Source organism: Megascapheus bottae, chromosome 31 (genome assembly GCF_031878675.1).
Source record: "Megascapheus bottae isolate mThoBot1 chromosome 31, mThoBot2.hap1, whole genome shotgun sequence".
NCBI lineage: Eukaryota > Metazoa > Chordata > Mammalia > Rodentia > Geomyidae > Megascapheus > Megascapheus bottae.
This window is the reverse complement of record NC_143539.1, coordinates 1,351,224-1,405,387: the sequence shown is the minus strand read 5'-3', so window position 1 is coordinate 1,405,387 and position 54,164 is coordinate 1,351,224. Positions and strand designations below refer to the sequence as shown.

Below are 54,164 nucleotides of genomic sequence, written 5' to 3'. Positions count from 1 at the left end.
GGCTTCAAACTGCAGTGCTCAGATCTCAGCCTTCTGAGGCGCTAGGAGTGAGTGAGTGAGCCATTCAACTAAGAACTTAGATAGCAGGCAGCTGTCTGTCCTTATGGGTTGTTCTGATTATTTTGGGGGGGGGGGTTAATTTTCTGTGCTCACAGTTTAAACTCCCAGGAAGTCCCTGAAGTGATGGGTATGCTCGTAGGCGGGGCTCTTTGTCTCGACAATGTCTATGGAGTGAAGCGTCATTTAAGCCAATAAATGTACACAAGACCTGCCAATTCCAAACAAAACAATAGGAAGGAACCCCGCCCTCCTGGCTGCCACTTCACGCAGGCAGATTCCACAGATTAATTTCCTAAACTTTCCTCCGGGCCCCTTTGTCACCGTCCCCACCCAGATGCCGGTGGCTTCACCTCCTTTGTGTGTGGATGGATCCCGTTTTCCAGGGAGATCTCCATTCCCAGGCTGGGAGCTCAGGGCTCCTCCCTGGGCCACCAAGCCTCCTGGACCCAGGCAAGCAGCCTGAGGCTGGGAATCGGCGAGGAGGAGCGGCGGGGCCCCGGGACCCCGGCCCCGCCCGGCCCCGCCCGGCCCCGCCCGGCCCCGCCGCCGCCTCCCGAGGCTGACCCTCAGCCCTCGGCCCCGCCTCAGCATCCTGGCCCCGCACCGCAGCGCCACCTCGGGGGCCGGAAGCCTCGCTCGGCTTCTTCCCTGTGGCCGAAGTGGCTGCAGGTGAGGCCAGGCTGGCTGGCTCGCAGTTTTCCCGAGCCTGCTCCTCCGCAGAGACGTCCTCTCCTGGCCGCGCCCCTTCCACGCCCACTGGCGCACCTGCCCGCACGCGGTCTCCGCCCCTGCCCGCCTCTACGGCCCGCCCACCGCGTCCTTAGCCTTCCAGAGACGTAGTCCCGCTCCGGCCCCGCCCACCGAACGCACGCCCCTCCCTCGCCCACCCCACCTCGCCCCGCCCACCCGCAGCTTTCCCCTGGGCTCCGCCGCCGCCCCGCCCCTCGCCAGACCAAGCCCCGCCCCATGTCCAGGCCCATCTCCTCCCCATCGCCCCGCCCACCCGCAACGTACCCTGGGCTCCGCCCTCGCCCCGCCCCTCGACAGGCCAAGCCCCGCCCCAAGGCCAGGTTCATCACCTCCCCTCGCCCCGCCCACCCACACATTCCCCTGGGCTCCGCCCCGCCCCGCCCACCGCCAGGCCCATCTCCTCCCCATCGCCCCGCCCGCCGCCGCGTTCCCCTGGGCTCCGCCCCCGCCCCGCCCACCGCCAGGCCAAGCCCCGCCCCATGTCCAGGCCCATCACCTCCCCATCGCCCCGCCCACCCGCTGCGTTCCCCTGGGCTCCGCCCCGCCCCGCCCACCGCCAGGCCAAGCCCCGCCCCATGGCCAGGCCCATCTCCTCCCCATCGCCCGGCCCACCCGCCGCGTTCCCCTGGGCTCCGCCCTCTCCCCGCCCACCGCCAGGCCAAGGCCCGCCCCATGGCCAGGCCCATCTCCTCCCCATCGCCCCGCCCACCGCCAGGCCAAGCCCCGCCCCATGTCCAGGCCCATCTCCTCCCCATCGCCCCGCCCACCGCCGCGTCCCCTGGGCTCCGCCCCCGCCCCGCCCACCGCCCCTCCCGCCCCCGTCCGCCCACTCGCCCGCCTTTTTCCCAGCTGCTCCCAGCTCCTCCCACACCGGGAGCGGACCACGTGGAGCGCGGGTCGCCGTGCACGGTGAGTCTCCCTCGTGTCCGCGTCGCACGGACTCTGCGCCTCGGGTCCGCCCAGGATGGCCGAGGCTCGGGGCCCGCGGCCCGCGGTCCTCCGCCTGGAGCGCCGGGCGCCCGGCCGGTCCTCCCTGACGTCCGCCGGGCGGGCCGGGGCCGGGATCCCCACCCGCGAGCGGAGCCCAGGCTGGGAAGGCGCGGCCGGCGGGCCCGGCTCCTCCCCGCTCCGGCCCACGGCCCAGGCCCCGCCGAGGTCCCCCGCTCCCCCTGCGGCCCCGAACGCCGACCCCGTGGGTCCGGGAACCCCGCGCCCTCCCGGCCTCCCTGGGCCGCGCCCGGGGTAGGGGAGCAGGGCCCGCCTCGACCTGCACTGGGCCTCGGCGAGGGGAGGGCGGAGGGGGAGCGGAGACTGACGGAGGACGGCGTGGAGGAGGTGAGGAGCCCAGCCCTGGGGACATGGGACAGCGGTGCGGCTGTGCCGGGACTCGGTGGTGAGGAGGAGCTGAAACACCTCCATTCTGAGGCGTAGCCATCTTGTTGTTTGTATAAAGTGTGAGTGACCCAGAGCGCACATAAATTCCAGGAACTGACCTGTCTGTATCCACATTAACCAGAGCTCCCTAAATTCCAGGGGCAGCATTGTTTTCTAAGCCATAAAACTACCCCCAGGTGACTAATAAAGACTCCGATCCCGGACGTCCCTAACCCCCACCTTATCTTGCTCAAACACCTGGTGCTGTGGTCTTTGCCTTTTTAAGCCCTGTAAAACTTCAGCTAGGCCTTCCGCCCCCTCCTGAGCTCGCTGTCTTAGTGTGTAGGATGAGGCCCGGGCTGCAGCCTGCCTGAATAAAACCTTGCTTTTGCATTTCCCAACGTGTGGCTCTTGGTGGTCTTCTTGGTGGTGGCCTTGCAGAGTAGGCATTACAGAAAGAGAAGAGGCCGCAGAGGAAACAGCAGAGGGGAAGCCAGTAAAGAGCTGCAGATTCTCCACCTCCTCAAGGGTCCCACACCTCACAGGGGGCCGGGGTGGGGGAGACCAGGGAGCTCTTCCCAGAGGGGGAGAGCGCAGTGACTTGCAGGTGTAAGAGCAGTGTGGTCCTATAGTACCCAGAAACTTGAAGCCTCCCCCTGAAAGGATCGCCAGAGACCAAGGATCAATGCAAATTGCAATGAGTCGTTTATTGACGAGCTCAAGACCAGAGGCCCCGAGCACAAGATTACAGCCCCTTTTATACATTTTTTGGTAGGGGGAAGGCCCCAGCAAGCATTAGCAACAAATCAATAGCCACACGGGAAATTTATACTGTAATTCCATTCAATGATTGGTGCAATACAAAGCAGGAAAGGGGTCGTGGCTAATCATTGGTCAGTCTAGCTGGCTGTCCTTCTAGGGGGATGGGTTTAGGCAGATATGAGTCTAGGGGGATCTCCATGGTAATGGGCTTGTGATTGGTTGACATCTGCCCTAGTTTGCTGGCCCTGGGAAGTCTGACCTTGTAGGTGCCAGATGGCCACTATCTCTAGCTCCCGGCTTGGAATGTGTATACTCCCTGCCAGAGGGTAGCTCAGTGTCTGGGACCCAAGGGCGAATGGGTGGTTGTAGATTAGCCACAAGGACAGCAGTTACATTTCTCAGGGTTTTAGCAAGCAGATATACAGAAGCAGAAAGGCAAGTTAAGGAAATACAAATACAAAAAAAAAAATACAGTGCAAAAATACAAATGATGAAAATATATGTGTAGTAGATATTTTCTACGCTCCTCAGTCCATGGGAAAGAGGGATCAAACATAGCAGGAGAGTGGAGTGGCCAGTGCCGTGGTTTAACCTCAGGCGCTCAGGAGGCTGAGATGGGAGGATGGAGGCTTCAAGTCAGACTGGCAGGAACATCCAACAGGTTTCATTTTTTAGGTCCCAGACCAGGACTCCAGCTTGGTCCTTGATATTTTTTTCACTCAGTGGCCTTGGTACTTCAACCCCTGCACACCTCCAACCCTTCCCTGAGACTCTTATCTCCAATGAACCACCAAAAAGCCAGCGTGGAGCTCTGGCTCAAGTGGTAGAACACAAGGCTTGTGTAAATAAGCTAAGGCACAGTGCCCAGGTCCTGAATTCAAGCCCCAGGACCGGCATTCCGCATCCCTGTGAGTGAGGGTATTGTGCCCAGAAACTTGAAGCCCCCCCTGATAGCCAGAGACCAAAGATCAATGCAAATTGCAATGAGTCGTTTATTGACGAGCTCAAGCACGGGTCTCTGCGCACTGATAGTCGAGTGCAGACCAGAGGCCCCGAGCACAAGATTACAGCACCTTTTATACATTTTTTGGTAGGGGGAAGGCCCCAGCAAGCATTAGCAACAAATCAATACCCCACACGGGAAATTTATACTATAATTCCATTAAATGATTGGTGCAATACAAAGCAGGAAAGGGGTCGTGGCTAATCATTGGTCAGTCTAGCTGGCTGTCGTTCTAGGGGGATGGTTTTATGCCAGATATGAGTCTAGGGGGATCTCCATGGTGACGGGCTTGTGATTGGTTGACATCTGCCCTAGTTTGCTGGCCCTCACAAGTCCGACCTTGTAGGTACCAGATGGCTACTATCTCTAGCTCCCGGCTTGGAATGTGTATACTCCTTACTACAGTGTAGCTCAGTCTGGGAACCAAGGACAAATGGGTGGTTGTAGATTAGCCACAAGGACAGCAGTTGCATTTCTTAGGATTTTAGCAAGCAGATATACAGAAGCAGAAAGGCAAGTTAAGGAAATACAAGTATAACCATCCAAATGAATACAAGTATGAAAATACAAATGGCTAACATAGGTTTATAGAAAATATATAGATATTTTCTATGCTCCTTAAAGGCACCATTGTCTCTCGCTGAGGTCTTCCCTGCCCTGGGCACAGGGAGTGGTTGTTGGGTCTGAGCATTAAACAGGGTATTTTCAGCACTCAGGACTGACTTGTGGAAAGAGGTATTTACCTGAGGAAGAATCCCCAGAAAGGAGGAAGAGGAATAAGCCAGGGATGGCAGCTGTGACTCAGGTAAAAAACCCTGTGGCGTCTCCTTCCCCTCAGAAGAGCTGGGCCTGGGTGCTGACTGCTGGGCCTGCCTACCACGTCTACTCAGGCTCCCCCACCCTTTCCCTCAGCCCCTGTCTCCTCCACTGGGTGTGGGCACAGGAGGGCATCACCCAGGCAAGCTGTTCCTATGTCCTTGTTGAACCCTCTCTGCTGCTGTTCTATTCCACTTTGGGTTCTCTCTGTCTTTTTGTAACACACAGTAGGTTTAACTGTCTCTTACATTTAATCAATGAAATTGAGCTTTCGGTGAAGAGGCAAAAATTATCTCTTAAGACAACTGGGATTGAGGTGGTAATGCCCAGATTTGGGGTCCCCATAGACCGTTGAAGACCTGAATCCCATGTAATCAAATGAGAGTCTTTTATTGCAAGCTCAAACATATGCTCACAACTATCACTGATGCAGTGGGTTAGAATTGAGAGCCCCGACCCTTCAGTTAGCAGGGATTTTATAGTAAATTGACAATAAGGCAAAAGCTGACCACATGCAGGTGGCCAATAATCTATCAGGAATTCACAGCCAATGGCTAGCTAAATTTCTTGAGTTGAATAAGTTCCTAAGGGGTCTGGGTTAATTTTAGGTTACACAAGATTAATATTTTGCAAGTCAAGTACTTGTTACCAACATGAGACCAGGAAATGCCAATAGAATATTGAAGAGGGGTCTCAAAGGAAGTCTAGGGGAAGGGTTTACTGACACATTTCTGGTTACAGTGCCTTACCAGGATGGAATCTAAACCTGAAGTCATATTTTGTCTGGGCTCCACAATTCAGGGCCTGAGTGCTGTCCTGAGCTGTTTTGCTCAAGGCTTGGTTCTCTGCCACTTGAGTCACAGCTCCACCTCTGGCCTTTTTGGTTAACATAATTGGAGATCAGAGTCTCATAGGCTTTCAGTTGGCTTTGAACCCTAATCCTCAGAGCCCAGCCTCTTGAGTGGCTATGTTTATAGGCATGCGTCCTCACTTTCTCCAAACAAGTCTGGATGTACAGTGCCAGACAGGTTTTTCCTTTTGGAGTCATATCAAAGGAACCATCACAACCTAACATCCTGAATCTGCTCCCATCCGTGGTATGTTGATTGCTTTGTTTTTTTTTGGGGGGGGGGTTGTTTTTTTTAGTCAGGGGCCTTGAACTCTGGCCTGGGAGCTATCCCTGAGCTCTTCAACTCAAGGTTACCACCCTACCCCTGGGCCTGGGTGATGTCCCTGAGTTCTTCATCTCAAGGCTACTGCCCTACCCTTGAGCTACAGCCCCCCTTTCTGTTTTCCTGTGATTAATTGGAGACAAGAGTCTGGTATTGCCAAGGCTGGCTTTGAACCATGATCCTTAGATCTTAGCCTCCTGAGTAGGATTATAGGCATGAGCCATCACACCCGACCCAGATTGCTTTGTCGGGGTGGATATCTGATTATAATTGTATCTCATGCCTTTTCTGAGTCCATGGGTGTGTCTGAGTGAAGTGCTTTTGGTATTTCTTGGGGTCAGTTGACATTCAAGGACGTGGCCGTGGATTTCACCCGGAAGGAGTGGCGGCGCCTGACCCCGGCTCAGCGGGCTCTGTACAGGGACGTCATGCTGGACAACTACAGGAACCTGGTCTCCTTGGGTGAGGACGACCTCCCAGCACAAGTCTTTGCCTTGTTTTCCCCAGAATGTCTGGAGAGCCCCAGATTCCATGACTAGGCGTAGAGCTCTACCAGTTCAGACAGAGCAGCATGCTAATGTGGCCCCTGGACTTCAATAACTGTCCTGTGTCCTGCCTGCTGTGCAGTGCATCTCCATGTCCCACAGCTTGAGCGTGCAGGACTTCTTGTCAGCAATGGCAGGCATCTCTCATTTTCTTTTGCTCCTTTTTTCCATCGACCTTCTTCCCTCTCCCTTCTCCAGTCTTCTCCTTTCCTTTCTCTCTAGAGCTTTGCATAGTCTAGGCAGGTCATCTCATCACTGAGCTACATCTCAAGTACCATGACACACCTTCCCTCCCTCCTTCCTTCCCTCCTTGTCTTCCTTTCTTCCTTCCTTCCTTCCTTCCTCCCTTTCCTTCCTTCCTCCCTTTCCTTCTCTTCTTCCTTACCTTTCCTTTTTTTTTTTCTTTTTGTTTTGAGTAAGGGGGCCACTTTGTAGCCCTGGCTCCATCACCTTGAACTTCTGAGTGCTGGGATTTCACACATGAGACACCACCCTGGGCCCATGGCAGGTGTTAAATGTGTGGATTTCCTTGTGCTTCATATCTCAGTAGTTCTTGCATTTCCAGTCTGCATGTTAAAGTGACCTCTGCAGTGTTGAGATGGAGGCAGTCTGGGGAATGTGTGAACTGTCTCTGTGCATCCATCTGGAGTGGCCTCTTCTCACCTGTGCGTGGGACTGGGGATTCCGGAAATCTCACAGTGCATTGCCTTTCTATAAACAGGAATCTGCCCTCCCAGCGAGAGTGTGATTTCCGTGTTGGAGCTTGGGGAAGAGCCCTGGGTGGCACAGAGTGATGTGAACACACCAGGGGAGCTGAATGGATGGGATGGCACAGAACATGGGAGCGCAGGTAAGAGCTCAGATGGGCAGAGACGGAGCTGGGGAGCCTGGACACCAGTGGAAGGTTCCTGTAGGAGAACACGTGTTTCTCTGCTGTGAGCCCTAAAGGACTTGAGGATTTCCCCCTTGTCACCTGTCCTGCAGAGTAAGTGCCATTCTGTGTCTCCACTACATTTCCTAATCCATTAAAAGCGCTTGCAGTTTGGTTCACTGGCTAATCCTGGGTGTGCAGTGCCCTGGCCATCTCTTCTACTTGCTGCCTTCATTTTTTACATCATATTCAAATGCCATGCTTAACAATCAAGTATTTAAGAACGAAATCTACTTGTAATCACTGTCACGTAGATTTTGGAACGTAATAAAAATTAAGCTGAGGGTTTCTATGTCATAGGTACATATCAATCTATATATTATAACATATCTATAGGGTATATATCACATGGTAAATTTTTATGTCCATGTAGTTATGTTTATATTTCCAATACCATGTCCATAGCATTGGCATGCAAATATTGAGTCCTCTCTCTTGTACTCTTTGGATTTAATAGCCACATATTAAGGATACCATGCGCCTTTTGTTCCTTTGGTCTTCACTTGTCTCACTCAACATGATTCGCTCTAGATTCATCCACTTCCCTGAGAATGCCATTATTTTATCTTGTCTGTTGGCTATGTAGAATTCCATTGTGTATATATACCACATTTTTTTGTAACCATTCATCTGCAGTAGGGCATCTGGGTTGTTTCCATCGCCTGGCTATTGTGAATAGTGCAGAGATGAACATAGCTGAGCAGGTGTCCTTATCATATCTTGGGTTATGATGTTCAGGATAAGATGCCCAGAAGCGGTATGGCGGGATCATAGGAAAGGTCAATTTTCAGTTCTTTAAGAAACCTCCACACTGCTTTCCAGAGTAGCTGAACTAGTCTGCATTCCCACCAGCAGTGTAGTAGGGTTTCTTTTTCTCCACAACCCCACCAACAACTGTCATTGTCTGAGTTCAAAATCTTGGCCATTCTTGGTGGGGTAAGGTGGTATCTTAGGCTTGTTTTTATTTGCATTTCCTTTATGACCATGGATGTTGAACATTTTCTCATGTTTTTCTGCCATTTTAACCTCTTTGAATAAGTCTCTCTTTAGTTCCCTTGCCCATTTAGTGATTGGTTTGTTGGGTTTTGATGAGGGGGGGAATTAGCTTCGTGAGTTCCCTGTAGATACTGGATATTAAGCACTTGTCAGATGTTTTATTGGTAAATATATTTTCCCAGTTGGTTGTCTGTCTTTCTACTTTAGTAGCTATGCTTTTATCTGTGCAGAAACGTTAGGTTTTAGGTTGTCCCACTTGTCCAGTCTCTCTCCAATCTGTTGTGACCTTTGGATTCTCTTCAAGAAGTTTTTGCCTGTGCCTGTGAGTTCCAGTGTCTCTTCTACTCTATCGTGTAGCACTTTCACGGTTTCTGGTCTGACATTGAGATCTCTGATCCATTTTGAGTTAATGCTTGTGCATGACGAAAGGCTAGGGTTAATTTTTAGTTTTCTGCATGTGGCTGCCCAGTTTTGCCAGCACCAATAATTTAATAGGCTGTGTTTGTTCCACTGTATATCTCTGGTTCATTTGTCGATTATAATATTTTTATTTCTGGATCTTCTGTTTCATTAATCTTCTGGTCTATTTTTGTGCCAATACCATGCTGTTTTTGTTATTATGGCTCTATAAAAGTTTGAAGTCTGGTATTGTAATACCACCTGCATTGCTCGTTTTGCCTAGAATTGCTATGGAAATTCTAGGTCTTTTGTTGTTCCATATGAACCTTTGGATTATACCTTCTGTATCAGTAAAGAATGTCTTTGGGATTTTGATGGGGATTGCATTGAAATTGTATGTCAATTTTGGCAGTATGGCCATTTTCACTATGTTAGTTCTCTGTATCCATGAACATGGGATGTCTTTTCTTGGTATCCTCTTTAATTTCTTTCATTAGGGTTTTGTAGTTTCCATTAAATAATTCCTTTACATCTTTGGTTAATTCTTAAATATTTTTTTCTTTGGGGGCTATTGTAAATGAGTTCATTTTCTTAATTTCTCCTTCTGTTTGTGTGTTGGCATACAGAAATGCTACTGACTTTTGAAGGTTGACTTCGTATTCTTCCACTTTGCTAAAGTGATTTATTAGTTCTAGGAGTTTGGGAGTGGAGTTTATTGGGTCGTTCAGATATAGGATCATGTCATCTGAGACTAGGGATAGTTTGATTTCTTCTTCCCATACATGGATCCTTTTGATGTCCTTCTCTTGCCTTATTGCCCTGGCTAAGAGTTCCAGCACTATATTGAAGCAAAATGGAGAGAGTGGGCATCCCTGTCCAGTTCCTCCTGATTTTAAGGTAAATGCTTCTAGTGTTTCTCCATTTAGTATGATACTGGCTATAGGTTAGTCTTATATGGCTATTATTATTATTGTTATTATTATTATTTGTGGGGGAGTCATGGGGCTTGATCTCAGCCTGGGCGTTGTCCCTGAGCTCTTTAGCTCCAGGCTATTGCCCTATCCTGGAGCCAAGCCCAACTTCCCGGTTTTTTTTTTTTCCCTAGAGGTTAATTGGAGATAGAGTCTCAGGTTCTTCTGTGCCTGAGCCTGAGCTGGCTCTGAACCTTGATCCTCACATCTCAGCCTCCTGAGTAGCTAGGATTACAGGTGTGAGTCACCTCGCCTGGCTGTCTTTATTTTAAAGAATGTGCCTCCTACTCCTTTTTTCCTTAGTGCTTTCGTTTTTGTTTTTTCTATGTATGTGGTACCAAGGAATCGAACCCGGGTCTTAGTGGATGCTAGGCAAGCACTCTACCACTAGGCCAAACTCCCGGCTCCTTAGTGCTTCCAACATGAATGCATGCTGTATGCTGTATTTTGTCAAATGTCGAAATTCTCAAGTGCAGAGAAATGATCATATGATTCTTAGCCTTGGCTCTGTTCATGGGATGTATCACATTAATTGATTTGTGAATGTTACACCAGCCTTGCATCTATGGGATGAAGTCTACTTGATTGTAGTATACAATTTTTTAATTTTTTTCTGGATTCTGTTGGCTTGTATTTTGAGGAGCTTTGTGCCTGTGTTCATTAGAGAGATTGGTCTGTGTTCTCTTTTTGTTGGGTCTTTCCCTGGTTTGGGGATGAATGTGACATTAGCTTCATAAAATGAGTGTGGTATAGCTCCTGCTTCTATTTCTCAGAGAGTTTCAAGCGTGTAGGTATTAATTCATCTTTAGAAGTCTTGTAGAATTCAGGAGTGAAACCGTCTGGACTTGGGCTCTTTGTGGTTGGCATGTCTGTGATTGCTTCCACTCTGTTATTGTATGAATTTAGTTTGTTCAGTTTACTTATCTCTTCTTGGTTCAATGTAGGTAGCCTGCATTTATTCTTTTTAAAACCATCCATTTTGGAAGTACATACTCATAAAGGACTGCATTTCTGGAATGTCAGTCATGATTGTTCATTTGAATCTCCCCTTTCCTTTTTTTGATTAATCTTACTTACCAGGGGTCTGTTGATTTTGTTGACACTTTCAAAGAACCAATTTTTTGATTTATTTATGTATAGGTCTTATTTCAATCTCTGATATTTCCAATTTTATGTTATTTCTGTCCTTTTAGTTGTTTTAGAGTTAACTTTTTCTTGCTCCTCTAGGCGCTTCAATTGCCTCTTCAGGTTGTTTACATGAGCTTCTTCTGTCTCTTTAATATGGGCTCTAGTGTGATAAACTTGCCCCTAAAGACTGCTTTTGCTGTGTCCCCTAGTTCCTTTGTGATGTATCTTGATTGTCAGTACATTCAAGAAAGTTTTGCGTTTCTTCTTTGATTTGTTAGGAGTTATTCATAAGTATGTTATTCAGCTCCCAAGTGTTTGAATACTTTTTACTCTTTACTATGTTGTTTATAACTAGTCTGATTCCATTGTGATCAGATAGAATGCAGGGGATATATCAATCCTCTTGTATCTGCTTAGGTTCTTTGTGTGAACTATTATATGGTCTATTTTGGAGTATGTTCCATGTGCTGCTGAGAAAAATGTGTCGTGTTTTGCCGTTGGGTGGAAGACTCTGTGTGTGTCTGTTAAGCCAGCTGGGCTATGGTGTCGTTTAACTCAAAGGTGTCTTTTGCTTATCTTTTGCTGAGCTGATCTGTCTTTTGGTGAGAGTAGCATATTGAAGTCTCCTACTATGACTGTGTTTGAGTCTATCTTGTTCTGTAATTCTTAGAGAGTTTGTTTGACGTGTTTGGGTGCTCCCGTGTTGGGGGAATAAATGTTTATAACTGTAATATTCTGGTTATGAATTGACCCCTTTACTAATATGTAGTGGCCATCTTTGTCTTTATGTGCTGATTTTACTGAGAAGTTAATTTTGTTAGAGATTAAGATTGCTACTCCTGCTTTTTTGCATGGTGCGTTAGAGTGGAATATTGTTTTTCATCCCTTAACTTGGAATTTGTTTCTGTCTTTGGCAGTGAGGTGGGTCAAATTGGAGATAGCAAATTGATGTGTCTTGTTTCCTAAGCCAATCTGCTGTTCTGTGTCTTTTGACTGGATTGTTCAGCCATTCAGCATTTAGGGAAATTAGAGAAATGGTCAGCGTCCTTTCTCATTATTTATTTTTTCTTCTATGTTTCTCTTTTTTCCCCCTTTGTGATTTATAGGTGATAGCTTCTAGATGGGAATTCTTACTGTTCTGCTCTTTGTTCTTGATTATTTAATATTTTTGCAATGCTGGTTTAGTGTGCATAAATTCATATATCTTCTCTTTGGAATGGAATATTAATGTGTCTCCTGCTAGTTTCACTGGATATATCAGTCTGGGTTGGTAGTTGTTTGTCTTCAGAGCATGAATGATAAATGCAAGTTTTTCTTTCATTTAGGATTTGCATGGAGAGGTCTGTAGTGTTTCTTTGGTTTTGTTTTTTTTTGCAGCATTAAGGATCAGCTCCTTACTATTCAGGTCTAATGTTTTTACTAGCATGTGTCTGGGAGAGTTCCTTCTGGGGTCTGTTTATTCAGCATTCTGAAGGCTTGAATAATATAAGTGAGGTTTTCCCTTTTGAGGTTAGAGACGTTCTCTGCTATAATCTTGGTTAATAAGTGTTGCATTCCCTTCTTTTGAAACTCCTTCCCTTTATCAATTGCTATTATATGAAGATTAGATTTCTTGGCTATATCTGCCAATTCTCCAACTTCTCTTTGGTGAATTCTGACTGATTTTTCCAAATTGGTGACTCTTTGTTCCAGCTCTTGTGTTTTATCTTGTGTTCCTGATATTCTGTTCTCCATCTCAGTGAGTCTGTTGCCTAGAGCTTCTATTTTAGTTTACATTGTGGACGTTGAGCCCATCGTGTCTGCTCTGGGGGTACTCACCTTTCAATCTAGGGAAGTATAAACTGTCTATTTTTGTCTCCACTTTTGAAATCAAGGAACTCCTTGGTGATTTCTTGCTTATATTCCTGGCATTGTTTTTGGAATTCTGCTTCAATCTCTTTAGTCATGTCCACAATCATCTTGAACAGAGTCATGTCTCTTCCGGTGTCATTTCTTTGCATGGTGTCTTCTCTCTCATCTCTTCACTCTTGTCTCTTTTTGGGATGTGTGTGGGACTTTGATTATTATAAATGTCATGATTTGTCTCTGATTTCCTCATTGGGAATTTAGAGCTTGTTAACTTAACTACTGTGGTAGGTTTGCTCTGTGGTCAACAGGTATCGGTGTTTACTTGGTTTGGGGCTGGTGGTTCTCTCTGGGTAAGTGTATATGTGTGATTCTCAGTCCAGTTAATTCCATTGCTGACTTCAGGTAGGCCAGTCCAAGTGTGGATTTGTGTCTTTGGTGTTTCTGGGATCAGGAGGAGTGGACAGCTGATTTCCCATAGTGGCTCACAGTTATGTGTGTGAGTATTTGGGATTCGGCTGGCTAGAGCCGCTGTTGGGGCTTGTTCACCAGGTCCTCAGCAGCAGGGACCAGCTGTTGATATGCACCTTTGCTTCTGTTGCGGTGGGGCACACAACTAATTCCTGGCATGGTTGGGTAGATGTTGTTGACACACCTGCCTGTGAATAGCTCACGTGTGTGTGTGTGTGTGATTTTAGCTTGGTGAAATACGCAAGTCTGGCTGATCAGATGGGAACTTTATATCTTGCAGATCCCTCTCTTGGATGTGTAGATAAAGGATTTCCACTGAAAGCAGGCAGCGGTCGTGGAGGAACAGCCCACAGTCACACATCCTCCCACTCCAGGGAGAAGCATCACCACTGTGCTAAGTGCGGGAAGGGTTTCTCCACGCATTCCCAGCTCCTGGTTCACGAGCGACGCCATAGTGGCGGGAAGCCCCACATCTGCACGCAGTGTGGGAAAGCCTTCGCCATGCATTCCTGTCTCTTGCGTCACAAGCAACACCATAGTAGAGGGAAGCCCCACATGTGCATGTACTGCGGGAAGGCTTTCTTCACACGTTCCCATCTCAACATTCATGAGCGCAGCCACAGTGGCGAGAAGCCCCACGCGTGCTCGCAGTGCGGGAAAGCTTTTTCCACACGTAACGGTCTCGTGGTTCACGAGCGGTGCCACAGTGGCGAGAAGCCCTATGTCTGCACAGTGTGCGGGAAGGCTTTCTCTGTAATTTCCAATCTTGTGGTTCACAAGCGACGTCATACGGGGGTGAAGCCGCACGTCTGCACACAGTGTGGGAAGGCCTTCATGGAGGTGTGGAGGCTCACCATTCACCTCAGGACACATACCGGGGAGAAGCCGTACAAGTGTGGTGAGTGCGGCAAGGCCTTTATTTCACAACCTACCCTCTCCAATCACCAGCTGCTGCACACGGGGAAGAAGTCATACCAGTGTGCCCAGTGTGGGAAGTCTTTCAGCCAGGCCTCTGGCCTCGCCGGGCACCGCAGGACACACCCTGAAATGCAGCCGTTTGTGTGTGCTGAGTGCGGCAAGACCTTTGTTTCACACTCTAACTTCACCAAGCACCAGGCGCTGCACAGTGGGCCAAAGCCATACCAGTGTGCCCAGTGGGGGAAGTCTTTCAGCCAGGCCTCTGGCCTCGCCGCACACCACAGGACACACGCAAAGGTGAAGCCGTTTGTGTGTGCTGAGTGCGGCAAGACCTTTCTTTCACATTCAGACTTCACCAAACACCAGCTGCTGCACGAAGGGATGAAGCCATACCAGTGTGCCCAGTGTGGAAGGGTATTCCGCCAGGCCTCTGGCCTCGCCGTGCACTGCAGAACACACACCAGGGAGAGGCCGTTTGTGTGTGCTGAGTGCGGCAAGGCTTTTGTTTTACACTCTAACCTCACCAAGCACCAGGCGCTGCACACTGGGCCAAAGCCATACCAGTGTGCCCAGTGCGGGAAGGCGTTCACCGAGGCCCCTCACCTTGCCACGCACCTCAAGACACACGTCCAGGAGAGGCCGTTTGTATGCGACACATGCGACAAGACCTTCAGCCTGCGCGCAAGCCTCTTAGCACACCAAGCCTTGCACACTGGCCTCAGGCCCTACAGCTGCAGTGAGTGTGGGCTGGCATTCCACCAGACCACCAACCTCACCGTACACCTCATGACACACACAGGGGAGAGGCCTCACCGCTGTGCTCAGTGCGGGAAAGGGTTCAGACAGAAGTGTGACCTTGTCCGCCACCACAGGACGCACACTGGGGAGAGGCCGTACAGCTGCGCCCAGTGCGGGAAGGCCTATAAGGAGAGAAGTGACCTTGTGCGCCACCACAGGACGCACACCGGGGAGAGGCCGTATGCCTGCGATGTGTGCAGCAAGGCCTTTAGCACTCGCACATGCCTCCAAGCACACCAGATCGTGCACACACGTCACAAGGCGTACAGCTGTGAGGACTGTGGGAAGGCGTACAGTAATGCCGCCGGACTCGCAGACCATCGCAACACGCACACCGGGGAGAAGCCATACGTGTGTGACACGTGTGGCAAGGCGTTTGGCGTTCGCCAGAGCCTCACCAGCCATAAAGCCACCGTGCACGCTGGCCACAAGACTCACAGGTGCCCAGCGTGTGGGAAGACGTTCAGCCATGCCTCCTATCTTGCTCGGCACTGCAGGATACACACCGGGGAGAGGCCATAGGCGCGTGATGGCCGAGGAAGAGCCTTCAATTCTCATTGCAGGCTCAGCACCCGCTATGCTATCCACACAGAACAGTGTGATGAGAGGGTGAGAGGGCAGTCCTGCAGAGCCATGGCGGCCCTGCACAGAAGGACCAGGGCTGTTGAGCAGCGAGCACTGCTGACTGGTCTTCTGACAAGAGGCATTCATCTTCTGAGATGAGTTTCTTTTTTCTTTTTCCATATTTTTTAATTGTAATTAATAGAAGGGCTATATTAAATTCACCAGATAGAAGGTGCATTACTTCGCATACATTGATACCCTTTCTTGTGTCTTGGTCCCCATTTCCCTCCCCCCCACCCCACCCTCATCTTGTTTTCCCCCCTTCCCTGTCCAATTTCAAATGACCAAATACACATATATCCAATATATCTCATATTGTTAGGGTATTTCACCTTGTTATGTGATATATTGAAAGAGAAGTTTCTACTGTGCAACAGTTCATCAGATCTGCAGTGAGGACTTTGGAGTTTTTCCTAGCAGTCCCTAAACGTCAGGACACACATGAAGAGAATAACACTTTGTTGAGGTTGATTATATAGATCTGCTGCTAAATTTTGCTGCTGTGTTCAGAATGTGTCGATGATGCAGTAAATAAAATATGCTTAAAATTATCAAGTGATTCATGATTTCTATACAGATAAGGGTTTTCTTTTTTGTTGTTGTTGATTTTTACCACTTCTGGGATATGAACTCAGGGCCTGAGCACTGTTTTTGAACTTGTGGAAGGCTAGAGCTCTACCACTTGAGCTAGAGGAAAACTTCTGCCTTTTTCTATATATGTGGTACCCAGGAATTAAACTCTAGTTTCCTACATGCTAGGCAAGCACTCGATCACTAAGCCAAACTCTTGTCCCCTTCAGATAAAATTCATTTGTCCAATTCTTCCTGACAGAACCCTATGACAGTTCAGCTCTAGGAAGGTGGTGCGTCTGGTTTTATTTGAAATTCTCCCTGACACAGTGAGGCTAATGTAAACTCTTAGTCCCAGAGCTGTTCTCCACCCTCAGAAGAGCTGGGACTCCACGTGGCAGAGCCACTAGCACCCACCAGGTCAGTGGAGTGTCACCCATGTGGTCGCCTGTCTACAGTTCCATGAAGCATTTCTCTACAGTGAGCACAAGAAATAGGATCGCAGGTGTTTCCAGTAATCAGCCTCCATTTCCAGCTTCTGGCTGGTTAATTGGTTATAAAAGCCTCTCCATTGTCTGCTCAGGGTCCAGGGTCTGCAGATCGCAGCTTCCTGAGCAGCTCTGATCACAGGGATGAAGCACCAGGAGTGAGCGCCTTCTCCAAAGGGCATCCTTGTTACAATACGAAATCACGGGGAAAGCTTGTCTCAGGTTAGGGTAGTGAGACACGGTGAAGACATGTTTTCCCACCTGAGAAAGGATACAGACTGGGAACAGGCACCGTGTTGAGTCTTATTCCTGTTTCCTGTGGAGATTCTTAAAAGAAGTCTTAGAAATATCCAGTCAATACAAGAGGACATGACTAATGCACATGGCCATAAAGGAAATAGAAATCAAAACAACTTGAGATTTCATTTCAGTCCATTCTTCAGGAACAACAAGCTGAGCCCTGGAGGCTCTCGCCTGTCACCCTGAATACTCAGGAGGCTAAGATCTGAGGACTGGGGTTAAAGGCAGCCTGCACAGGAAACTACAAACTCTTACCTCCAGTAAACTAACAGAAACCGGAAGTGTTGATGTGGCTCAAGTAGGAGATTGCCAGTCTTGAACTAAAGGGCATGGGGACATGGCAAAGCCTAGAGTTCAACCCCCATGACCACCAAAAACAAACAAAAACAACAAAAGAACATAAAAAGCCTCATCAATGCCAAGCACAAGGAGCCCACACTGGTCGCAATGCTGTCAAATGCAGCTACTGTAGAAATCAGGATGGAGAATTGTGAAATACAAATTCCATAGGACCCAATCTTGGGCCCATTCTCAAGTGGAGGTGAACACTGGGGCTTTCCTGGTGGAGGGGAGTCTCCAGAGCCAGGGCAGCTCAGCTGGGCCTCACCTGGCTCCCAGACCCCAGGCCTGCAGGCTGCAGCCTCCTGCCATTTCTCTCTGCAGTGGAGGCCAGGTGTTTTCTCTCATTCTGATGGGGAGAAGTGCTGCCTGCCTCCCTCCCTCCTCTTCCAGCCCACAACCCTGAGACTAGAGGTCTGTTAAGGGGACCCAGCTTGTGGAGAGGGGACACACTAGGGCTGGGCCCTGCATTCCTCTTTGCTCCCTAGCATGGTGGATTACAAATCAAAAAGTAAGACTTAAGTGCCAGGTTCCTCACCCATTTATTAACATTCAGAATTCAAACATTAAAAGCTATCCACTAATATTGGGAAGTACATAGTAAAGTTCAATACAACAAATAACTATGCATACAGCCCTAGATGTTCCCTCATTCCACACAGATTAAACACACTCAAGAGCCTGGCCAAGTCTTCTCTGAAAATTCCTATCAATTACACCTAATTCAGCTTTCTCTTTAAACCTTCATAGACCTTGAACTTACAACTTGATACCCATGTTTTATATTAGGAATTGCAGATTTGAGAGGCATTTACATTGTTTGAAAGATGATTTTTTTCAGTTCTTACCAATGACTAATAAGGTTTATTAATTGTCCCACAACCGGTATCCTTAAACACTCAAACTCTTCCTACTGTGACTATGGACTTTCCTGCCCTGGCTGTCTTCACACCATGATTCTCACATCTCAGCTTCTTGAGCAGGTAGGAATGCAGGGGTGAGACACCAGAGCCTGGCAAGTCCTGTGTTGATGGAGGGTTGGTTCTGAACTAAAGACTCAGGCTGACCAGGCAAGCTTTCCACCACTGGAGCCATGCCACCTTCAAATCTGAGCTTCCCCACTCTCAATCTTACTGGAGTTTAAGCTCAGTGTTCTGTCTGCCAGGACCAGTGGCCCCACACTTGTGCTAAGTGTATGAATTCTCGAGATGGTGAGGGCTGGGGCAGTGGACAAGTGATGTCATCTTTCTCTTCCTTCCCAGGTCCTCTGCTTCCTGGATGCTGTGATTGAATAGACAAAGAAAACTGCCCCCAGACTCCAATTTATTCCCCTTTCCAGCAAGCACAAAAATAGAATCCTGCTTGATTCATAGATAGCAGTTTCAGAAAAAGTTTCCTATAACCCAGAGGTTACACAAACAGGAACGAACATTCCATGAGTCGCCTTATCAGAGGAGGACTTCTGAACCCTAGTTAGCTTTTGTTTGTGGTTTTTCCCAACTGAAGAATGTTTCCTCCCTTAACTTGCCTAGGAACTGTTTGTGGTTTTTGCCTTTAAAAAGACTATGTAAACCCTGATTAGCAATGGCTCCTGAGTGGAGCAGCTGGTGTTTTCTAAGATGTGACCAATGTTGAAAGGCTTTGTCACACACATCACATGGGTGGAGCCTCTCTCCCATGTGTGTCCTCTCATGTACCTCAGGCCTGGAGACCCATCTAAATGACTTGTGGCATTGTTTGCACTGGTGGAGTTTCTGTCCTGAGTGGATTGTCTTGGGAGTCTCAAGACATGAACTACGGCTGAAGGATTTGCTGCAAGTGTGGCACTGGTAGGGTTTCTCTCCTGTGTGACTTCCTAAATGAATTCTCAACTGGGATGAGCAGTATGAGCACAGGCCACACTGCTGGCATTTGAAAGGTTTCTTCCCAGAGTGAATCCCTCAATGATTTTGGAACCCAGAGTAGCAGGGAAAAGTTTTCCCACAGTCTCCGCATTCATAGAATGGCTTCTCACAATGGATTCTCTGATGCCCTGAGAGGGAAGAGAATTTGCTGAAGGTTCTCCCACATGCTTTATGGGGGAACTGTGACTCTGTAGATGGCCCGTCTGAGACAAAAAGGAAAGAAATCCTTATCCTTCACTCCTGACATCCTAGGTACTCAGGATCCTTAGAACTAAGGATGACAGTTCAAAGGCAACCATGGATGGAAAGACAGATTATTTTTTGTTTAGTTTTTTTGTTGTTGTTTTATTTTTACAGGTTTTTTTTTTTTGTTGTTAGGTGGGGGATTGGACTCTGGGCCTAAGCGTTGTCCCTCAGCTCTTCAGCTCATGGCTAATGCTCTACTACTTTGGGACACTGCACCAATTCCTCATTTTCTGTTGGTTTATTGCCCATTAGAGTCTCATGGACTGTGCTTGTGGGGCTTGATTTCAAGTGTTACCCTAACTTTTAGACTCTATAATATATAAGATTAAGTGTGTGATCCACTGACGCGGGGCTTTGGGATTCTTTGTCTCCTGTAACGCATCGGAGATCCAGATGTGAAGCTGTGGCTCAAGATGAAGAGCATACGCCTGAGCATCAGAGGTCAAGGACAGCACTGAGGCCCTGACTTCAAGCTCCACGACTGGTCAATTCAAAAGTCAACCATAACAAGCATTTTCAGTTTAGCCAAACTTTGCAGTCACATTGAGGGCCTTCATGGCCTTTAGACGTGTGTTCTGGGGTACTATTATGTTCATTTCCACTTACTTATTCTTTCTCCTGAAGTTTCCTTTTTCCTCCCTCTCCAGGGCTCTTTGCCTTACTGCAGACATCTGATCGGGTCTGGTGTTGAGACAGCAAGACCTGTGCATTGCATAAAGGGGAAGGCGTGAGTGTTGCAGAGCAGGAGAGAAGACGGACACCATGTACCCCAAGGGATTATTTCCAGATGGGGCATTTGTGACACCAGGACACACCTGCAATTTCACACCCTGGCTCCAGCATCCAGCTGCCAATGAGTCAAATGTGCAGGGTGAATGGGAGGTGCTGAGATGGGGACACATTTTCCTCTGTCACTGAGTGTCTGGCATTTCCACTCAGCTGCAATGAGCCTGCAGGCTGGTGCCAGTGACTCCTGCCTGTCACCTTCCCTACTCAGAAGATTGAGAACTGGAGAATCGCAGTTCAAAGACAGCCCTGGGTGAATGCTCATAAGAGTGCATCTCCAAGAAACCAGCAGGATGCTGGAATGCATGGATGGTAAGGCATCCTGTGTATAGCTCTTGTAAGGCCTTGGTTACTGTCAGTATATGTACTATGAGTCACACACACACAAGCACATCGTAATGAAATGAAGACCACATAGTAACTTCAAATGTTGAAGGTACAGCATGGAAAGTTATGAACATGAGATTGTGGTTTACCTTTTGTTGGTATTGTGTGTGATACTTTCCCTGAGCAAATTCCACTCAAGACTATTGCTTTACCACTTTGAGCTCTACTACCCTGTTTCTAGTGTTTCCTTAGAGACTAGGGACTCAGGATTGTGTCTGCCAGCTTCCTGAGGATTAGAGGAATGGATGACCAGTGTCTAGGAAAATATTTGTCTTTTCATTCCATCCCATTGCAAGGCATTCAGAAAATGAGGGTATCTGAGACACACTTGCAAAACGCGTGTAGTCTTTTCTTTGTCCTTTTTGCTTTTGAAGGTCCCTGTACTGAGGTCAGGGCCTGGGTACTGTCCCTGTGCTTTTGTGCTCAAAGCCACACTGTACCTCTTGAGCCGCTGCTCTACTATGACTTTTGTTGGTTAATTATAGGTAAGAGTCTCTCAGACTTTCCTGCCTAGAGGAGCTTTAAACCCTGCTCCTCAGATGGCAGCTCCTTTGTAAAGAGGAAGACAGGCATGAGCTGCCAGCACCCAGCAAAGCTGGCACTGATACACAATATTCTACAAAGAAATGGTGAGGATGAGCTGGATATGGGGACAGAAGATCCTCATCCACGGAGACGAGGTTCTGGTCCAGCATGACTTCCCTGTACAGAGCCCGCTGAGCCGGGGTCAGGCAGTGCCACTCGGCCTCAGAGAAATCCACAGCCACGTCCTCAAATGTCAACTGTGCAAAGGAGGAAAAGACAAAAGTGAATATTTGGGCTTTGCTCATGGGCAGTTTTGAATACATGACACAGCAGATTGAGGGACTTAAGTTATGGTTCTTATATGCATGAGGGAAGTGGGTGAATTTAAATACATATGATGCAATCAGTGGAAGTCTCTGTTGTGTAGAGTAGCCATGTGAAATATGCTATCACATTTTTACAATCATTGCATGTAAGAATATAAGAAGCTGTGCATCAGTGGCTCATGCCTGTAATCCTACTACTCAGAGTTTGAGACTTGAGAATCTCAGGGTTCACGAGCCAAGACGCCCCCACCTCACCCCACCCAGAAAAAGCCTGAAGTGGTGGTAGGGTTAATGGTAGAGAAGTAGCCTTCGGATTATCCAAAAGATAGTTTCTAGGCCCTGTGTTCAAGCACCAGGGCTACCAAAGAGAGAAAGAGAGAGGGAGAGGGAGAGAGAGAAAGAGAGAGGGGGGAGAGAAAGAGGGAGAGAGAGAGAGAAATAGAGAGATACAGACAGAGAGAGGAAGACAGGAGACAGAGAGAAAGAGAGAGAATGTGAGAATCTATCAAAATATTTAAATACTATGTGCAGTCTGTCAGATCAGAGTGCATTCAAACTAGAGAAGAATAAATGAGAAAAGAAATATTCCACCACATAGAATCTAAACAATACATTGTTGAATGATGAATGAGTGAAGAAATATAAAACCTTCACCAGATTCACTCCTGTGATCTTTGCTACACATGGCTCAAAGCCAGCCTGATCAGGAACCTGAAGGAGAGAAAGGGTAGAGCATTATTGTAAAACAATTTAATAATGCCAATATTATATTACAATATATAGAGAAGGACAATGGTAACGTGAAAATATGTGCGTTATTCCTGTTTCTCAGGGTTTACTTAATGGACCACGCTAAATAATAGCATTAAAATTATGTAGAAAGTTATTAGCGCCGTGAATTTGTTTGGCACTGAGCACAGATGAACATGTAACCAAGTACAGAATGAAAACAAAAGCTGTAGAACCCAGAGCCGCTTTGGGATCTGCAGCTGTCAGGACAACACATCTCCATCAAGCACAGCTGGGAGCCTTCCTCCCCACACCAGGGCAGCAGAGGAAAGAAAGGAGTGAGGAGGGGAGCATGTCCTATTGACTTCACTTTCTACTTTTTTTTTTTGCTCATAAAGGTGAATTATTTCTTATTCTTCTCCCTGCTGGGGAGAGCATTTTCTCCATTCTGTTCTCTTCCCCCACTCTGTCTGGACAAACTCTCATGAGGAAGTTCTATCTTACACACTAGTAAAGGATTTAAGTGAGCTCACTGACCCTGGGATAGGCATTTCCAGTTGCTGTTTGGAGAGGAAATAGGGCCTCTACCATCTCCAGAGAGGGAAATGTTTGGCAGAGATGAAAGGATAGAGAAGTAGAGAAGTCAATATGTGTCTTCATGATTTGTGTTATTCCTATGAGAAGACCTCAAACCCCTTTCTCACTACTTCCCAGAGCTAAGCACCTGAGCCAGGACTTTAACCCCATCCAGAAATAACCCTGTGACATTCCAGCAGGAAGTGGGCATCTCTCTGTGACCTGAGCTGCAGGCTCCTGGGAAGCAGCCATCACCTCCTCCTCTTCTTCCTCCCCCTCTGCGTTTCCTCCCTGAGTCAGATGACCTGAATCAACCCCTCCTAGCTCTGGAGGGTCTGCTTTTAAGACACTAACCAATCTCCTCCCCTGCCTTCCTCACCACAGGTGAAGGCGCCTGGGGCTCTGGGGTGCAGACTCTCCCATCCTGCGCTGTCACCATGTGCATTCCCAAGGGAGGAGCTGGGAGCTGGAGACTGAAACATGACTTCCTCCATTGCTGATTCCTGGCTGCTTCCCCTGCCTGCAGAGGTAAACACGTTACAGCCATGGGAAAGTGAGTCCAGGGAGCTACATTTCCTGTACCCATTCCTGGACTGTATTTCCTATACTCATTCAAGTGCTCCCAGCCTGATTCCCCAGCCATTCCTGAGCGTGCAGTACCCAGGTCACCTCTTCTGAGTAGTGTGTTGAAGAGTTTCATGGACTTTCTGTTCCAGCCTGGCTTCAAAGCATGATCCTCAGATACTGGCCTCCTGGGTAGCTGGGAGTACAGGTGTGAGACACCAGCACCAGCCCCAGGCCATTTAGGGTATGCCACGCCCTAAGACCAAACAACTACCAGCAAAGAATGGTGTAGCTAGGTAAGGTCTGATTTATCACTGAGGGACAAATGTACACCTTCCAGACAAGGAAAAATTGACACAATATATCTTCACCAAATACCAAAAGGCACTCTACTCATAAAAAAACAACAAGAACACAATACTGGCAGAAAAATGGCCCCTCAACAGAGAACCAGATAATTATAGTAAGAATTGACAAGTCAAAGCATCTAAGAAGGGGGTTAACATGACAGGAACTACTAAACACCTCTCCATCTTACCTCTCTAAGTTAATAGACTTATCGCTCCAATTACATGACATAGCTTGATTGTTTAGCTCAAAATGCAAGATCTAGTTTTCTGCAGGGACACATCCTGCCCACAAAAACTAAAATTCTGAAAGTGAAAGACAGGCGTAAAATTTATCAAGCAAATGGCCACGATAAACAGGCTGGAGATGCAGGGAGCGGACGGGGAGGAGACGGGACAGCGTAGCGGGGTTCGGAGCTCGAGCCTGGCCGCCTGTGGCCTCACCCCTGAGCCACTGGGGGGGGGGGAGGAGGAAAAGGAGGAGGAGGAGGAGGAGGGCTTTGCATACCCATGAGTGCTGTTTCAGTGGGTCCTGTTTAAGGCTGTCCGAAGGTGGCTCGGGAGCGTCTGGGTTCAGTGCAAGCTTGGGTGTGAGGCCCTTATCTCCAGTTCACCAGCAGAAAACCAGCAAGCAGGAAATGCGGATGGCAGAGTGGGAGAGCACCAGGCAGGAGTGAAAACACTAAGGAGGAGCGCTCTGGGCCTGAGTTCAAGCCTGGATACTGGCAAAGCCGTGTGTGTGTTTAATCCTTCTGAGCTGTGTTGAATGCTCCCTTTGTACGTGCACCTTCAGAACTGACCGTGGGCTCATAAAGTTTCCAAGTGTTCCAAAACTCATGCTGTGAATTACTCTATCAATGTGCGCTGTGACTCACATATGTCCCTCTTTCCTTTTACCACTTACTGTTTTGTGCTGAAGTTTGTGTACAAACAATATGTAAATTGTTATGCCCAACGGAGGGGTCCCCCAATGAAGACCGCTGAGATCGAGGAGTCAGAAATGCACCAGCAAGGGTTTCTTGCAGGATACCAGCCTGGCTGGGAACTCACCCTCTAGCTCGGAGGAGGGAGAGTTACCAGTTACATTTTGCACAGTCTTTTTAAAGGCAAAAACCACAAACTGACTGCTTGAGCCAGCAGAAATGACAGTTTTAGTGTTAGACCCCCGACTCAGCGGGACGTCTTCCAGACGGAGCCCCCTTCCCAAGGAACAGCGAGTCCACGCAGTCGGATGCAAACAGCAAGAGGTTTATTTGGGAACACGGGTACCCGGGGCAACAAGGTCTCCTAGGAGACTTGCGCGCCTAGGCTGGGGAGAGGGGGATATTTATGGGTGGCTGAAGCAGGTTACAGAAGCAGAAGCATAGTTACAGGGTAATGATTGGTTATAATCACATTAGGTAAGACTCAGCTAGGGGTTTATTGGATTTTCCACTTGGTTAAACAGGCAGTTGACTGCATGTCTTGTTCCTGGCCATATTTTATTGTTTTATTCCTGGAATTTCCTCCTCTTATTCAGGTTCATAAGGTATACAGTTTCACTGACTCGAACCAACTCAAACCGCAATCATTCAACATCCTGTTGGCTGTTTTCCAGCCCATTGTATAAACTGCAGCTACTTGCACTATTCTAAAGGCCATTCTTTTAAGACTTTGGATTTCTTAGTATTAAATTGGAAGATGTTTGTGTTGTGAAGGTGATTTAGAGTGGTTACTATTGGTTACTATTACATTATGGGGAGATTTTATATTTCTCATTAGGTTCAAACCATAGGTATGTCTTGCACGTACAGTTTTTCCTTATTCTTATTCCATTTATCATTTTATGCAATTATTTAGCAAAAATCATTTAGCAAGCATTCTTACAGAATCTTTTACAAGCCATTTTTATAACCTAATGAAAGGGCCTCATGAAATACAGAACTGAACACTTGTTGAGAAGTTAATTTTCACTTAAGGGTTTTATTAAGAGAGTATCTGAGGGGGACTTAGGGAGATTTCTGGTCCCTCATAAATCATTCAAAGAGATAAGAAGGTGACGTAGCTTAAAGGAAATGTTTATAGCTTCTTACTACTCCTAAGGACCCATGTCTAAAATCTGTCTCAGAATGAATGTGGATGAGGTAGGGTGCTTGGCGAACTTTCAGTTGCCCTCTCCTGTTTTTCATTCTCACCCATCCCATTCTTCTCAGGAGAAAGGCATCCTTTTCCCCACCATCCCCCAACCAGAGGTCTTTGGCTTCACTGGCCTGAGGCATGACATCCTCTGAGTCATGCCATAGAGAGGCATGGTTACTGAGGGTCGTTAGTGCATCAAAGATGAGCCTGCACTGTATGCGGGACTGGACCCTGAAATGTCTGTGCTTTTGAACTCCCAGGTCCTCCCTACCCTGGAGAGACTCAAGAAGTGAATGGAGAATCCGTTGGTTCCAGGACCTAGATAACCACTTTTGAAGACACCCTTTATTAGTGGCTGAAATTGCTGACTAGAACATTATTAACTAGGGCCTGTCTGGAAGATAAAAAGAACACCCCTAGATTGCTGTCAATTCCTTTAAACAGAGGAAAATAGTCAAAGTTCAGGTGATTTCTGGTCTTGTTTTATTCTCTCCTTTATTTGCTAATGAATTTGTACTTGCTTGTTTAAAAACTAATGACTTTAAGGGCCGGGAGCATAGCCTAGTGGTAGAATGCTCGCCCAGCATGCACGAAGCCCTGAGTTTGATTCCTCAATACCACATACATAGAAAAAAATGCTGGAAGTGGTGCTGTTGCTCAAGTGGCAGGGTGCTAGCCTTGAGCAAAAAGTGTTCAAGGACAGTGCCCAAGCCCCAGGACTGGTAAGAAATAAAATAAAAACAAATGACTTTAATGTCTAGAGATTAGCAAATTTAAATTTGTAACTGTAAGACAATAAAGTGAAATAGAACTGGCAACATACTGCTGCTCAGTGCACAGTTACAAAGTACCTGGAGATTTATTCATTAAAAAGATAATCAGCTTCGGAAGAGTCCCTGTTCCCTGAGATCAGGTAGGAGTCCTCCATGTTCTTTATGAACCAATAGTGGGAAAAGTAGCATTTGCAGGGCTGCCCTCTTCCAAGGGGAGCTGACCCTGGAGGATGTGGCTGCAGAATTCAGCAGCCTGGTGTCCCTGGGTGAGAACGGTGACCACCCAGATGGCTCTGTGGGGTCCTTATCCCAGGCCCTGCCCTCCTCAGCAGCCAACAGTCCTGGAAGGTGTGCAGTGTGTACAGGCATCTACAGGTGCCTAGATCCTCAGCCCTCCCTGAGAAGAAGAGTGGGTATAACCTGTCTACTGAGGGTTGGCTCACCTGCCCAGCGTGCTGCTATATGCCCCATGGGTGCATGCCCCGTGCGCCCATAGCGACAGAGCAGACAGGCGAGGGCAGTTCTCCTGTGAAGTATAGAAGTGAAGGAACTCTCATTTCACCTCAGTGGAGGAAATGAGTTCTACAGACTTTTAAGTCAGTGACAGCCATGGTTCTCTGAGTGAAAGAAGGTAGGCCTAGGGGAGAGATGACAGTGGACAGGTAGGGATGCTGAGGGAGAGGGGCCAGGTGCTCACGTCCCCAGTGGACAGGGAGAATTCCCTGGAAATCCAAAGGTCTGAGAATTTGTAGAACTTCACCATGTTGTATGGAGGAGACTAGGAAAAGAGTTTGTCCACAGATGTAAAAAAAGGGGGGGGGGGCGGGAGTTTGTCCTAGTGGTAGAGTGCTTGCCTAGCATGCACAAAGACGCCAGTTCAAGTCCTTGGTACCACGTGCATAGGAAAAAAAAAAGCTGGAAATGGTGCTGAGGCTCAAGTGGTAGAGCTCTAGCCTTCAGAAAGTCCAAGGACAGGGCCAGGAGTTTGGCCTAGTGGTTAAAGTGCTTGCTTAGCATGCATAAAGACCCGGGTTCGATTCCTTGGTACCACATACATAGAAAAAAGCCGGAAGTGGTGCTGAGGCTCAAATGGTAGAGCTCTAGCCTTGAGAAAGTCCAAGGACAGTGCTCAGGCCCTGAGCTCAAGCCCAGGACTGGCAAAAAAAAAAAAAAAAGCACAGCACACATATAAATTCATTCAATAATCATTCCATTTTTAAAAACAAGATGCTAATTTCATTATTTAAATGATGAAAACAGACTACATGAGTGGATCAAGAAATTATGTAAATATTGTATCATATATTGTTTAATTTTATTCAGTCATCAGGAATATGAGAATATGTCATTCGCAGAGAAGTGGATGGATTTTAAAAAATAATACTGAGCCAAGTAAGTCAGACCCAGTGTTAGGGTCCGTGATCAAAGGAACGAGTCTGACACAAAAGCGGAATTTGGAAGTTAAGTTAAACAGAGTTTTATTCCACGCCTAGCATCGAGAATCATACTGACCGGTCAGGGCCGCCTCTAAGATGTGAGAGAGCGACCCCGCCTGATCTTACAGGCTACTTTTATAGGCCCCAGCCATGTGGTTGGGCTGGCCATATACAGGTGGCCAATGGAATTCAGCATGGTTGATTGATGGCTGGGGCAACCACTGACACCTTTGCTGTTTGAACTGACCTATCATCTCGGTGGGCTTCAGGCACACTGCTCTGATGACAAAGGAAGGGGAGGGAATTCCCTGGCAGGCCAAGGGGGGTGGGGTGGGGAGGAATTCTGGTAACTCCACCTGGTTTAGCTGCTCTTGTAATCTGAGATGTTATCAGAGATTCTGCAGCCCCTGCCTCAGGTCAAGCCCTTTGTCATAAAGATGGGAAATGCCTAGAGTGGATGGATTTGGGGAAGTCAAGAAAGGGATCCCCTTCACCCAGAAAGATAAAGATCTTCCAAAATAGGGAGAACCAACATAGTGAAAATGGCTATACTGACAAAATTGATCTACAGATTCAACGCAATCCCCATCAAATCCCAAAGACGTTCTTTACTGAAATAGAAGATACAATCCAAAGGTTCATATGGAACAAGAAAAGACCTAGAATAGCCAAAACAATTGTGGCAAAAAGAGCAATGCAGGTGGTATTACAATACCAGACTTCAAACTCTACTATAGAGCCGTAATAACAAAAACCACATGGCACTGGCACAAAAACAGACCAGAAGATCAGCGGAACAGAATAGAAGACCCAGAAATAGAACCACATACCTATAGTCAACTTGTATTTGACAAAGGAGTCAAAGACAGTGGAACAAACGCAGTCTGTTCAATTATTGGTGCTGGCAAAACTGGGCAGCCACATGCAGAAAACTAAAAATTAACCCTAGCCTTTCGCCGTGCACAAGCATTAACTCAAAATGGATCAAAGATCTCAATGTCAGACCAGAAACTGTGAAACTGAGTTCCAGGAGAGACACTGGAACTCATAGGCACAGGCAAAAAATTCCTGAACAGGGCCGGGAGTTTGGCCTAGTGGTTAAAGTGCTTGCCTAGCATGCATGAAGACCCGGGTTTGATTCCTCAGTACCACATACATAGAAAAAAGCCAGAAGTGGTGCTGAGGCTCAAGTGGTAGAGCTCTAGCCTTGAGAAAGTCCAAGGACAGTGCTCAGGCCCTGAGCTCAAGACCAGGACTGGCAAAAAAAAAAAAAAAAAAAAAAAAAAAGATTCCTGAACAGAATCTCAGGGTCACAACAGATTGGAGAGAGACTCGATAAATCGGACTTCCTAAAAACAAAAAGTTTCTGCACACATAAAAGCATAGCTACTGAGGCCGGGTGTTTGGCCTAGTGGTTAAAGTGCTTGCCTAGCATGCATGAAGACCCAGGTTCGATTCCTTGGTACCACATATAGAAAAAAGCCGGAAGTGGTGCTGAGGCTCAAGTGGTAGAGCTCTAGCCTTGAGAAAGTCCAAGGACAGTACTCAGGCCCTGAGCTCAAGCCCAGGACTGGCAAAAAAAAAAAAAGCATAGCTACTAAAATAGAAAGACAGACAACCAACTGGGAAAAGATATTTACCAATAATACATCTGACAAGTGCTTAATATCCAGTATCTACAGGGAACTCAAGAAACTAATCCCCCCCCCCAAACCCATCAAACCATTCACTAAATGGGCAAGGGAACTAAAGAGAGACTTATCAGAAGAAGAGATTAAAATAGCAGCAAAGCATATGAGAAAATGTTCAACATCCATGGTCATAAAGGAAATGCAAATAAAAACAACCCTAAGATACCACCTTACCCCAACAAGAATGGCCAAGATTTTGAACTCAGACAATGACAGTTGCTGGCGGGATTGTGGAGAAAAAGAAACCCTACTACACTGCTGGTGGGATTGTAAACTAGTTCAGCCATTCTGCAAAGCAGTGTAGAGGTTCCTGAAAGAACTGAAAATAGACCTTCTCTACAATCCCACCATACCGCTTCTGGGCATCTACCCTGAACACCATAACCCAAGATATGATAAGGACACCTGCTCAGCTATGTTCATCTCTGCACTATTCACAATAGCCAGGCGATGGAAACAAGCCAGATGCCCTACTGCAGATGAATGGTTACAAAAAAATGTGGTATATATACACAATGGAATTCTACATAGCCAACAGACAAGATAAAATAATGGCATTCTCAGGGAAGTGGATGAATCTAGAGCGAATCATGTTGAGTGAGACAAGTCAAGATCAAAGGAACAAAAGGCGCATGGTATCCTTAATATGTGGCTATTAGATCCAAATAGTACAAGAGAGAGGACTCAATATTTGCATACCAATGTTATGGACATGGTATTGGAAATATAAACATAACTTCATGGACATAAAAACCTATGACTGTAGACACAATGTTTTATTTCATAAATTAATATGTATCTATGATATACAAACCCTTAGCCTAATTTTGATTATGTTCTAAAAACTAAGTGCCTGTGATTGTATATAGAGATTCCCTTCTTGAATATTCATTTGTTAAACATGTCATTTGAAATATGTTGTAAGAATCAATGTTAATAAATTCTTTAATAAAAAAGTGCCAAATTTGTCAGTATTGCATGAAAATAATTATGTTAATTCTTTTACTGTAGCATAGATTCTTTTTTTTTTGCCAGTCCTGGGCTTGAGCTCAGGGCCTGAGCACTGTCCTTGGACTTTCTCAAGGCTAGAGCTCTACCACTTGAGCCTCAGCACCACTTCCGGCTTTTTTTCTATATGTGGTACCGAGGAATCGAACCCGGGTCTTCATGCATGCTAGGCAAGCACTTTAACCACTAGGCCAAACTCCCGGCCCTGTAGCATAGATTCTATTTACAAAATGTTTATAAAGTTTTATGGATTTTTACAGTGAAGTGTTTACATTTAATAAAGAACTGTATGTATTTTAAAAAAGCACAGCACACATATAAATTCAGTAAACATTCCTTTTTAAAAACAAGACACTAATTTCATTATTTAAATGACAAATTGGATCCCTTCACATTGCCATAAGGTCATAGATACTCCCATCTTTGACTCATCTACCTAGGGATTAGTGTTTCTCCCTGAGCTCCACCACTTGAGCCAGCAAGTCTCTTGATGACTTCTTTAAACAATGGCAAATTACCCATACTACTAGCATCCCTCATAATCCCAGAGGACAGGCAATAGTAGAAAGATATAACCATGTCCTTAAATCTCAATTAATAAAACAAAAAAGGGGGAATACACTCCCCCCCATGATCAGCTAAAGATGGCTTTGTTTACTCTCAATATTTTAAATTTTGCCAAAGGGGAAAACCTCTCACCCTTCCAGAAATACTGGACAACCTCTATTCCCTATCAAACTGTCTATGTCCAGTGGAAGGACCCCCTTAATGGGGAGTGGAGGGGCCTTGACCCCCTCATTACAGCTGGAAGAGGATTTGGTTGTGTTTTCCCCACTGATGAAACAGAGCCAATTTGGGTCTCTGCAAGGGATCTTAAATATTGTCCCCAAATATGGAGGGACCCCAATAATATTGATGAGGACCCAGAAGGCTCTCTGCCTCCTGAGGATATCTCTCTCTCTCTTCTTTTTCAGAATAAATAATGGACCTTACAGTGCTGATCCTGTTTCTTCTTGGAGTCAAGATACCCATCATCAACTTCCTCTGGACCGGACTGCACAGATGGCTACCCTATGTCCTTCCATTTCTTGGTCCTATACTCCTCTTGTTCCTACTCTTAACTTTTGGGCCCTGTGTTATCAATAAGGTTACAATTCATTCAAAGCAGGATAGAATCCATTCAGTTGATGAACGAATCCATTCAGTTGATGAACGTACAGGTGCATTACCAGAGGCTTGCTACCAATGCCAACGACCGCTATGACCAAGGAGAGCCCAATGACGAGGAGGGATCCCTCGACTCCCCTTAGATGTCTCCCCGAGAGCCAATGACGGGTAAGATCTCTGGAGCGGGGACAACCTAAGACAGGCCCGGGGGTGATTTGTACTGTGGGACAGAAGGCCGCAGAGCACTCAATGACGGGTAAGATCCCCTGAAGGGGACGACCTAAGACAGGGGTTTTGCGCACTTGTCCCCCCTGTTCTAATAAACAAAAAAGGGGGAATTGTTGGGGCCTAGCCTCCATCTCTGAGGCCTGATTCTGGCTCAGCTGCAATTAAAGGGCTTTGTCCAGGCATTCGGTCCTTTGCATACCTCTCTTAAGGCATCTCTGTGTACGTGACTCGATTGAACCCCCCGCAGTTTCGCGGGTCTCGCAGCAGCTCAAGTCTCACGCGCTTTCCTGCACCTGTCCTGCCCACTACCTGAAAGCCCCACCCAGACCCTTAGTGGTAGCACAGAGGCCCTCTTCCTATTGGCTAGCTTCCCAGTGCCCACCTTCTCCTACCCTAACAGTATATAACTAATTGTCTGACGCAATAAAGTGAGGAGAGCATCGGAGAGCATCTGAGAGATCAGCAGAGATCAGAGAGAGATCTGATGCGCTTTCATGGTTAACACTGCTTCTGACTCAGGTTTTTTCTTCCCCGGTGATTGGGGGAGGGCTGGGTCTTCGACACTTACCATCTCGCTCGGCTCCCGGGGGACTACAGGCTGGCCCTGTGTGTCCCTCCCCGTCCCCGTGTTGCTGCCCCGGAGAGGAGCAACAGTCCAGTGCTCGTGGTTGTAGAGCTTCCTCTCCCCACGTTGAGCAGAGAAATCAACCTCGTCAACTCACCGCAGCTCACCTCCCGAGCCAGCAACTGTCCCTAGGGTGGAAGAACACATTTTTAAAAGTCCATGGACAGGAGCCGGGAGTTTGGCCTTGTGGTAGAGTGCTTGCCTAGTATGCATGAAGACCCGGGTTCGATTCCTGGGTACTACATACATAGAAAAAAGCTGGAAATGGTGCTGAGGCTTGTAAGACCCCCGACTCAGCGGGACGTCTACAGAAGGAGACCCTTCCCAAGGAACAACGAGACCACGCAGTCGGATGCAAACAGCAAGAGGTTTATTTGGGTACACGGGCGCCCGGGGCGACAAAGTCTCCTAGAAGACTTGCGCGCCGAGGCTGGGGAGAGGGGAGTATTTATGGGTAGCTGAAGCGTGGTTACAGAAGCAGAAGCATGGTTACAGTGTAGGGATTGGTTAATTCAAATAAGGCTGGGGGTTTATTCTGGGCAGTAGTGGAATTTTCCTTTTTGGCTAGAGAAGGGCTTACGTGTCCTTCTTCTGGTCATAAGATGTTTTTCACATACTCCTTATCTTACTCCTTATCCTGTTTATACAATTTCAGTTCTCGGTCACTCTGACCGTGAACATCTTGCTGGTTATTTTTCAATTTCTTTTTATAGCTAAACACCAGCTGCTACAAAATGGAGTCACTTCTGCTATCCCTGGTAATTATAGTTAAAGCTATACATTTCTCAGGCTCAAGTGGTAGAGCTCTAGCTTTGAGAAAGTCCAAGGACAGTGCTCAGGCCCTGAGCTCAAGCCCAGGACTGGCAAAAAAAAAAAAAAAGTCCATGGACAGATTCAGATCCAGCTTTCTTCATAAGAGGACAGGAGTGACTTTTTGTGCACCTGACACCACTGTACACAGAACTGTAGGAGAACTACAACAAACAGAATCCATTCCTGATGGGTGTGAAGCAATATGAAGAGCAGCCTGGTTTAATCATTGCATCTTTAGGCTCCGTCAAGTTCAGCTCTCATTCTTTCTCCAGGAGTTTCAGCCGAGCTCTCTGCAGGGCTTTTAGAAAATGACTCCGTAGTGGACAGATTGTCAGAGTTGGGAGACGCCCCTTTCTCCACTTCCTGGCCTTTGCTGCATCCTTTCCCTACTTGCTCTGGATCTTTCTCTATCCCAGAGTACCTTGTCCTGGCACAAGCACTGGCTCAGCCCTGCTTGCCTCCCAGCGGGGTCTTCAGACCTAAAAACTAAGTGCTCAGCAGAGCCCTGGCCTGGAGACCTGGTGGGATGGGACACACACCTGGATGTGACATGAGCATGGGACAGGAGATAGAGTCATCTCTGTGACCTCACCTCCCTTCAGAACAGCAATTACGGCCTCCACATGCAGGCACTGACAGGACAGGCCTTGGGAGCTGAGAAAGTTTTCCGAATCCCATTCCCAGCGGCTAATTACCCAAACCAATTATGACTTCCTCATGCCTTGAGTTTTTCTCATTAGCGGATGTTAGCTGCATCCAGGTTTCCTGGCACTTCCATCCAAGTCAACGCCTATTGTAGCGCCTCATCCTCATCCTCCTCTTCAAACAAATTCAGTGGCTTTCCTTAGAACTGTTTCTCATACTGCATATTACTTGTGTGAAGCTATGTTCTCTTCTCTTGTTGCTTCTATCAGATGTGGGGCTTGAACTTGTAGCCTAGGCACTGTCTCTGAGCTTTTGTGCTCAAGATGAGCACTCTACTGCTTTGAACCACAGCTCCACTTCTGGTTTTCTGGTGGATCATTGGAGAATCTGATAAACTTTCCTTCCTGGGCTGGGTTGAACCACGACTCTCAGCTACCAGCCTCCTGAGTAACTAGGAGGACAGGCCTGAGCCACCAGCCGGGCTGAAGCTCTGGTGGTCTTGGTGCATTCATGCCATACACATTGGGTCACTCCTCTCCATCTGCCTACCCTCCAGCTCCACAGGTGGAGCTATTTCTCCCAGAGAAACACAATGCACACATCTGAGCAGAGGCAGGGGAGAGGGTGTTGGGGAAGAAGTCTCCACTGCTTGGCTTTTCTAGCAGAGTTGCCGGTGCTGTGTGAGCAAGGGAACAGAAGGTCCCATGGGAAGCCCACCCCTCCCTCCTCACCTCTCCTCACTCACCTTACCCAATCTCATCCCACCCCCTCCCTCCTCACCTCTCCTCACTCACCTTAGCCAATCTCATCCCACCCCCTCCCACCTCACCTCTCCTCACTCACCTTACCCAATCTCATCCCACCCCCTCCCTCCTCACCTGTCCTCACTCACCTTACCCAATCTCATCCCACCCCCTCCCTCCTCACCTCTCCTCACTCACCTTACCCAATCTCATCCCACTCCTTCGCACCTAATCTTCACTGCCCACCCCACTCCACCCCTCCTCACCTCTCCTCACTCACCTTACCCAATCTCATCCCACCCCATCCCTCCTCACCTCTCCTCACTCACCTTACCCAATCTCATCCCACCCCCTCCCTCCTCACCTCTCCTCACTCACCTTACCCAATCTCATCCCACCCCCTCCCTCCTCACCTCTCCTCACTCACCTTACCCAATCTCATCCCACCCCCTCCCTCCTCACCTCTCCTCACTCACCTTACCCAATCTCATCCCACTCCTTCCCTCCTCACCTGTCCTCACTCACCTTACACAATCTCATCCCACCCCCTCCCTCCTCACCTCTCCTCACTCACCTTACCCAATCTTATCCCACCCCCTCCCTCCTCACCTCTCCTCACTCACCTTACACAATCTCATCCCACTCCCTCCCTCCTCACCTCTCCTCACTCACCTTACCCAATCTCATCCCACCCCCTCCCTCCTCACCTCTCCTCACTCACCTTACCCAATCTCATCCCACCCCCTCCCTCCTCACCTCTCCTCACTCACCTTACCCAATCTCATCCCACCCCTTCCCTCCTCACCTGTCCTCACTCACCTTACACAATCTCATCCCACTCCACCCCACCTCACCTCTGCCTTCCCCGCCTCTGCACCCATCCCTGGGCACCCCACGTGGGGCGGGGGGAGGAAGCCGGGCCTGCGTGGTTCCCTGGATCTGAACTTGGGGTTCTGGGTCGATGAGGCAGAGGGTCCAAAGAAACACTGCCAGGAACACAGGAAGAGAAGACAGGGCCTCCAAGCAGGCGGCAAATAAAGGAGGAGGTGAGGGCTGTGCAAAGAGTCAGCGGACAGAGCAGAGGGGAAGCAGAGAGACCGCTCCACTGGCTCCAGGTACACCCAGCACACCTCCCCATTCCTGTGTCATCCCCTTGGCATTTACGCCGTCATGGCATCCGTGGATGGCGACTATTTCCTCCCCGCTTGGTTAGCTGGAGTCCAACTTAACTTCAAGACGGAAAACCTTGTTCAGCTTCGGATTTTCTCCAAACTCCTGCCTCGGTTTCCATTCTTTGTGTCCGAATCTTGTCACGAAGGCTGCAATCGAGATGACAGTTCTGCTGCACGCGGACGACGCCACCCCGTCATCCTCGCCCCGGAGAGGCTGAACTCTGAGGCTGCGGTTCGGAGCCAGCCCGGCGGGAAAGGCTGACTGTCTTCTCCAGTGGATGCCTCAGAAACAGCCCTGGTGGAGCTGCTGAGCACCAGGACTCCGCCCCTCCGCACCTGGCCGGACCCCGACCTCTCCCTGGACCCGACGGCCACGCCCCTCGGCCTTCCGACCCCGCCCCGGCAGCGAGGCCCCGCCCCGCAGAAACCTTCGCAGCCTGGAGTCGCCTGGCTCCACCCCTTTTCCCTCTGTCACTCCAGGCCCGTCCTCCACCACTCGCCCTTTCCGTTCTGGCTCCGCCCCCGTCCCCGCCCTTCCAGCCTATCCCGCGAGGCCGGATTCCCTCGCCCCGCCCCTTCAGGGGGCCCCGCCCCTCCTCGGCCTCGTCCCGGCCTTCCGTCCTCGCTGCCCGCCCACTTCCCGGCAGACCCGGAAGCGCGAGGCGCGGGGCGGCTGCGTCCTAGTCGTCCACGAGTTTCTCTCCGTTCCCGAGTAAGTCGGCGTTCCGGGAGTCCCCAGCCTCCACGGCGGCCCGGGTGCCCCGCAAGTCCCCGCGTGGCCCCCACTGCCCGGTGTCCTGGGCCGCCCGGCCGGTCCTCCCTGACGCCCGCCGACCTCGGCGCGGCCCGCGGCGCCCGGACCAGGACGGCTCCGGAGTCCGTCAGCGAGGGGGGGACCCGGCTCCTCCCGGCCGCGGACCCCGCTGCGGCTCCTCCCTACCCTGAACCCCGCTCCGGCTCCTCCCTATCCCGGACCCCGCTCCGACTTCTCCCCGTCCCGAATCCCGTTCCGGAATCCCGTTCTGGCTCCTCCCCATCTCGGACCCCGCACCGGCTCCTCAGGCCCCCGGCTACCCCGGCCCCGGCCCTCCGCCCGGTCGCTGGCCTCCAGTCTCCCACTCTGGCCTTTGGACCCCGGGCCCCGCCCTTGGGCGATCGCTCCGGCCCCGCCCCTGCCACGACCCTGCTCCCCACCCTCGGCCCCTGAGCCAAGGCTGCATCCTGGTGCCCCTCGTGGGCAGGCTCCCGCCAGACCTTGAGAGACTCCAGGACACTAATCACTGTGGTCATGAGACCAAGCTACCTCTCCCATCCCACCCCACCCCACCTCATCTTCACCGCCCACCTCACTCCATCCCACCTCACCTCTGCCCTTCCCTGCCTCTAGATCCCATCCCTGGGCACCCCAAGTCGGGTGGGGGGAGGAAGCCGGGCCTACGTAGTTCTCTGGATCTGAACTTGGGATTCTGGGTAGATGAAGGCAAAGGATCCAAAGAAACACGGCCAGGAAAACAGGAAGAGAAGACAGAGCCTCCAAGTAGGCAGCAAAGTAAAGGAGGAGGTGAAGGCTGTGCAAAGAGTCAGTGGACAGAGCAGAGGGGAAAGCAGATAGAGAACTGCAGATTCTCCACCTCCAGAAGGATCCCAGACATCACACATGGGGAGGGGTGCAGGAGACCCGGGGGCCCCTCCCTGAGTAGGAGGAGAGAATGATTTGCAGAGCAATGTGGTCCGTGGGAAACAGGGGTCCTGGGTAGCAGGAGAGTGGAGGGGGCAGCGCTGTGGTTTAACCCCAGGCACTCAGGAGGCTGAGATATGAGGATGGAGGTTTGAGGTCAGCCTTAGGTCCCAGACCTGGACTCCACTTGGGACCTGATGGTTTTTCACTCAGTGACTTTGGCTCTTCAACCGTCAACCCCACCAAGATCTCCTGACTTTTTATCTTCAACCAACCCCCCAAAACTCCAGTGGAACTGTGGCTCAAGTAGTAGTAAGCTGAAACACAGTGCCCAAGTCCTGAGTTCAAGCCCCAGTACAGGCATTTCCCATCATCTTGTGAATGTGCTGCAGGGGACTGTCCTCTGGGTGAGGTCCTCCCTGCCCTGGGCACAGGGAGTGCTTGTTGGGTCTGAGCATTAAACAGGATATTTTCAACATGCAGGACTACTTCTGGAAAGTGGTATCACCTGAGGAAGAGGAAAGAAAAGAAGCCAGGGATGGTGGCTGTGACTCAGGTAAAGCTGTGTGGCATCTCCTTCCTGTCAGAATTGCTGGGCCTGCGTACTGACTGCTGTCACCTGTCTACCACATCTACTGAGGCTCCCCGCTCCTTCCCTCAGCTTCTGTCTCCACTGGGAGTAGGCACAGGAGGGCCTCACCCAGGCAAGCTGTTCCTGTGTCCTTGTTGAAACTTCTCTGCTGGTTTTCTTTTCCCCTTCAGGTTCTTTTTGTAACCTCCAATCCTGGGACTTTGAATGCAGGGCCTGAGAGTGAAGCACCAGCAAACCCCAGACTCAATTTAAATTGATGACTTTCTCAAACTAATTCTGCTATCATCACTTTCAGTTATATGCTTACTAAATAGTTTCACAAGGATCCTCAAAAATAAGCTTGCTGAACAGTTTTGCCAAATAGTTTCACAAGGAGGCAGAACAAGAACAAGAACAGGGAAGAACAGTTTGTATGAAACATGCTTGTGGCTTTGGCCCGAAACTTCTGTCCCTGCTTGCTTAAGCAGCCATTTGTGTTTTTTGCCTTTAAAAAGATTGGGTGGGACTTGACTTGTCTAGGAACTTCTCTCAGCTTCGCTGGGCTGAGTAGCTGAGGACGAGTTCCCTGCCTAGCTTGTATCCTGCAGTGAACCATTGCTGTTGCATTTCGATGCCTCGATCTCAGTGGTCTTCTTTGGGGACCCCTCCTCTGGGCACAAGAGCAGTCCTTAACCTTTTCATGGGGCTTGAACTGTGGCCTGGGTGTTTCCACTGAGCTCTTCAGCTCACGGCTAGAGCTCTACTCTTGAGTCACCTCCCCACTTCTCTTTTCCAGTGATTAATTGGAGATAAGATTCTCAGGCTTTGTATTTCCAGAGCTGGCTTTGAACCTCGATCCTCAGATCTTAGCCTCCTAAGTAGGATTACAAGCAGAAGCCAGAGTGCCCAGCTGCTGCTGCTGCTTCCCTTTTTTTTTGGTAGGTCCTGGAGCTTGAAGTTTGCCTGGGTGCTGTCCTTGAACTCTTCAGCTCAATGCTACCTCCCTACCCTGGAGCCACAGTACCACTTCCCCTTTTCTAGAGGTTAATTTTAGATAAGAGTCTCTGGTTCTTTTGTGCCCCATGGGCTTTCAACCTTGGTCCTCAGATCTCAGCCTCCTGAGAAGCTAGGATTATAGGTGTGAGCCACCACGCCCAGCTTGTCCTGAGCCTTTTTGCACAAGGCTGCTGCTCTACCAATTGAGTCAAGGTTCCAACTCTGCATTTTTTTTTGTAGTTAATTGGAAGTAAGAGTCACTACATTTCTGCTCCAGTTGGGTTTGAACTGTGGTCTTCATATCTTATACATCCTGAATGGCTAAGATTGTAGTCCTGAGCAATTGGTGCTCTCTCCCCCCACCTCCTTTTAACACAGGTTCTCATGTGTCCTTTCTCAAAATAATGCTGGGATGCACCATTCCACATAGCTTTTTCCTTTATTGTCATATCAAAGATTCCATCACAACCTGACATCCTAAATCTTCCTCCTGTTCCTGGTGTGTTGATTGCTTTGTCAGGATAAGCATCTGACTATACTTTCATCTGATTTCACCATTTCTGAGTCCATGGATGTTTCTTGGTGAAATGCTTTTCTTTTTCTTCTTGGGGACAGTTGACATTCAGGGACGTGGCCGTGGATTTCACCCGGGAGGAGTGGCAGTGCCTGACCCTGGCTCAGCGGGCTCTGTACAGGGACGTCATGCTGGACAACTACAGGAACCTGGTGTTTGTGGGTGAGGACGACCTCCCAGCACAAGTCTTTGCCTTGTTTTCCCCAGAATGTCTGGAGAGCTCCAGGTTCCATGACTAGACGTAGAGGCTGACAGATGAAAAGGCCTGAAGGTGGCCTCCTCTGTCCTGCCTCCTGTGCCATGCATCTCCATGTTCACAGCATAAGTGCGTCCACATGCATGTCAGCTATGGCAGGCTTCTCTGTTGATTTCTTTTCTTCCTTCTCTGTTTCTCACTGTTCTTTTCCTTTCCTTCTCTGAGACTTTGTTCATGCTAGGAGATGGAGCTGAGCCTTATCACTAAAGTCCATCTCAAGCACTGTGGGCCGCCTTCCTTCCTTCCTTCCTTCCTTCCTTCCTTCCTTCCTTCCTTCCTTCTCTTCCTCCTCCTTTTTTTTTGGGGGGGGTGGATCATGGGGCTTGAACTCATCTGGGGCGCTGTCCCTGAGCTCTTCAGCTCAAGGCTACCACCCTACCCTTGGGCCACGCTCCATCCATTTTTTTTCTTTTTTTTTTTTTTTTTTTTTTTTTTTTTTTTTTTGCCAGTCCTGGGCTTGAGCTCAGATCCTGAGCTCTGTCTTTGGACTTTCTCAAGGCTAGAGCTCTACCACTTGAGCCTCAGCACCATTTCTGGCTTTTTTCTATGTATGTGGTACTGAGGAATGCAACCCAGGTCTTTGTGCATGTTAGGCAAGTACTCTACCACTAGGCTAAACTCCCAGCCCACCATTTCCCATTTTCTAGAGGTTAATTGCAGAGGCCCGTTTTGTGCCCAGGCTGCCTTTGAACCTTGATCCTCAGATCTCAGCCTCCTGAGTAGCTAGGATTACAGGCGTGAGCCACTGCATCCGGCTTCCTCTTTTTTCTTTCTTTTTCTTAGAAAAGGTCCCCCTGTAGCTCTGGCTGTCCTTGAGTTGTTCCTGCACTTCTCAGTGCTGGGAGTACACACGAAATCCCACTCAGCCCACAACACATTTTGAGCATACAGATTTCCTTGCACTTCTGACTGGCTACTTCCTTCATTGTGGTCTGCATGTTAAAGTATCCTCTTCACTGCTTTTGTGGAGGCAGTCTGGGGAATGTGTGAATTGTCTTTAGGCATCCATATGGAATGGCCCCTTCTCTCATGTGTGTGGCACTGGTGCTTCCAGAAAGTCCATAGTGCATTGCCTTTCTATAAACAGGAATCTGCCCTCCCAGCGAGAGTGTGATTTCCGTGTTGGAGCTTGGGGAAGAGCCCTGGGTGGCACAGAGTGATGTGAACACACCAGGGGAGCTGAATGGATGGGAAGGCACTGAAGGTGGGAGCGCAGGTAAGAGCTCAGATGGGCAGAGGTGGAGCTGGGGAGCCTGGACACCAATGGAAGTTTCCTGTAGCACACGTGTGCTAGATGACTGGATATTCCAATTATATTTTCTTCAACCCAAGTTCTTTTTGTTGTTGTTATTTATTTTTTGGGTCAGTCGTGGGACATGAGTCTGGGCCTGGGCACTGTCCTTGAGTACTTTATCTCAAGGGTACTGCCCTACCCCTTGAGCCATAGTTCCACTTCTGGCTTTCGGGTGGTTAATTGGGGAGGAGTCTTACAGGGACTTTTTTGCCCGGGCTGGCTTTGAATTGCAGTCTTCAGATCTCAGCCTCCTGAGTACTTACGATTTACAGGCGCCCTACTATTCCCCCTTGGGTCATGGCGCTTGAACTTGGCCAGGGTGCTGTCCCTGAGTTCTTCATCTCAAGCTACCACCATGCCCTTGAGCCAAGCCCCACTTCCTATTTTCTAGAGGCTAATTGGAGGTAAGAGTCTTTAGTCCTTTTGTGCGGGCTGGCTTTGAACCTTTATCCTCAGATCTCAGTCTCCTCAGTACCTAGGAATACAGGCATGAGCCACCTCGCCAGGCTTATTTATTTTTTTTAATTTTTTAATAGTAAATTACTTCTTCATCTTTCTCATGGGTTACTATTTTTCTTTTTGGTAACTTGTCTACCATGTCAGTGTAATCCGCATGTATTTTGCAACATAAGCAGTAGCTATTTTTTTTATTAAATAATTTCTTTATTGTGATTAATAGAAGGGTTACATTATATTCACTAGATAGAAGGTGCATAACTTCACTAACATTGATACCCTTTCTCAGGACATGGTCCCCATTTCCCTTCCCCTGCCCCGCTTAGTAGCTATTATTTATGTTAAAATATGCTCTCTGTGACTGGGTATACGCAGTTTATAGCACATATTACAGGTGTTTTTCCTTTCTTCTCTGGAGTTTTATTGAATTCTTCCTCCCCCCCACCCAGCTTTGCCATTCAAAATTACCAGTTCAGTCTGTAAATGAGATGAATCATTACAGTATCTTGTGTGTTATGTGGCATTTATTTGGGCATAGTCGGCATGTTGCATTCTTTTCCTCTTCAGTTATAACCATATGGTTTTTGGCAGTTTGGTGCACTGTGGGACCCTGGTGTGGTGGAGGGGAAGGAATCCTGTTTTCCTATCAATGTATATTTTCCTCACAGGCTGTTTGAAAAGAAACTTACCTTCTCTTAAATTGCTTCCATCTGATATACTTTCCAGTGAAAGAATCCTATTCCTAAATATTGGATTTTACATAGAGTAAATATGGTTCCTCCGTGTGTAATTTTTTCCATGGTATTCTGTCCTTCAGCATCTGTGGTTAATCAGATGGAAACTTTATATATTGCATATATCTCCCCTAGATGTGTAATTAAAGAATTACCACCCAACACAGGCAGTGACAGGAAAAATATCCCAAAGTCATAAAGATGGTAGCACTGACGAGTTTTCCTGCAAGGAAGTCCAGAAAGACACGGGGACTGTGAGTGGGAGTGGAGAGACGCTGAAGGCAGAGCTGACGGGGAGCTTGTGGTCCCTGGAGAAGATGGCGGTGGCAGAGGAGAGCAGGAGGGCGGGAGTGCTGTGCGGAGGCAGCCCAGGAGGACGTGGCTGGGACGGCACCTCCAGGAGCAGCTGTGTCTGCCTGAAGGGCCAGGGGTGAGGAGTGGAGTGGAGTAGTCCTTCCTCACCAGGCCCCCCCATCACTCCCCCTCAGGGGAGCTCCTCCTGTGGGAAGACGGACGTTGTCCCCGCAGGTGACATTGTCCCCAGAGGTGACGGTGCCTCCATGTGTTCTCCCTTAGACATGCAGAGACCCATGGTCCACCTTGGGGAGAATCCTTCCAAGTGTCAGGAGTATGGCAAGGCCTTCAGCCACCCCTCGTCCCTGGCCCAACACCTACAGATCCACACTGGGAAGAATCTTCGCTGCACTGCATGCGGGAAGGCGTTTTCCTCACGTTCTGAGCTCTTGGTTCACGAGCCATGCCATAGTGACACGAAGCCCTACCTCTGTGCAGAGTGCGGGAAAGTGTTCAGACAGATCTCCCACCTCCACCAGCACCACAGATGGAACACCGGGGAGAGCCCCTACCTGTGTGGTGAGTGTGGCAAGGAATTCCTTATGCTCTGTAGCCTCACCAAGCACCAGGATATGCACACGAGGCAGAGGCAGTTTGTGTGTGACACGTGTGGGAAGGCTTTCAACTTTCACAAGTGCCTCACCAGGCACCAGGCTGTGCACAGCAGCCGCAAGCCGTTCAAGTGTGCCACGTGTGGCAAGGCCTTCCGCTTGCGTGCCAGCCTCGCCGCACACCAGCCTGTGCACACCGGCCTCAAGCCTTACAGGTGCACGGAATGCGGGATGGCGTTCAGCTATGCCTCCAGCCTCTCCCAGCACCGTAAGACGCACACGGGACAGCTTCCCTTCCAGTGCATGTGTGGCAAGGCCTTTGACGGGCAAGCCGCCCTCGAGACCCACCAGGCTGTGCACACCAGCTGCACGCCGCATGAGTGTGCTCAGTGCGGGAAGGTGTTCCGCCAGGCTGCCACCCTCGCTCAACACCACAAGTCACACACCAGAGAAAGGCCATACCGCTGCGCCCAGTGTGGGAGGGCGTTCACACAGAAAAATGACCTCAAACGCCACAACAGGACGCACACGGGGGAGAGGCCGTTCCAGTGTGGCGAGTGTGGGAAAGCCTTTAAATCCGGCACAGAGCTCTGCAGCCACCGCGCCATCCACACAGGAATCAAGCCCCATCGGTGTCCAGAGTGCGGGAAGGCATTTGCACGGAAGACAAATCTCGTGCGCCACCAAGAGTCGCACTCTGGGGAGCCACCATATGTGTGTGACATATGTGGCCTGGTGTGCATCCGGCGTTCCAACTTCACGTGCCATCGCAGGCTTCACTACAAACAGAAGCCCCACAAGTGAGGCCAGCAGGGCGCAGTCTGACCCCCCTGCCCCTCGATCTCCAAGGCTATTCCCCAGGGATTGCTAAGGCAAGGAAGGCAGATGTGGTTGTGGTGATGCAGGAGAATGGCCGCCCTGCGCTGAGTGACCGTGGCTGTCGAGTAACAAAGAGTGCTGACCCGTTTTCAAGTGAGATGAGTTCATCTTTTGAGATGGAGAAAAGTGTTTCAAAAGTAGGGCATGGCATTTTTTTGTGGATAATTATACAGAACTGCTGCTATCTATATTCAGACTGTATCCATGTTTTGATCAATAAAATATCCTTTAACAAAATGAATTTCTGAGCAATTGATTTCTCAAGTTTTATTTCATTTCTGTCAAATTCTCCATGACAACAATCAAATGATAACGCTACGCTCTTTATCCTCGTTGTTGTTCTCTACACCGTTAGGGTATTGTGTGGGAAAATAGCAATGACATCCAAGTAAAACCAGTGCCACACACGTTTTTATATTGCAAGGAGTGGTTGCATAGGAAAATTAAACATTTTTCATAAATAACAATTAGAACAATGATAGTTGGCTGGGCATTGTTGGCTGTCATCTGTCACCCCAGCTACTCAGGAGGCTGGGATCTGAGGACTTTATTGGCACCGACCCAGGTAGGAAATGTGTGCATGCTATCCGTTATCTATTTTGGTGAAGATGCAGCTTTTTGCTGGTGAATTATGTGCACAAGATTTATGGTTCTCAAACTTTGGCTTGGTGGAGACACGATTACAGGTGTGAAGCACCAGTTCTGGGCTCAATTGAAATTTAAGACATGCTTTTGAAAACTTTCTCCTTGGAGATGGAGAAGATGGTGGTGAAGCAGTCTCTAACCATCAGGATCCTCTCACCAAGAAATCTAGAACAAGGAGCCAGGAGTTTGGCCTCGTGGTAGAGTGCTTGCCTAGCATGCATGAAGACCCAGGTTCAATTCATTGGTACCACATACAAAGGAAAAAGCTGGAAGTGATCCTGTGGCTCAAGTGGTAGAGCAAAAAGTCCAAGGACAGTGCTTAGGCCCTGAGTTCAAGCCCCACAACTGGCAAAAAAAAAATCTAGAACAAACTATGTAAACCTACATAACCGGAACAGAAAAGAAAAAATATCTCTCATAACTGGTACACATTAGGGAGCCCACTCTTCCCAGAGACTCATGCCCTACCGGGAGGCCTGACTCTAACCTCACAACCTCCACTCCAGACCAAGGGTCCAGCTGGTAAAATGTTCGTTGGCCCAGGGACAAGGCTAGCTGAGTTGCACAAGCACTTGATGGCCTGGTGTCCAAGTGTTGTCTAGACTACCCAGGTCAAGCATGGCTGCCAACTGTTCGGTGTGAGCCAGCCAAGGTTGGGCCAGGGCTGTGCCAACCACTGAACCCAAATATGTAAATCAACAATTAGAAGATTTATGAACAATCAAGACAAAAAAAAAAGGCAAAAGCCAACAATAGTCCAAGGAAGGACCAACTTGAGAGTGATGGAGAGATGGACAACCATTAAATGACAGAATTGGCCAATGAAATAAAAACTATGCAAAAGCAGTTTTAGGCGTACAAAGATCCTGGACTCCCAAAAAGTTAGATTAGAAATGTTGCCAGGCACCCATGGCTCACACCTGTAACCCTAGCTACTCAGGAGGCTGGGGTCTGAGGATCCCAGTTCACAGCCAGCCCAGACATGAAAATCGGTGAGACTCATCTCCAATTAACCACCAGAAAACCAGAAGTGTCTCTGTGGCTCAACATTGTAGAGCACTAGCCTTGAGCTGAAGAGCTCAGGGACAGAGCCCAAACCCAAAGTTCAAGCCCTATGACTGACAGGATAGCATATGCTGTGCATGTCTCAATAAAAGGCAAAGTTAATACTTTGAAAACTGATCTCAAGGACTTGGAAGCATAAAAGGTTCATTTTTCACATTTCAAATCACAGTGGAATGCCTATGTAACAATAAATGAAATTAAAAACAGAATGTCAGAAGTTGAGAATAAACAGAGGCCATAGAACAAAAGGTCAGAGGTATGGAAAAAGCACTCAACCCATCAAGGGGAAATCAAAGAATTGGTGGATTAAGTGAAGACATCAAACTTACCTATAGTTGGGATCATGAGGGTAAAGAATTCAGTACAAAATGCATCAAAACCGATTCAGTCAAACAACAGAGAAGTTCCCCAATCTGAAGATTGTAAATCACACCCACCTGACAGAAGCATACAGAGCCTCCAGTAAAAAGAATCCAAGAAGAAACACTTCTAGACATCACTTCTAGACATTCTACATGAGAATCACTGCAGTTATCTTGCTACAAACTCACAATGCAATGCTTTTTCATGAAGTAGAAAGGGTGGGAGCAATTCCCGACTCATTCTATGAAGCCTATATCCCACTCATCCCCAAACCAGGTCAGGATCCAATGAAGAGAGCTACAGACCAATCTCTACAATGAACAGATTCAAAGCTCAGATAAAAATATTTGCCAACAGATTCCAAAAACAACAGAAAACACATTATGACCAAATAAGCTTCATCTCTCAGATGCAAAGACAAGAAACACCTTATCTTCAATAGATGTGGGAAAAACCTTTGACAAAATAGAACATCCTTTCAGGTTCACAGCTTTGGAGAAACTAGGAATAGAAGAAACATTCCTTAGAACAATAGAAGCAATATATGACAGACCAACTGCCAATATCATGCTGAATGGGAAGAAACTAAACCCATGTCCCCTAAAATCAGGTACAAGACAAAGATGCCTACTCTCCACTCCTCTACAGAATACTTCTAGAATTCTTAGCCAGAGCAATAAGGCAAGAGAAGGATATAAAAGGGACAAACTGCATTAGTAGACCTTGATGGACATGGATGAAATGAGCTATATAACTGGTGGTTGGAAATGGGAGGTGGGAACAGGAAAGAAGGAGGGAACAGATGGCATGATACAAAAGGAAATGAACTTAGTACCTGACACATGTAAATGTAACCCCTCTGTAGAGCAAATCTCTAATACCGATACATTAAAAAAAGTACATCCCTATTTTAGAACATTAACAGACGCAAAACTTTGTCTGATTACTGGCTGCTAGACATGGTGAGCACAAGTATTCCAGCTGAGAAAGTACAAAGACCATGGAACAGACATCATGTGGTGTCTTACTCCTGTTTCCTGTGTGGAGATTGATTCTAAAAAGAAGTCTTACCAATATCCAAAAATTACATGAAGACGTGGTCTAATGGCCTTGGTCCTAAAGGATATGCCAATCTAAGCAATGTTGAGATTTCATTTCACTCCTGTTCGTCGTCATCATCATCATCAACAACAATAGACCATCAATGCAGAATAAAAGGAATCCAACTGGGTGGCGATATCGTCCAGGGCAGCCACTATGGAAACCTGTGTGAAGGCTCTTGACCAAAACTCAAAATGCAGTTCCCATAGGTTCCACTCCTGGTCATGTTCTCAAGGGTATTATGTGCTTGAATACCACATGCAACGTGGAATCATGTCACCACAGCCAAGAAACAACCCAGATGCTCCAGTCCACGCAGCTATCTGCACATTCCACAAAAGCCGTCTGATGAAAAGTTGTGTTATGCACACATGTTATGCCTTTGTGTGTTCTATTATATTTATGTGCATTGGTGTCCACCTGCCTCTAGTTTGATGGCCCACAGAATGATAGGAAAAGTTGAAATGTTAGGTTTTGCAATAATGCTAATTCCAACATGCCCATTTCCACCATAGAATCCACCTCATTAAATGGTGGTCCTGTCACTAGAAAATAACCTGGTTAGAGTCACCTAACATGTCTCTCTAATTCCATTCTCATTGCTGCTTTGTTTTTCTTTCTGTCCTAGACTGTTCCTTATGAAATAATAGCAAGGCATTCATGAAGCTTTTCCTGTTCATGAGCAGAAAGTAGTTAGAAAGAAGAAAGCATCTGGGTGACCTGTGGCCCATGCCAGTCTTTCTAGTGACTGACGGGGCTAGATCTAAGAGTCACAGGTCAGAGCCAGGATAGGAAGGAAAGTATGTGAGACTCATCTCCAATAAATGACTAAAAAAAAACCCTAAACAGAAGAAGTGGAGCAGGGGCTCAGGGGAAGAGCACTAGCATTGAGCACAAAAGCTAAGAGACAGAACTCAAGCCCTGAGTTCAGGCCCCAGGACTGGCACAGAAAAGGAAAACAAGCAGACAACAGACATGCCTCCAGGAGCTAACTGGGAAATAAGCTTGATGTGGAGGGGGGCTGTCAGCTCAGAGCCCAGACCCTCCCGACCATGACGTTTCCACAGCGTCCTCCACCACAAAAGCCTTGAACCACAGCATCGCCCCTGCCTCCCCTCCTTGTGCTATGCCATAGTGAATCCTCCTGGCCTCTGTGACCCCCTCCACCTTCAACCCTCAGATAAATCCACGCCCCATGCGCTAATCCAGCCCAAAGGTCATTCCACCAGGGCACAGATGCCCCTTTCTCTGTGGGGAGTCGGTGTTGTGTCGGGTAGTTATTAAAGTCACTCATACCTGGTCCGCGCTGACCCGTGGTGCTCCCGTCCACTGGGGTCCTCCCCTTCTGTCACCCTGGCCCACGTTGATTCCTAATTGCTGTCCTGACCTAGGTGCGGGTCCTCCTTGAGTTCCCTGGCTTCTGATGGACCCGAGCTCTCCCTGCCCCCATGCCATCCACACCAGCTCCCCAGGAGCCCACCCTCCTCCCTCCTCATGCTCTTGACCCCTGTCCAAACCCAACACGACCTCCGCCATGCCAGACCCCGCGTCCCCTGCAGTGTTTAGGAACCTCTCATACCGTGTTTGTAGTCTTCTAGGAAGGAATGGTTGGTTTTTTTTAGCTTTCATGGGGCTTGAACTCTGGGCCTGGGCTCTGTCCCTCAGCTCTTCAGCTCAAGCTCTATCACTTGAGCCATGGTGCCACTTCCTGTTTTCTGGTTGTTAATCAGAGATAAGAGTCCTTTTGTGCCTGGCCTGGCTTTGAACCTTGATTCTCAGACCTCAGCCTCCTGAGTAGCTAGAGTTACAGGTGTGAGCCACCGCACCGGACTAGAATTGAATGGCTTTTGGTTTTGTTATTTTTTTTTCAGGATATATCTCTCCGCCTCTGTCTCTGTCTCTCCTCCCTTAATTCTTCAGGGTCCTTGGTCCTGTACCACCATCTTGTACCAATCCCTTTCCTATTTCCTGGCTTACTCTCCTGTCTGCCTACCAGGCAGTGTCACTGCCCTCTGATTCTCCCTGTCCCATACCACACGAGATGACCTAAGTGGTAAACTCACAGCACTTTCTCAACTGTGTTTCATTAAGAATATCACCCTTGCAATGATGTCAGACATTAAGAGGAGTTAGAAAATCATCTCTAGTTTGAGGTGATGTCTCGAGGCTCTTGATAAAGCATTCCAGGAAAGGTGGACAGTTACCCCACTGTAAGTCACAGCCTGGAAGGTGATGAGAGGAGAGTCGAGCCCCCAGTCCACCCTCACCCGCAGCTCGGGGACTCAGGCCCGCCCCGGGCACGCATCCTGCTTGGGGAGGTAGCCACATGTCATCACCAATCTGGCAAAGAGAACCAACCTGGTGCATAGCTGTCATTGGGATGGGAATGGCAGAATCACTAAGGGCCATGGAAGTCACAGGAAAGCCTTTGGAGAAGTGTTCACATCAGATAAGAGGATTCTGGGTGTCACTCGTGACCAATGCCTAGGACAGGCGTCACTTCTGCTCCCAAGTCACAGCAGTGTCATTGGTAATGGTGGATGGTGGTTATTATTCCACACTGTACACAGCTTGCTCTGTGCAATCTGTCAATGATATAGTTCTTATTGACCCACACTTGCAATCCAGCTCAGGCATGGTGTATAGTCTTTCAATGTGGGGTTGAATTGAACTTTCAGGAGTATTATTAAATATCTTTATTAAATATATTATGTATTATTAAATATTTTATGCCTATGCTTATCGGGGAAATAGGCCTTGAGGAGCTGTAGCCAGATTGCATCCATCTTATTAAAGCAGTCTCCATTTTGTAGAGTCCTGGGAAATCCCCTAACTGCCTCTTCTCAGAAGAACTACAAGATGCTCCATCAGCTATTTACTCAAAGATTTAACAAGGACATCTAAAACTAATCTCTAGGTCAGCAGCTGTGTTCCACAACTAGAAAGGACTTCTAAAACTAATCTCTGGGTTGGCAGCTGTGTTTCACAACTGTCTGTGGGTAAACAATAACATCAGAATCGATAAGAAACTGAGGAATGTCTCTATGTAAAGGTTAAACAAACATGAGGCTGTAAGAATGGAAATCCCCTAAACTTGTTTATTCTGTACTATAAAAGCTGTGCTAATTCTGTACTCAGGGCCTCCAAGAGTCACTGGTTCCTAAGGCATGGAGGACCAAGCTTGAGCTTGCTAATAAACAGCTCTTTGTTACTTGCATTGGTCGTGGTCTTTCATGGGGATCTTGAACATTGGGCATAACAGCCTCTAATCTTGTCTCTAGTCTGTCCTCATTTGGTTTAAGAGGAAGTCTTCCTACTTGAAGGAGTCACGTCGGTGCACTGGTGCCGGCACTGAACCCATCAGTGGATCTGTTTACAGTGTGACCAGATACAAGTTAGGTGACTGAAAATCATCTCAGATCAAACCTGATGGGCCACATGTGCAAAGAATTTTGTATATTACTTGTATGTTTTCTAATGTGCTGGATTGTTACATTTCTAACTATTCTTCAGTGACTCAATGAATTTGAACTGTTGTGACATTAATTTTCTTAGTCGATGTCCTCATTCTGTTTTTGGCTGAAGGTTTATCAGTCTTATCAAGGAAAGTTCTTTCCTTCATTGATTCTGTACATTGTTCTTTTAATATGTTTCAATCATTTCTACCTTGATTTTGAGTGTGTGCGTGCATGTCCTGGGGCTTGAACTCAGGCCTGACCATGGTTCCTTAGCTTCTTTCACTCCAGGCTAGTGCTCTACCATTTGAGCCATAGCTCTGCTTTGTGCTTTTATGTGGTACTTTATTGATACTCAGTGAGTGTCATGGACTTTTCTGCTGGCTGAGATCCTCAGATCTCAGCCTCTGGAGTAATTGCAATTACAGCTAAGTGCCAGCCATCAGTGACTTATGATTCTCTTTCCACATATGGTTTTGGTTTGTTTTTAAGGACTTTGTGCTTCATCATTTGGTTGTATACTGGAGACATCTCTGACTGTAGTTTCATGTCAGGCATGTGCAGAATTCTGTAAATTCCCTCACAGAAAAACCTTTTGCTGCATCCCAAAGGTTCTGGCAAGTCATGCTATGGTTTTGATTCTAGAATTTAACTTCTTCCTTCACTTAATCCTTTAAGTCTTATTCCTGAATTGGGACTGGACAGTCTATCATGTGATGAGAGACGGATTTCAAGTCAGCATTCTAACCTCATCTGGACCTACCGGTCTGCAGACATCTAGTAGTACTCGCTCCAACACTGAGGTGGCAACAGTATGAATCTGTGATGCCTCACTGTCTGTTCACATATGTCGGCGTTGTTTATCTCATCAGCCTAACTTGGGTTTGATGTCTCCTCTACTCTCGTGAGTCAAGCAACTGGGGCTCCCTCCCCCCCTTTCTTTGTTTGTGCAAGGCTGGTGTTCTACTCCTTGAGCCACAGCTTCACTTCCAGTTTTTTGCTAGTTAATTGGAGCTGAGAGTTGCACAGACCTCCCTGCTTGGGCCGGCTTTGAACCGTGACCCTCAGATCCCATCCTCCTGAAAAGCTACTATTACAGGTGTGAGCCATTACAGCTCAGTAGAGTGGTTTTTGTGTGTAAGTTTTGTTGTTTGGTTTTCTTTTTTGGCCAGTCCTGAGCTGAACTCAGGGTCTGGGCTTTCTCACGGCTATCCCTGTACCACAGAACCACTTCTGGTTTTTTCTATGTCTGTGGTTACTGTAAAATGGTTCGTGCATGTTAGGCGATGGCTCTATCACCTGCTCTCACTAGAGGTTTTTGTTGTTGTTGTTTCTTTAAATTTCTTTACCCCAGTCCTGGGGCTTGAACTCTAGGCCTGGGTACTGTCGCTAAGCTTCTTTTGCACAAAGCTGTACCACTTGAGCCAAAGCACCACTTTCAACATTTTCTGAGTAGTTTATTAGAGATCAGAATCTCACAGACTTTCCTGCCCAGGTTGGCTTCAAACCTTGATCCTCAGAGCTCAGTCTCTTGAGTAGCTTGAATGACAAGCGTAAGTCACCAGCCATAACTAACCATTCCCAATTCGAGCTTTTTCCTATGTATGTAGTACCGAGGAATCGAACCTGGGTCTTCATGCATGCTAGGCAAACACTCTACCTATCACTAGGCCAAACTTTGGCCCACCATTCCCACTTTTAAGTCTCTCACACATCTTGTACTGGATCCCCAGCATTCTGAATAATATAGTTTTTTGTTTTTGTTTTTTGCCAGTCCTGGGCTTGAGCTCAGGGCCTGAGCACAGTCCTTGGACTTTCTCAAGGCTAGAGCTCTACCACTTGAGCCTCAGCACCACTTCTGGTTTTTCTATGTATGTGGTACCTAGGAATCGAACCCGGGTCTTCATGCATGCTAGCAAGCACTTTAACCAAAACTGCCGGACCCTGAATAATATAGTTTTATTTGTATGTATGCCTAAGTCATGAAGCAAAAAAGATGTCAACTATAAAATCATGCAAGCCCCCGGTTCAGAACTGTCAGGTTCTCCTAATGTTTTATGTTCTCAACTCCTCATGCTCTGGGCCTAGAACACCACGGCTTTCATCCTGTACACACATAAAGAGCAGCTCTAAAATATTCAGAGGAATAACATGTCCCCCGATTGTCCCTTAAGACCACATGCACACTGTGTTGATAACAAGATCCTTTGTTCCTGACTCCCGAGAGGCCCTAGGCACTGAAATGTCTGTCCATCTCATGATGTATCTCTGGACTCTCAAGACTGTCGGTTGATGAGGTTGAAACCTCTAAAGGGTGGAGCCTGAGGGTTGGGAGTTTGGCCTAGTGGTAAAGTGCTTGCCTAGCATGCAAGAAGACCAGGGTTCAATTCCCATGTACCACATACATAGAAAAAAGCTGGAAGTGGTGCTGAGGCTCAAGTGGTAGAGCTCTAGCCTTGAGAAAGCCCAAGGACAATGCTCAGGCCCTAACTTCAAGCCCAGGACTGAAAAAAAAGTGGAGCCTGATCTATGTCTGGGTGACATATGGAATAGAGTTATTACATCACATGGCTTGCAGAGGATGGAAGTGGAGAAGAGCTTTAGAAGGGATGACGCTTGCTTGGACGCACATGGTGGTATTCTGGACTGGACACCAGGAAATGGAGCAGGGCTCAATTCCTTCTTATGTCGGCCTTCCACCCATAAGTACTCTTAGTTCCACTAGTTATGAGGGAATCCATGGAGCCTATGTTCTTTGAGTCTGGCTTACTTCACTTAATATGATCTTTTCTAAGTCTTTTCATTTCCTTACAAATGGGGTGATGTTCTTTCTGATGGCAGCATAGAATTCCCTTGCCTATAAATAAATCTTGTTGATCCACTCATCAACTGAGGGGCATCTGGGTTGGTTCCATATCTTTGCTATGGCAAAGCCTCTGTGTTCCTAAACACCAGTGTCTCCAAGTGGCCTTCGCCAGGCCTCATTGTCCTTGGTTCATCCTGCCTCACTTTCCCCTACATGGCTTGGGTCCCTTCATCTGAAGAGAAGCAGAGGAGTGCATTTCTTCTGCGTTTGCTGTCTGCTTCTCACACCTCATTTCCCCCGAGTCTGTCCTGCTTCAT

The 54,164-nt window shown here is 48.0% G+C and overlaps 2 protein-coding genes across 4 annotated transcripts; both read left to right on the top strand.

Annotated features, from left to right (window-relative positions):
• The first annotated feature begins 3,848 nt into the window (after window positions 1–3,848).
• LOC150043438 (uncharacterized) lies at window positions 3,849–16,099 on the top strand. The gene is made up of 5 exons (XM_090322138.1): window positions 3,849–3,864; window positions 4,574–4,754; window positions 6,279–6,399; window positions 7,204–7,332; window positions 13,504–16,099. Exons 2-5 carry the CDS (start codon window positions 4,737–4,739, stop codon window positions 15,459–15,461), a joined length of 2,226 nt encoding a protein of 741 aa, XP_090178264.1. The 5' UTR covers window positions 3,849–3,864; window positions 4,574–4,736; the 3' UTR covers window positions 15,462–16,099.
• Window positions 16,100–36,766: 20,667 nt separating this feature from the next.
• On the top strand, window positions 36,767–44,629 carry LOC150043437 (uncharacterized). 3 transcript variants are annotated; one of them, XM_090322248.1, is made up of 5 exons: window positions 36,767–36,781; window positions 38,231–38,303; window positions 39,930–40,050; window positions 41,232–41,360; window positions 43,205–44,629. In XM_090322248.1, exons 2-5 carry the CDS (start codon window positions 38,286–38,288, stop codon window positions 44,335–44,337), a joined length of 1,401 nt encoding a protein of 466 aa, XP_090178374.1. In that variant the 5' UTR covers window positions 36,767–36,781; window positions 38,231–38,285; the 3' UTR covers window positions 44,338–44,629. The 3 variants fall into 3 exon arrangements, with proteins under 3 accessions (XP_090178374.1, XP_090178375.1, XP_090178373.1); XM_090322249.1 differs by lacking the exons at window positions 36,767–36,781; window positions 39,930–40,050 and adding an exon at window positions 37,500–37,606; XM_090322247.1 differs by lacking the exons at window positions 36,767–36,781; window positions 39,930–40,050 and adding an exon at window positions 37,500–37,630.
• The last annotated feature ends 9,535 nt before the right edge of the window (window positions 44,630–54,164 follow it).

Excerpts from the sequence above, each read along its gene's own strand:
- LOC150043438 (XM_090322138.1), top strand. Across the intron at positions 6,400-7,203 it reads CAGGAACCTGGTCTCCTTGG|GAATCTGCCCTCCCAGCGAG; the intron begins GTGAGGACGACC and ends TTCTATAAACAG. Across the intron at positions 7,333-13,503 it reads CACAGAACATGGGAGCGCAG|ATCCCTCTCTTGGATGTGTA; the intron begins GTAAGAGCTCAG and ends TATATCTTGCAG.
- LOC150043437 (XM_090322247.1), top strand. The coding sequence starts at position 37,544 with ATGAAGGCAAAGGATCCAAAGAAACACGGCCAGGAAAACAGGAAGAGA. Across the intron at positions 37,631-38,230 it reads GCAGCAAAGTAAAGGAGGAG|GACTACTTCTGGAAAGTGGT; the intron begins GTGAAGGCTGTG and ends TTCAACATGCAG. Across the intron at positions 41,361-43,204 it reads CACTGAAGGTGGGAGCGCAG|ACATGCAGAGACCCATGGTC; the intron begins GTAAGAGCTCAG and ends GTTCTCCCTTAG.